Source organism: Pipistrellus hanaki (assembly GCF_964339955.1).
Source record: "Pipistrellus hanaki genome assembly, chromosome: 3".
In the NCBI taxonomy this organism is placed as follows: domain Eukaryota; kingdom Metazoa; phylum Chordata; class Mammalia; order Chiroptera; family Vespertilionidae; genus Pipistrellus; species Pipistrellus hanaki.
The window spans coordinates 170,191,448-170,255,189 of NC_140505.1; the positions used below are offsets into that span (position 1 = coordinate 170,191,448).

Genomic DNA, 63,742 nt, shown 5'->3' on the forward strand with positions numbered 1-63,742 from the left:
GGATCATAATACAGGTGGAACCTTAATGTACAAAATGAGGGTTTTGCAAGTTGGTTTGGGAATGTAGATGGAGGAGACTGGAGGAGGCTGGAAAAACTGTCCAATCCTCCTTCCACAGGAATCCATCCAGGAAGAAATGGCTGCACTCACCAGCGATCACTAGCAGTTGTTCCCTCAGGCTCTCCCAGCCACAACTTCTCCTCTGACTGTTCCAGATATTCCTCAGCCCAGCGGGCAGGAGACACAGACAAAGGGTCTGCAAGGAGCAGAGAGTTGGGGAAATCACACAGGATTCAGTGAAGGGGCTGGGAAAAACAGTACTACCTTGACTAAGCCAAAGCAGACAAAATCCTATTTAATACCTTAGAGACCCCTGGTCAGAAAAAATACTACTAAATTTTCAGTATCCAACCTACTCCCCCAAAGGCCTGGCATGGAAATTTACTGAACCGGGAACAGGAGACCAAATAAAAAGAGTAAGGACCAAAGCCTTTTGCTTAAGGTGTCAGAAACCTCAATAAGAAAAAGCAGGCACTAGGACCTTCACCTTCCTCGAAGGTACTGCTGGGAAGCAGCAAGGATCTAAGGGAGAACAGAAGAGCTCTAGTTCCTTCACCAAATCTCTGGTCTGTTCTCCATCTACAGAGTTCACACCCTCCCAACGAAAGGAGCCTCATATTTCATCTTAATATACCTACCAAGAGAATCTGAGAACCAGAACACTGAGCTAGAATTACAGATCCATGGGTCCACTCTTCCCACTGGATGTCTTTTTGTTTTGTTTCTATTTTTGTTTTTTAGTTGAAATGTAAAATACAAACATGAAAGTTCATAAAGTATACCAAATTTCAGTAGCTGCTTCATTAGTTTCTACTCAAATCACCTCCACCCACATCAAGATATAGAATATTTATAGTCCCCTCATGTCTCCATTCCCTAGGGATACACACTCTTCTGACTTCAGTCACTTCTGATTAATTCTGAGCACTATGTTTTTTTTGTGTGTATTTTTTTCTTTTCTTTTTTTTTTAAATTAAATTATTTCTGTGTACATATCTTACCATTGCCCCCCCACTCCCATACATGCCCTCCCTTCCCAGAGTTTTGTGTCCATTGGTTGTACTTATATGCATGCATACAAGTCCTTCGGTTGATCTCTTATCTCCCCCAGATCTCCCTACCCTTCCCGCTGTAATTTGACAGTCTGCTTGTTGCTTTACTGTCTCTATATCTATCTTTTGGTTCACCAGTTTACAATGTTCTTTATTATCCATAAATGAGTGAGGTCATGTAGTGTTTCTCTTTCATTAACTGGCTTATTTCATTCACTCAGCATTATGTTCTTCAATTCCATCCAGGTTGCTGCAAATGATAAGAATTCCTTCTTTTTTATGGCAGCATAGTATTCCATTGTGTAGATGTACCATAGTTTTTTGATCCAATCATCTGCTGACAGGCACCTAGGCTGCTTCTAAATGCTAGCTATTGTAAATTGAATTCTGAGCACTATGTTTTTAAGTCTAATTCTAGAAAATGTCTTAGCTCTAGTGACAAAGGGCACAGCTGCAACATCTGAATAAACATATCAAGGCAACAGGTCGAATGAGGGTACTGAACTGTTTGTTTCTCAACCTCCAGGACTTTGCCCTTTACTATTCTGGAGCAGGGGGGGGGGGGGGGAAGGCAAAGAAAAATTATTCTAAGAGACCCTAAAGAATATGTAAGCATAGAGAAAGCATGAGCCTGAAGTGTTCATTCCTTTTGTTCTGCATCCACATCTTTACAAACCAGATACTAAGATGGACTTCCTGTATTTGTCTCATTTGAAGAACTGTCATTGCTTTTAATACTGAGGAAATTTATCCCCTCAGTATTAATGTTTAGTAGAACTCTATATTCTGTTCCATTTAACTGAGACTTTACCTGAATAAATTCAATAAAGTAATCTCAACATCTGAGAAAATGTCAAAATCTGGGGATATAAAAGATCAAGACTCTCAGAATATTCCTAATTATAAATAATATGTTACCAATATAATAAAAGATATAGTTGACAATATTTTTTAATAAATCTTTATTGCTCAGATTATTACAATTGTTTCTCCTTCTCCCCCCCACAAGCTCCCTTCCACCAGGTTTCTGTCACACCCTCTGCCCTTACCTCTCTCCCCCTCGTCATTGTTCTCATCCATAGGTTATACGATTTTAATCCAGTCTCTTTCTGCACCCCTACACCCCTTTCCCCCTGATAATTATCAATCCACTCCCTTTCTTTGCCCCTGATTCTATTATATTCACCAGTTTATTTTGGTCTTCAGATTTTTTGTTTTTTTGTTGTTACCAATGCAAAAACTAAACCACATACATGTTATTTTCAAAATTTGAATGTCAAGAGCAAAACTCTGGCTATTAAATAATAACAACAATGCCAATGCAAAACAACAAAATGAGAAATCAGAATTATGGACATATTAATATTTTTAGCTACTAAATGAGTCTCTTTTGTTGCTGGTGTAGATTTACTCAGAGTCCTTGGACTTGCTGCACAAGACTTTGTAGAAGACTGGAAGCTAATAGATGCTAGCTTGAGCAGGAACAAGTTGACAATATTTTTGATCATGGACTCTGACTCTTAATGTCACAGATTCCCAATATTTATATCCATATTTCCCTCATTAGCTCTTACAGGCCACATTTATTTTTCCTTTGCCCCAACTAGAATAGAGACCTACTAGTGAGATGCTTAACACTTAGACTTTATAATACCTCCCAGTTCCTTTGTCCCATTCTGTTGAAGAATAATCAGTTCCTTCTCCTTACTCTCAACCTAGAGTGTTTTACAAAAGCATACTCAGGCCACAAGTGCTCCTTACAGAGAACACCATTTCTGTGAAATGCTCCTCTCAAAGATAAGAAAATACAAACTGAAAAAAATACAAAGCACCTGGACTGTAAAACAGACATAAGTTAAAAGAAAATCCCGAAGGTAAGAAAAGACTTCTTCAAAAATCTATAATTTGTATTTGGCCATATTAGCCAAAAGACTCGGAATTTTCTGGCAACGGGAACTTGCTTGACCTTCACAATATTTTTTGAGAAAATCAGATTCATTTGGATACCTCTGAGAAAGCCTACAGATGGAAAAAGACTGTCCACACACCACGTTAGCTGAAGCTGTCTAAATTCAAAACTCCTTAAGGATGTGGTTCATTCCTAGAACTAAGCAATCATGGATGGAGAATTATTTGGCCCAGAAAATTAGGGTTGGAGGGCATATTCAATCAAGAAATCTGGCAGAGTAAAAATTTAGCTTTATGTGCAATGGAATAATTCTATATCTTGATTGTAGTGGTGGTTACACAAATCTACATACGTCATAAAACTATAAAAACATACACAAATAAGGGCAAGTAAAACTGGTGAAATCTAATTAGCTCTATAGATTATACCAAAAGCAATTTCCTGATTTTAATATTATGCGTAAGTTATACAAAATGTTATCATTGAGAAAAACAGAGTAAAAGATACACAGAACTTTTCTGTACATTTTTTGACAACTTCCAGTAAAACTATAGTTATTTCCAAATAAAACATTAAAACAAAAAAGCTGAAGTTCACTGTTCTTTTTAAACTTAATTTTAGAATTGTAACAATAGAGACTAGAAAATAATAAGGACTTAAAAGAATATATCCTTCTCTCATCTCCATCTACTTATCCATATAGTAACAAGTAATCTATATAATCAATATGATCATATCAGCCACAAATGTTATAATAAAAAAATTAATTACTAGAAAATCTATTTCCTTTAGCTCTTTCTCCCAGATCTCACTTCATTCATTCACTAAATACTGAAGATCCACTACATACAAAGCAATATACTACTGCAATAAGACATTTTTATGAAAACAGACTCCAAATAGCTCAACTTCTCCTTCCAGCTTCCCATGTCTCTGCCTCTATGAAGCAGGCATGGTTACAAAAGAATGTATATAAAAATAAATAAATAAATAAATAAATAAATAAATAAATATAAAAAAATAAATATAAAAAGAGGTCTCCCAAAGAAGATTTAATAGATTTAAGATAAAGTCTAATATGTGTTTATTAAGTTGTTTTCCACTTACAGGCTAAGGAAGATTTCAATGGCTGCAAACAATTCAGGTAATTGTAACAAAAATCTCATCAGTCTCAATGCAATGATTTTTTCTGAATTGTGATAAATGACTGATGCCCACACATTACAACAGAAGTCTCTCTGTAATAAGAGATGGCACATCTAAGGTTTATATGAAACACTGAGTTTCAGTCTGGTGGAGGGTCTCTGTTACAGCTCATATTTGTCAATAATAGTGTAATGGTTCTAAGTATAGAGCCCAAAGTCAAACAGACTTGAGTTCCAAGACTTTGGACAAAGTATTTAACCTTCCCAAGTCTTAGTTTCCTTATCCATAATATAACCTGCCTTGTAAGTGTTACTATAAAATTCAAATGGGTTTAAGAATAGAACAGCCGAAACCAGTTTGGCTCAATGCATAGAGCGTCGGCTTGGGGACTGAAGGGTCCTGATTGATGACTCTCTCTCATCGATGTTTCTAACTCTCTATCTCTCTCCCTTCCTCTCTGAACAAAATCAATAAAATATATTTAAAAAAAAAAAAAAAAGAAAGAATATAACATGTATAGCCAATTGGTGTTGCTCAGTGGTTGAGCATCAACATATGAACCAGGAGATCACGGTTCGATTCCAGTCAGGGCACATGTCTGGGTTGCAGGGTCGATCCCGAGTGGGGGGTATGCTGGAGGCAGCCAATCAATAATTCGCTCTCATCATTGATGTTTCTATGTCTCAAATCCCAACTCCACAACCTATTCACCATGCATCAATCTCAAAGGATACAGTGAGCATGGATGCTCTCAAAGAGGAAAAATTTGGCTGAGACCCTGAAGAGCTGAAGCTGTAGGCCTGGCAGTACTACATAATGGTTAAACCCAAGGGGTCTAGAATCATTCAAACCCAGAGTCAAATCCCAACTCCACCACTCACAAAACTGTGCCACCTTGAGCAAAGTTCTTATCTATAAAATTAGGAATAAAAACAGTAACTATCTCCTGGGCTCTCATGATTAAATAGATAATGCATTGAAAGCACTAAACACAAAGCCTTTAAACATGGTAAATAAACATTAGCTATTATTATTCATTTGTAGTATTATCATTAGGATATGGCCTTTGACCTCCAAGATCTTATATTTCAGGCCCTTGCACTTAGCAATTTCACTCTCCAAGGCTCAATCCTGTTCAAGATGACTTAAGGCCAAAATCCCATAGGGTGTGTTAAATAATTCTCTCTCCCTGAGCCACACTGAAATCCATCCAATCTCTCCACCAAACTAAGTAATAAAGTTTCAGGTAACAAAGTAAACATAATTCATATACTCTCTCTCTCTCTCTCTCTCTCTCTCTCTCTCACACACACACACACACACACACACACACACACACTTCTCTCTTATCCAGTTCAAGTCCAGTCAGTCCTCTTATATGGTATAAGTTTCAGTTCCCTATTATTATCACCTAAGGGAAATCAGGTTCAGTGGCCCATAGAAATGAGTCAAGAGTCCAGAAAAGTCATAAGCAGCTGAATCACTCTATATAAATATACCCTTAGATGAATTAGGGTAACAAATACTGACTGCCCCATGGGAACCATTTTAGGTTTTCCCATGAGGAGCCTCACCTGTAACTTCAGAGATGAATTCTTGGGACCAGTCAGTCTCATTATAATCCTGCGTTACATCCACAGCATCTCCAGCTGCAAGAAACTCCTGGGCCCAGTTCTCAGACAAGGCCAAGTCTGCCACCCCAGGGGCTGAAGAGAAAAAAAGGAGAGAAGAAATAAAAGAAATACATATTATTCTCTCATGCCTAACGAACCCTTAGTGCACATGTAAATACTGTTCCTTTTGTCTCCCTCTGCATCTCAAGTTTGCCAGTCCCAGCAGCATCCAAATATGGAATCCCCTTGGCTCTCTCTGCACAAAAAATGGTGATCTCCCCTCCAACCAGACTCTGGGCCCACCTCTCTGGGGTGCCTGGCGGAAACTTGACTGTTCAATCTCCTGCATCTCTGCCAGGAGGTCATCCATCTTGAAGGTCTGAGGGGCACGGGATATAAGTGGTTCATTCTGGTCCTGGAGGAATTCGGCCACCAACTGTCAGAAGAGAGATGGTGAGATGAACCCAGCAAGAGGCAGGGCCATGGAATGGAGGTTACTAATGCCAAACTGAAGGAGATGAAAACACAGAAACTACAGATGTGGGAATACTCCAAGAATACATTTTTTTTTTTTAAATAAGCAAGAGGGCTAAAGCAAATTTCATTTGGTCAGGAAAGACCAAAGACTGAAATGTGGGTGAGCCAACTTTAAAGTAAAAACACAGTGGGCAAAAGGAAAATGAAACAGAAGAGACTAAGATACTTACCTCATCTTCAGCGGCTACCCCCAAAGGCTTAGAAACCTAGACAGAAGGGAGACAATAAAAGCTCTCTGAGCCTCATTTATTCCTTTATAAAATGGTTGCCTCCATCGATGTAAAGATGTACAGTGCTTAGCATATTGTTTAGTAAATACTCATTAAGTGGTAAATATTCTTTGCAGCACAATGAGCAGTGGTTTTCAACCTTTTCATCTCATGGCACACACAGACTCCTAAAATTCTGCAGCACACCAAAAAATAAATTTTTTGCTGATCTGACAAAAAAAATAGGTATCACTTAGTTTTTTGTTAAATGTATCTTTTTATTGATTTCAGAGAAGAAGGAAGAGGGTGATAGAAAGAGTATCATTGATCGACTGCCTCCTGCATACCCCCCTCTGAGGATCAAGCCCCCAACCCTAGCATGTGCCCTGATTGGAAATCTAACTACAACCTCCTGATTCATAGGCTGAAGCTCCACCTCTGAACCACAACCGGCTGAGCTAGTTCTAATTTTAATTCATTCACAGCGTTTGGCTATTATGTTGGCTCTTGTCATTTTTTTATTTGACAGTCTAAAGAAAAAGAGGTCACTGCCCTTGACTGAATAGTGGGGTATATTGCAATGTTTTAAAAAGTCTGACAGCACACTGAGAAAGAAAGCAAGCAGCTCAGTGTACTTAGGTATCCAGTCTACCCCAAGCTAAGGACTCAAGAACACTCACCGCCTCGGGGGTTCCTGGTGGCCAGGGGCCAGGCCTCAACCCCTCCTGCCGAAGGGCCTTGTCCTGGGTGAAGTGTCCAGCCAGCTTCATGAGCGGGTTGGCACCCCCGCATTCGCTCTCCACCAGCTCCCGCATTGCCATGGTGACCGCCAGCTCTCTGATGGGCAGAGAAGGTTAGGACCTCGGATCCCCCGGAGTCACAACCAAACCAACCACAACTCAGCCAGGATCTGGAGGAGGCAGGCAGACGTCTGTCCCAGGTTAGCCACCGGCCCTTCTTCCACCCTGTGGCTCCTGCTGTCGCCGCACCTCGGGCAGAAGTCCGAGAGGGGACCGCTGCCCTCCTGCCGCCTCCCTCTCCGTCCCCCCCAGTCAAAGGCCACAGCTTTCGGCCTGGGCCTCCCCAGCGGCCTCCACGACTGCAGTCTCCGGCGGCGGGACTGACCGGCAGGCCGCCCTCGGAGGGGCCTGGACCCCAGGAGACTGGGGGAGTGAGGGGGCAAAATTCCGCAACCGGGCTGTAGCGTACCGGGGTATCCGCAAGACAGGGCAGGGCAGAGTGGGACCGCCGCCAGACCACGACGCCAGGCCCACACACGCCCCACGGTCCCCACCAGCATCGAGGAGGGACCATCCCCTCCACCAAGTCACCTGGGCCCCTCCCCCAGCCCCGCCAGGCCAGGCCCACCCCTCCCGCGCTCCGGACCACACCGCCTCCCCGCCCCAGGCGCAGCTCCAGCCCCGTCCCGGGACCCGCGAGGACGCGGCAAGGACGAGGAGAGCTCGGTGGACGTGCCCTCAGGTCCCCCAGGCCCTGCGCTCACCGTCGCGCGCACCGCGCCACCCGACCCGCCGCCGCCGGGGCACCTGGGGCCGGGCCGAGTGGGAGAGGAAAAGGTGGGGCGGGGCTCCGGGGGCGGGGCTCCGGCTGAAAGGGGCAGTGACCGCTGGGCTGCGGGCCGCTGCCTCGCGGAAGTTGTTTAAGGGGCGGGGCTTTAAGGTCGAGAGGGGCGGCACCACGGAAGCCACCGTGCGTCTTAAAGGGGAAGAGCGCCTTAAAGGGGAAGTCTGGAACCGCTTTGGGTGCTCTTATATTAGGATCGCGGACTCCAGGACTTATTGGAAGGGAAGCTCAAAGAAGAACGGAGCCAAGGAGGGGCTTCCTTAGCTTCGGTGGAAGCCGAGGGCGCTGGTGGTCCGAGGCTTAGTTCATTCTGGCTCTTCCCTTCGAGGAGCACCGTATAACGCGGGATTTGCGAGGCTCAAATCCCCAGCCCTCTGGGCCTGTCCCCTTCTAAATCGCCCCTTAGCTGACCGTGTAAGTCTCCATGGAGACAGAAACTGGCCCTCAAGCCCTCTGCCACCTCTGGGTAGTGGGGGAAATAGCACTAGATGATGACAAATTTCGTAGACTAAAATAGGGTCCAACGCATCCTGAGACCTCAAGCTGGTAGCCTACGGGGAAGGTGCCCAGTGAGTCATTCCTCTTCCCTTCTCCCGCCTTCGCCACTGGTCACGGTCACCATGGTGACCTTACTCCCACTGCTCCAAACTAGGAAAGCACAGACAGACAAGATGCAAGAAATGATTTTTTTAATCACGGATTAAGCCTCACATCCCCACCACATGCCACAGCAGTGGCTCTGGTGTCAAACTTCAAGGTCGCTGAGAAACCCTGAAAATCTCACCTGGCTCCAAGACCAAGGGAATCCTGGTGTCATGCAAAAGGGCAGGAAGTGCCCTGGGCTGCTGGTAGATGAGCAGGCATGGGTTAGTGCCAAAAGAACAAAAGTCCGAGGCCAGCCAAGGGTGCAGGAAGGGAGATAGGTAGACAGCAGGTGGCACCCTGGGCCAAGCTGTCCCGCAGATTGCAAAGGTGGAGGCTCCAGGAGACTAGAGAGGCATGGCTGTGTAAGCTTATTTCCGGGAAGTAGAGAAACTTTACATCGCGGAAACAGAATGGCAGGGCAGGCCTGAAGTTTACGCAAAAAAATTCTCCTTTCAGAGGCCCTAACCCCATACCTTTTTCCCCCTGGTGCACAATGAGATTAGTAGAAGGAACGCATTTCTGTTGGTGCAGATAAGCTAACATCATGACATTAATTCCAGACGTGTTACTCGTTTTCAGCCCAGTAGTCATTATATGCTTTCATATCATCTTTACAAACAGTTGTTTGGGACACTGGTGTTGCATTAGCCCCAGTCCAAAGGTTTTTTTGCCCTGTCTTAACATTCCAAAGGTTTGAGGAATAAGTTCATGTGGAATGGCAGCAACAACTCCATTTTATATTATTTTTATTATTTTTTTACATACTTTATATTATTTTTCTACATACCAACGCCTTACTTTAAAAGCTCTCATAGCCAAGATTCTGCCCATTTTGAGGTGTGACCCAAAGACCACCTCTTTGTTGAACTAGTCTCTGTTTTGTATTAACTGTAGTAGTACCAGGTCAACTTTGCCCATCCAAATCCAGGTCACCCACAGAAGTTGGCACCCAATGGCCTGTCAGCTGACATGTTATGTGCTGATTCTAATTTATTTCATAAAAAGTTCTTGTTTAAGCCCCACTCCACCCTTTGAGGAAGTAAATCCCCTTTTAGGTGATGGACCAACGCTTAGAGAAGAAGACCAAGAACAAACGCTAAGTTGCTTGGATTTGAACAGAGGCAGGGCTGATAGCAAAGCCCTCCTCAACCCTGCTCCCCATGACCTCACCTGGCAAGGGGGCCCTCTGTGCTGTAGGTTTTCCTCAAAACAATAAGATGGTTTGTCAACAGTAGGGCCCTGAGGGCCTGGCCAGTGTGACTCAGTGGTTGAGTTTTGACCCAAAAACCAAGAATTCATTCCTGGTCAGGGCACATGACTGGGTTGTGGGCTTGATCCCCAGTAAGGGGCATGGAGGAGGCAGCCTATCAATGTCTCTCTCATTGATGTTTCTATCTATCCCTCTCCCTTCCGCGCTCTCTCTCTCTCTCTCAAAAAAGAAAAAGAAAAGAAAAAAAGAGTAGGGGCTAAGTGAGAGAGCCCCTGGCTCTGGGCTCTGTGAGGGGACTGCTAAACTATCCGAAGACTAGGCAGCATGAGCAAGCCTAAGTCTACCTGCTATCCTGGGGCTTTGACCAGTTGTCATCTGGAAGATGTATTACCCTCTCTTCGCTGCTTCATGCCTTTGGGACTCTGCCCTCCCTGTAGCACCACGGAATGAAGGAAGACTGCTCTTCCTTCAGAGGCCTTCTCAAATGTTGCTTTTGCCCACTAGTGGCCTCTTTCCCCAGAGCCTGCCATGCCGAAGCCCATGGTGAGACCAGAGTATAATCCTAACTGCATGTGTTTGAGGAAAGACCACACCTGATGAGGAGAAAGGAGAGGGCTGCAGACCTGAGGTGAGAACTTGGGAAATCTGGGCAGCTCTTTGAGCCTGGATCTTTGGGGCTGGCATTCCCTTATCCTTGTATATTAGAATCCTCACCTAGGCATCGTGGGATTTCTGTTCCTGTTTTCTCAAAGTCAGCTCCACCACATCCCAGAATCTCCATCACCCTTCCTCCCCCTACCCAATGTTGCTAAATTTAAATCTTCATCTGTCCTTTTCCTGTAGGAGGTGGGTATTTTAAGGGAGCGACAGCGTGGTGGCTCAGAAGTTGCAGTGACACCATTGCTGTGAAAATAATCCTGCTAGCTCCTCCTGTCTGTCTGTCAGATGCCTCCACCCACCTGCCAGGGACTTGCCCAAAGGATGCTGAGTGAGGAGAGGGTTCCCAGGAAGTGGAGTTCAGGAAACAAGGGAAACCATACCCACACTGCACAGAGAAACAGAGTACACACAAACTGATCCTTAGACATCCCTCGGAGACATCCCAGGATCTGAGGGATTCACCAGGCCAACATACAGTCCCGAGGAATCCTGAGGTATAAGTCTAGGGGATCTTTTAGGGGACTCACTTTGGGGAGCAAACATGGATATTACATTTTGAAGGCTATGTGAGGTTTCCCATAGCTCCTAGAAGACCGAGAACAGAAGTGTCATTCTTTCCCTACCCAACAAAGTCCCCAGGGTGGGGGCTAGTGGGTGAGGCAATGGAAGTTTCTGAATTCTTGCTGATGGGTGCATCAGCCTGAAGGTTGCTGGGTGTAATGGAGACCTCTGACGTATGCAGAGCCCTCTTACCAGTGTGTGTGCCTAACACCCAGGAAGTACAAGGGTGAGTTTTCAGGTCTCTGGTCTGGTAACAGAAAGGACACACTCTGTTCTTAAACTCGTGGTTACCATATCTGCCTCTACAGCATGGCTTCTCCCAAGGGCATAGCTCTTCATCTTGCATCTTTTGGGGAGCTAATTAATTTTCATTGCAGAGAGAGGATTTCAGAGGAAAACATCCTTCCAGTGTAGAAGAATGGAGTCAGGCCAAAGGAGATATGTTGGCTACTTCAAATTAAATAGGATTAGTAAGTTGGAAACACTGCCCAAGACCAGGCACCCTGAGGTTTTGCTAGCTTCTACATGGGAGGTTAGGGAGCAGCATTCCAGGAGATCTTGAGCAACAAAATAAAAACCCATTTGGACTTCTGCCTGCTGTCTTTTCTCTGTATGGTCAGAGTTAGTATCTTGCCTCATGCCTGATTCCTTGTGTGCGCTCATGTGTGTGTGTGTGTGTGTGTGTGTGTGTGTGAGAGAGAGAGAGAGAGAGAGAGAGAGAGAGAGAGAGAGAGAGAGAGAGAGAGCGCGCACTCAAGGTCTTCTCCAGGCCCCCAGGCTCTTACATATACCACCACCCCCACCACAACTCACCATGTCTCTACGTGTTCAATTGTCATAGAGGGAGATGGCAATAACCATATCCTGGGATCTGGGGTGTCAGACATGAGGGACAGGAAAGGTTACACTTATAAGACATAATCAGTGATCAGTGGCTCTGATTCTGGAGTCTCCAGGAAACTAATGTAGAATGGTAGGTTTCAGAAGAAACTCCATCCCAGAGGCAGATGATCCAGAAAGGCCAGGAGTCCGGCTGAGATTAGGCAGATGCCAAAAAAGACTCCACGCTGCCATTTGCCATTCTCTGCTGCTGATGTGTGTCCATCAAGGGGTGGACAGTTCCTAGTGAGCTCTCCCTCTCTCCTGCCCACTCCATAGAGGTATGGCTTGAACTGGAGGTGAATAAGGACCCCGTGCCTACGTCTCAGCCACAGTGCATGGGCTCCAAGGGCAAGCACAGAAATAACAGGATGCACTTGGCTTCAGCTCCTCTGCACGAGAAGCCGTGGTCTCTGAGACCAGGGAGGGTGAGGATGAGGAGGGATGGCAAAGGGGCGGAGAATGATGTGAACACACTGAAATTCAGGACAACAAAGTCTCTCTCATGCCTATCTACCTATTGAGCCATCACCTGAGCCTCTGAAGGACTCTGGCTAAACAGGTAGAGCTGCCTCCCACATGGTATTGCCACAGGAACAGAAATGTCAGCTTGGCATACAGGTGGCCCCACCACAGGAGAGGCTGCCACAGGGCAACTGTGTCCTCTATGCACTGACCTCCTAGGCCAGAGGTCACCAGAGCAGCTCTCCTCTCCCCTTCTACCATGAAGTCTCTGTGTGAGAGCCACACACACCATTTATGGAGCCCATACTATGTGCTGGACCCTATATAACTTGCTGAGGATACAACAAATCTGGTGGTGGAAACAGACATATACTGCAGTCTAGTAGGAAGTGCTGTGATGGAGGCATAAACAAAAGGGGCCAGAGCTCAGAAGACTTCCAGGAAGAAGCAACATTGGAACTGGGTCTTCAGTGATAAGTAGAAGATGGCACACAAATAGAATAGATAAGTAGAATCCTATCTAATATAAGAGTAATGTGCAAATTGACTGTCACTCCAACACACAAGATGGCTGCCCCCCATGTGGACACAAAATGGCCACCACAAGATGGCCTGCAGGGGAGGGCAGTTGGGGGAGACCAGGCCTACAGGGAAGGGCAGTTGGTGGCAACCAGGCCTGCAGGGGAGCAGGTAGGCATTGACCAAGCTGGCAGGGGAGTGTTTAGGGGGTGATCAGGCTGGCAGGCAGAAGCAGTTAGGGGCAATCAGGCAGGCAGGCAGGTGACTAGTTGGGAGCCAACAGTCCTGGATTGTGAGAGGGATGTCCAACTGCCCATTTAGGCCCAATCCCTCAAAGGGTCCCAGATTGGAGAGGTGCAGGCTGGGCTGAGGGACACACACACACACACACACACACACACACACACACGTGCACGAATCTTGTGCACTGGGCCTCTAGCAGTTAATAAAACAAACACACAAAGGGGAAAGAACACGCTAGGCAGATGGATCAGTATGTGCATAGACGAAGGCAGGAAAGAGCAGGGTGAATTTGGGAAAGTACTAGCGGTCTATGTGATCAGGTGCACAGGAGAGGTGGCAGAGAGTGGCCAGGGCGGGAGACAAGGTCTGACCCCCATGGGTTAAATGCCACCCACGAGGCATCAGAACTTGACTCTGGCAGTGATGGGAAGAAAGGGAAAGTTCTAAGAGGAGAGTGGCATAGCCATAATTGCACTTTAGAAAGGCCACTCGGACCCAGAGTTAGGCTGGAATACAGGAAGACACCGGAGGCAAGGAGACCAGGCTTACCAGTATATTGACAGGCTTATATTGAAGCAACACAGCAACAGCAGTAGCGGAAAGAGAAAGGAAAAGACATGTTGAGAGATTTAAAGGGGTAAAAATGACAGGTGTCCTCACCATTTGGACATGAGGTGAAGAGAGAGGGAGAAGCTTAGGCTGACACCCAGGTTTCTGGCTTAGGTAACTGGGCGAAAGGCAATGGGGAGAGGTAAGCAACGATAGAGCAGAATTTGGGTTAAGGTTGAGTCTGAGGCACAAGATTCCTGATTAGACAAACCAATAGGTAATTGTAAATAGAGGCCAAGAAAGAGGTCTGGGTGGGAGAAATATATGTGGAAGCATCCACATACAGCTGGTAGTTGGATCCATGGGTAAGGATGAGGCACCCAGCAGAAGACTGGGCACTGGGTGGGGCATGGGATGGGCCAGTGATCTCCACCTCCATCCCACCTGTTAAGAATTCCGGAGAACATTACTGATCCTCAAAACCCCTCATCCCACAGAAAGGAACTAAGACTTGGACCCCTGGTATTTCCTGGGGCAGGGACAGCACAGGAAGGATGCTCCATTACAGGTCCCTCTTCGGAAACATGTCCATCTCATTACTGCTCCTTACCACGTAGGGGACATGTCTCAGAGCCCATCCTCTCTTGCTACAAATGGCAGGGCTGCCTGCCCTTACCTCCTGGACTCCTGGGCTAGGAGCCCATGTGCTCTGGATGGAATGTTCCAAGAGGTGGGGAGGGGCTGACAGTGGTCCCACAATGTCCAGGCATCTGCAGCATCCCCTGAATTATATTTTTCCAGGGAGTTCTGAAGGAAGATGGCATTGGGAGCTATCTGACCTTGCCTTACTTCCTGTGGCCTGGCAACCTGGTGATGGCACTCAAGACAACCAGTCCTGCCCACCTCACCTAAGCCCTGCTCAAACACCCCAACAGGCCCTGAGACCCAGGGGCCCACCCACTACACAGTGCCCACATGGGATCAGACAGGCAGGAGGCAGCTCACGGCGCTTTTTTCTGTTTGTTTTATTTGAAAACCCTCAGGTGTGTCCCCTCCCTCACCACACCCATTCCCCTACCGCCACCCCAGGACATGACAATGCCACACATACACACATACACACACACACAAGGCTGTGAGCTGCACATGGAACACAGGGGCTGTGCTCACGACAACATGAAAAAATATACATTATATATAATACATCGGGCCCCTACTCCCCCCCCCACCCCCACAACCTAGCCATGACGAGTCATGTAGGAAGGGGAAGGAGCTGTAGGACTTCACGCAAGGACAGGCGAGGAGAGAGGACAACAAAGGAAGGAAAGTGGGCGCAGTAAAGAAGCAGGGGTCCCCAGAGTGAAACGGACAGAAGTGGGGGATCATAAGAGAAGCAGGAAGGCCCCATGGCTGGAACTGGGGGGAGGAAGGCTCATGGACAGGAGAGTAGGGAAGTGTGGAGTAGAGGGTTCCTTCAATCCCACTGCTGGCCCTTGCTATCTCCCCCAATACAGAACATGGTTATTGGGGGGAGAGACAGAGACATGGATGATCTAGGGCAGTGTTTCCCAAACTTTTGACATATGTGTACCCCTTCTATAATTTTCGTAATGCTGAGTACCCCTCGTACTCATGAGAATGTAGAATTAGGCGCAGCTAAGCATGGTGCAGTGCATATCCCCACCAAACTCTGGTGCAACGCATACCCCCACCAAACTCTTCCCGTACCCCTGGGGGTACGCGTATCACACTTTGGGAAACACTGATCTAGGGGTAGGCTGCTCTAGGGGGCAGAAAATGCAGCCAGAGTCTTCCACTCAGGGTAGCGGGGGAGCCCAGAGGCATGGGAGCAAGGTGGGCAGCAGGGGAGAGGATGGGGATGATAGACTCCAGTGGGGCCAACTGGAATTTTGATATTAAAGGATGGCTCCAGCTCTCTCCCTTACAAGTCTCTCTTCTCTCAGAATGTCATCCTCTCTTTTCTGAGAGTGTCTCTGTCTCACCAGGCAGAATTCTACCTTTCTCTCTCTGGCTCTCTCTGGCTCTCTCTCTCTCTCTGTTTAGGGAGGGGTGTAGGCCTTAGTAGCGGTGTGGGGGGGTCTCAATGATGCGTCTCTCATCACTGCTGGGCGAGTCAGCTGCCTCTGAGTCACTGCTGTCCTCATCCTCCTGCTGGCCACCGGCAGTCCCCGCCACACAGGCTTGCCGATTCTGGTAGGACTGGGGAAGGCAGGAGTGGAGAAGAGAGGGGCTCAGAGACCTGACACAACCAGAGCCTCTCAGCCTCCCTTAGTCTCCTTCCCCCACCCTCTCCCACCTCCTTCCCCCGTACAAGCCTTTCTCCTTTCTACTCAGAGGCTCTGCCCAGAGCTTTCCTCCCAGCCATTCCTTAGAGGTCTTCGCTGTATATGCTGCAGCTGAATCTCGACCCTTCAGGCCTCCCCACTCCCCAGGGCCACTCACCTCCATGGGGTTCACGATGATGGTGAGAGCAGAGTCATCCCAGAAGAGGTCGGGGTCCTTGGGGTCACTGGAGGCCCCTGGGGGCCCACTGGCCCCCGAGACACGGCGGTGAAGGGAGTGGATTCTCACCAGGCCCAGGATGACCATGAGCACCAGGAAGCCCACACACACCACAATGATGAGAGTCGCTGCGCTGGGGACCACTGTGGGGAGAGCGTGCGGTAAGCAGACCGGGGCCAGGCCCACCGGAGGGGACTCAGCCCAGGGAGCAGGGAGGGGGTATCTCTGAATAAGAGAAGATCCATGATGACTCAGAAGAGGTGACTACCCTGGAGAAGCTAGAAGAAAAACAGAGCTGGAGAGGACCAGAGACCAAGAGAGAGGCTGTCGGCAGATTGGCTGCTGCTAGAGAGAGAGGGAAGGAGGTATGTAAATGAAGGCAGGGCAGGATGGGGAAGGGCTCCCAGCCCAGTGCTGTCAGGAGCAGCCTTGTTGTCAGCGAGGAGAGGGCAAGGTTTGGAACCTGCCCAGGTCATCTTCTCGGGACCACTTGGCCTAGGAATGAGCTGTTCAGTGCCCAATGAGAGGAGAGAGGCAGCTACATGGGCTTAATGGTGTGGGAGGAGAGAATGCCCAAGGCTGGGACAGGTCTAAGGGGCAAGGAGCAGCCCCTTCACTTACCCACCTGGATTGGACTCACTCCTGCTGGGTGCTGCCTCCCTCCTCCTCATGGGCTTAGGGCTCCGGGTCCTCCGATGCCTCTGCTCCTCCCTAACCTCCCTCTGCGGTACACCCCTCCTCACTTTGGCCCTCTCATGCCTCTGGTCCTGCAGCCCCACTTTGAGGCCCAGGCTCAGGGGAGCATGGACCTTGAAGGGCAGTGAGACATTGAAGGGCATGTGGACTCTCACATGGACCCTAGAGCTGATGGCAGAAAAGCAGATGTGCATGCACAGGTACATGCCCAGGAAGAGCGTGCGGGCACACGGCCCGACAAAGGTCGCCATACACTGCACCCAAGCCAGGCCTCTGCTGGCCCACACAGCTGCCTGCACCAGCCACCTGGCGGCCTGCTCACACACCAGGGTCAATGGGATGCGTCTGAGGGTCTCCAGAAAGGCAGCGAAGAGCCACAGGTGCAGCGTCACCCAGCTCCCTGCCAGCTGGGCACACCAGGCAACCCCCTGAAGGAGGATGTAAACAGCACAGACATGGACTGCGAGGGCAACAGAGCGAGCTGCTCTGAGCACAGCCCTGCCCACCCACTGCACACACACAAACAGCCCTCGGAGAAGCAGGAGGAGGCAGAGCTGGAGAGCCCACAGCCCCAGGGATAGCAGTTGGAGGCAGAGACCCCACATGTGCACACCCAGGCCCAGGGCCCTCACAGGCAGCTGGGTCACTACACCCCTCAGGGTGCACATCCTGCCCGCTGTCTTTGCTCCCAGCAGCTCACCTGACCACAGAGGCTCCATGAGGCCCAGACTCTGAGCAGTCCTGTTGCTGAGGAACTATTAAATGCATGGGTTCCCCCCCCCCCCCGCTTTCTCTCTCCCCCCTCACACTCTCTCTCTCTCTCTCTCTCTCTCTCTCTCTCTCTCTCTCTCTCTCTCTCTCTCTCTCACACACACACACACACACACACACACACACACACGTTATGTTCTGGTAACAGATATACCTCCTGGTCCTGAGTTTACCCTCAGCCTGTAAGACTCACATGTCAAGAGACAGAGCAGAGCGCAAAAAAAGCACACAGCACAGAAGCCCCACACACGCTGCTGCAGTCCCCTGCTTGCGGCAGCCAGCACACTCATGCTGCCACCACACACACCGCCACGCACTCCAGGGCCAACCAGGTGTGTGGAGAACGCCCAGCCTGAGCAGGCACACTAGCTTCACACCTCCCTAAGGCCACCCTGATGGGTCCCTGCCAAGTTGGTCCCCGTCCTGACCCATAGCCCACTTGGAGCCACTCTCCAGCTAGAGCTGACTCTGCCTAGCAGAGCAGGCAGCCTCCCTGGGCACTGGCTCCAGGGCAGAGATGAGCCTGGTTGGATCAGCATTTCTCAACATCCTGGGCATGGGGGAAGAAGAAAGAGGGAGACAGAGAAGACCTTTCTGCCCATCTGCAGGAAATAGTCTCTTCCCAAGTTGCTGGAAAATAAATCAATTTCACTAAAAAAGAGATGTTGACAGGAAGCCAGGAAGGCTGGTCAACAACCTTAATTGCTCTAACCTTTAGTTGAGATATTGTTAGCTGAAGCAGAATTTACCTTGTTTGTCCCATGAAAGTTTCTGTTATTTCCTGCCTAATGGCTACATGTAAATTTCTGTTTAGGTTGCCTAAGATGTTTTCCCCAAAGCCTCAATAAAAGGGGATGACAGGGCCAGAGCAGAGAGTAGTTCTCCCACTAGAGTTGGACTACTGCCTGGCCCCCCGTATCGCTAAATTGAATTTCTTCAAGTCTCAAGTCTCTTCATTTGTGTGCAGCCCTTCTCCAGAACCTGAACCCTGAATTGGAACTCTTTCTACGCGGGCCATGAAAGAGATTCCTATACCAAGTCTCCATGCCAATGAGCAAGAAGGAGGGGAGGGGGCACCAGCAGAATGCCCCTGTAGCTAAGCCCAGGCTCTAGAAGGAGTGGAGGCCACAGCAGGTAAACTTGCTCTGGGCACAATGACGACAAGCCAAACCTTCTGGTTTGTGCCTTAATCAAACGCATTTGGTCCATTTGAGACCCCAGCCTGGCAAAGGAAATCACAAGTTGATTGCCAGGACTAAGAAATGATGCGGGAAAGACAAAATGCCAGCACTCTATCGATAGGCCAATGAGCATGGTTCATTAGTTTAAAATGAGCAAAGGAGGCCAGGGAGGTGGAAGGTTAAATGAGCTACAGACAAAAATCAAGAGTTTTAACAATGAAGCAACCTTTCTTGCTGCATTAGATCTGAGCAGTCACTTCTGGCCTTCAATGACCTCCATAAGTGAACCTGAAAGGGTGTTTTAGCAAATGGCCCATGTGAACTCCTGGCTTCAACTGATGGTGAGGACACTGTGGAGAGCCCTGTCCACAGCTCTGCATGCCCCCTCTGTGAAGACCATCAGGAGAAACCTCTTTCTGCCCTTGGTCCCAGGGCTTCTCCTGAAATTCTGCTTGGCTCCTATCCTATGACCTTCATAACTTCTCAGGTTCCTCCTTGCTTTAGCGACAAGGAAGTTCAGAATCAGTATTTGACCCACTCTCGCAACTGCAGTCTCTGAGTATTTTATGAACTGGTTTAATCTTATTCTTCTTTCACCTTTGTCCTTTCTGCCGCACTTCCTAATTCGTTTTCTACCTTGATCCTATTACATTGTAGGTCTTTCTGAAAAGCCTTGTAGGAAACAAAGTAGGGAAATGGCTCCCAAACCTTGCTGCACACTGGAATCACTTAAGAATCTTTGAACCGAAACCAGTTTGGCTCAGTGGATAGAGCGTCAGCCTGCGGACTGCAAGGTCCCAGGTTTGATTCCAGTCAAGAGCACACATACCTTGATTTCGGGCATATCCCCAGAAGGGGGTGTGTAGGAGGCAGCTGATCGATGTTTCTAACTCTCTATCCCTCTCCCTTTCTCTCTGTAAAAAAAATCAATAAAATATATTTTTAAAATTAAAAAAATTTTTTTTTGAAAACCCTGATGCCTGGCTCCCACTGCCGGGCATTCTGATTTAACTGGTCTGGAGTGTAACCTAGGCACCAAATGTTTTTACAGCTCCCCAAGTGATACTGAGAAGCATCACACTTTTGGATAACTAGATAAATACTATCTTCATCATTCTGTCTCACCATTCTCAGACAACCATATTCTCCCTAATCCAAATTGCCCTAAACCACCCACCCACCCCCACTATTCAAATTCTCATCCTCTCTCATAGCCACACAAAATTCCTTCTATCCTTCAAAGTTGAAGTTCAAACTCTATGTGCACCACAAAACATTCCCTGACTGCCCCCCTTCACACGGATCTGTTTTCTGATGCACTTGGGAACTTCAGGGGAATCCACCTCCTGTCTCTTTGGAGGAAACGGTATCTCTCACTGCTTCTGCCTGGCTAGAGGAATTTGACATTGGAAAGCCTTAATTCTATAATACCACTCTTGGGATTGGGTGGGGGAAGAGATGGATTGCCTTGAGGCAGGTTTTATGAAGTGGATCTCCCGGTAAGCTCAGGAGATGTTACGGCCAATGACCCCAGGTGAACTAGGAACTCTGCACAATTCTCAACCCAAAATAAAGGGGAAAGCAAAAGCAGGTTGCGGCTCTCAGGTAGGATCTCAGAGCAAGGTTGGTTGGCCTGCACATCAGCTCAGAACAGTGGATGGGAAGGTGAAATAAGGAGGATACTTACCCCGGAGCACTGCCAGCTGGGGAGGGGGTGGGAGAGGGGAGGAAGGGCTGGTATACTTATAGAGGGACCTCCCCTGGGACCTCATGCCACAGAAAACAAAGACTGAAAAATCTCACCCAGCAACAATGCCAACAAAGATTTAGATTGAGCTTAATCTGTGTAGCAGGACCCAGTATCTAATCCAGACAAGGTGGAGTGGGCCAATTCAGGGGAAAGAACTGGAGAAAGAGCTAGGGAATCATGATAAGAAGAAAGACGTTGGCCCTGAGGGTTTATGGAACACAAACAAGTTTAGTTTGCTCACGTCTCTCTACCAACTAAAGGCCGAGGGAAGCCTGTCCAGCATGGCTCAGTGGTTGAGCACTGACCTGTGAACCAAGAAGTCATGGCTCGATTCCCAGTCAGGGCACATGCCTGGGTTGTGGGCTCCGTCCCCCGTGTGGGACTTGCAGGAAGCAGCCGATCAATGATTCTCTGCCATCATTCATGTTTCTCTCTCTCTCCCTATCCCCTCCTCTCTGAAATCAATAAAAAAATTAAAAAAAAAACACGAGTGAAGCTTCTTGGAACCTCTACAACTTGGTTATGCCTTGTACTCCCTCCTCATCCCTAGTTCCACCTGCTCGGCCACAGTGTCAGAGTAAAACACTTAAAAAGGCTTCTGCAGAAGGAAGAAGGGAGGCAGTACCAGGGATAGCAATACACAAACGATAGTGTAGCAGTGGCCACCGCCCACGGCAAGGAAGCCAGACTGAGTAAGAAGCTCTGGGAAGCCCTAGAAAGTATTGAGGCTGCCGAAACCTGTTTGGCTCAGTGGTAGAGCATTGATCTAAGGACTGAAAGGTCCCAGGTTCGATTCCGGTCAAGGGCATGTACATTGCTTACGGGCACATCCCCGGTAGGAGGTGTGCAAGAGGCAGCTGGTCGATGTTTCTAGCTCTCTATCTCTCTCCCTTCCTCTCTGTAAAAAAATCAATAAAATATATTAAATAAATAAATAAATAAATAAAATGTTCAATCTTTAAAGAAAAAAGAAAGTATTGAGGCTAATAATAGAGAGTGTGAGTGTGTGCGTGTGTGCGTGTGTGTGTGTGTGTGTGTGTGTGTGTGTGTGTGTGTGTGTTTAAGCATCTAATATAAATGGAGAGAGTATGAAGTGCACAGGCTCTGAGATTGCTGCCTGGATTTTAATCGTGGCTCCATCACTTTCTTAGGGTGTGATCTTAGCAAAGTCTTTAACCTCTCAGGGCTTCCTTCCCCTGCCTTTAAAGGGGATAATTCTCGTACCTATTTCATTTGTTGTGTGTAAGGACCAAATCAGTTAATATGTGTAAAAGCCCACAAGCATAGTGCCTGGCACACATGGATGTGGTTGCCGTTCTTATGACTGAATGCATTGAAGGGAGTGCGGTACTTTCAGGGCAGTGTTCACTGACAGAGGACTTCTTCCCACAAAGCATTCTTAGAAACCCTTAAGGAATTGCCTTCAGAGCCTATGATACACCTTTTGACATTTTTTTTCAAAAGTGACAAATCTGTGTCCTTTGAGATTAGGTTTAATGTTTAAAAATGCAAAATGACACCCACGCCAACTCTGACAAAACTGGATGGTGAAGTTGGGTAATACTGAACTGGGCCAAAAGCATGGTGCGTCCAAAAACATAAAATAAGTGCAACCTCCTCAATTGGTTTTGAAAGCAATCAAAAAGGGGATTTAAAGATCATTTTTAGCACTATCAGAGTAATTTTGCAGTTTTTAAAATGTGGGGAAGACTCATTTTATAATATTTGGTATAAATCTCAAGTTGCAAAATAATAGGATCCAAACTTTGTAAAAAGGGGGGGGGGGGGAAATGGGGATAGAAAAAAACTGGCACATAAAAAAAAACATATTAAAATGGTTTCCTCTCTGTGATAGAATCATGGCTGGGTTTTCTTCTTTACACTTGCAGTTTCTGGTTTCTCTGCTATTAAGCAACTCTTACTAGTACATGGGAATTTAGAGATTGTGTCACTGGTGAAGGACCATAGCCAGGGAAGGCGATTGCTTTGAAGGGCGGCACCTCATCTGCATGTTTACCCACGTGCTCATTTTGATTTAGAAACAGTCTTATGACTTTGTCCATAGCACGTGATTACACATGTCATAGTGCCAACTTTCCCCTGGGGGATAGGAACAGTATCCTGTAATTCTTTTAGATTCCTAATGGTACTTTAGGACAGTGTTGGCTTAATAATACTTGATAACTTCACTACCCAGGTTCCCTGGGTCCGGGCCTTACAGATATTGTTGTGGGAGGGCAGCAGGGGCAACAAAGGGTTGGCCTACCCCCCTCACTGACTTCATGATTCCTAGCACGAGTGTCCCTGCAATGACACACAGGATGTTCTTCACAAGGGAAAAGTGATGATCAGGGGAATAAAGAGAATACAGCCTTTAGGTAGAGCCTTTAGGTACCACAAGGGAGCAGAGCCCACTGCTCCACCCTGTCCCCCCCCTCCCCCCCCCCCCCGTCCCTGGGGTGGAGGGGGAGGTGCCTGTGCCCAGCCCCGTCCCCTGCCCCCTGCCCACCCCGCACAGCCTTACGTACTGGAGTTTCGGTGGGAGCTGGCCAAGCTGTGTCCAGCCATCTCAGGAGGAAGCAGGTGGCCACGGTGCAGGAACTGCTGGGAGCTGAGCACGTGGCTCGGGTGGGCAACCCGGTTCATGCTGTGCAGGACGTTGACCTGGGGAGGGAGGGCTTGTTGGGCACACACTCCTCCCCAGGTCCAACTCCATCTCCCGAAAGCCCTCTCTTAATCACTGCCCCATGGCTGCTGCTGCCCCACCCACCACCAGGGCCAGGAGTCCTCCCTGCTGTCATTTCCATTCCCACCGCCTATCGGTTCAGTCCACTCCACCCTGGCTCCTCCACCCTGTGGGAGAAAGGAGACTCTCTAGGTACCTCCACGATGAATTCATTGCTGGAGTAACGACCATTCATTTCTGAGCAGGAAAGCCGGAATTTCCTGGCATAGAGGGCAGCTCCGTGCCGCAGCCTATAATGAGCCTGCCTCAGGATCTCTTCATACACAGTGATGCTCTCCACCCCTGGAGGACGAGCAAGCAGCTCAGTGCGGGAGCCAGAGAAGAGGCCCAGGGCGGACTCTCTCTCTGACTCCCACCAGCCTAGAGTGGGTTTCTCCACCCTTCAACAGGAGTTCTCAGAGGAAGCAATGTCCCCTCTGCCCCCTCCCCAACCTGGCTCTAATGGACTGGAATGGGCTGCATTTCCTGCTCTGGTTTCCTCTCTAATGCTCTGTGGCTTCTGAGTAGGGATGGAGAGAAGGAAACCAGGGCCTTCTGCAGCACATTAAGGAGGTGGCAAGCAGGAGAGAAACAGAGAGAGGAGGAAATACAGAAATGACCAGGGAGGCTCTGGAAGGGACTGGGAATGGGAGGGGACTGGTGATGCCAATCAGCTTCCATCCTCCCTTATGGAGGACCCTTTGGAGAAGAGCAGGCTTCCTTTGGAAGTTTCCAAATCATTCCCACCTGTTAGATGACCTCCTAACAGAAAGCTATGCTGTTTATATAAGATGAGTGAGATGGAAGGGACACAGGATGGCTGATATCAAACAGGTAGAGAATTAGGAAGCTGGTCAAAGAAGGCTTGGCCAAAGGAGAGGTGGAGGTGAGCCAGGCTGTAGAGAGAAGAGGGAGAAAGGACCATTGGAGCCTAACCCTCAGTACATCTCCTCCAGGGTCAATCTAGAAGCCAAACAATCTTCCAGGCTGGGAAGATGTGAAATGTCACTTGGCCACAACCCTGGACCTGGAAGGGGGACCCTCTGGACTTCCCAGTACTTGGTCATGGGGAAGAGAACACACAGAAAAAGAGGAGAGGCTCTGGGGCCCCACTGACCAGCAATGGTGATGTAGGCAGACGTGTTGGTGAGCTCCAGCCCTCGCTGCTGCAAGGATGCCATGTCCAAGAGCAGGCTTTCCCGCTCTGGGTCTAGGTCATCCCCCACCAGAGAAATCTCACAGCCGTCCAGGTTGTGCACAATCTCATCTGACATGCGTGTATCTGTCACTGGATTGGAGAGAGTCAGAGTCTGGGTCAGAGTGAGGCCCACCTCATGGCCACTCTTCCTTCCCTTCCAGGGTCATTCCCTGGATGTCAGCTTCATTTTCAAGGACCCCATTACCCAACAATTTCCATCCACCTGTGAGCCTCCTACTGGCCCTTCTTCCTAATGGTAAGTGGTTCTAGTCAAGCAAATGCAGGATGAAGTTGCTGCTCGCATCCAGTCCCAGATTTTCTCCCTCGCTCTGGTGCCAGACAGGGACCCTCCTCGGGATGATCTCACTCCCTGGGGTCATCCTTACCTGTTCCCTGCCAACTCTCATCTTTTTTGGCCTCCACCTGGTGAGAAACGGAGCAAGTGATTTGAAGATCTGGGAACAGAGCGACCCCCTCGGATCCCTCGAAGTCCACAGCTGGGCGGGCAAAGTGAGCAGTGCCACTCAGCAGGATCTGAGGGGCATCGGGCTGGAGGACAACCACGTAGCCCTCCACTTCGGGGATGGAGACGCAAGACTCTTCACTGAAGCACCTATGTGAGAAATGGGAAGAGGCAGCTATGACCCCGAGACCCACTCCCTTAGAATCTATATTCTGTTTCATCCCTCTGGGCCTCCACCTCTACATAGAGCAGCCCATGTGGTGAGGAGAGGAAAGGGGAATAGTGTCCCTACATCACCACCATTACCCCCTCTAGTAGAGCTGAAGAGAGAGATACTGTCTCTCATGAAGATGCTACTATAAGAAAGATCAAAGGCAAAAAGTCAGGCAACCCTAACCTAAAGGGATGACCACATCACCAAAGTCTTATCCCAAAATTATGGAACATCTGGCAAACTTGTATTTTACAAGCTGAGCTTACAGAAATGTACATAACACACACAGTTCTTTATCCAAGAGGTGTTTTTCTTTTTCTTTTTTAAAAAATATATTTCATTGATTTTTTTTATAGACAGGAAGGGAGAGGGATAGAGAGTTAGAAATATCAATAAGAGGGAAACATCAATCAACTGCCTCCTGCACACACCCCACTGGGTATGTGCCCAGACAAGGTACATACCCTTGACTGGAATTGAACCTGGGACCCTTGAGTCCGCAGGCCAATGATCTAACCCACATGTGTCAAACACAAGGCCCGCAGGCCAAATCCAGCCCGCCAGGCCTTGCAATGTGGCCCGCACCGCGCTGTCATCACTGCACTCCGCTGTCAGTTTATGACATTGTCAGTTTATGACTGTTCAGTAAACCATTCGGCCCGCGATTTAGGCTGGATTTTAGATTTTGGACCCTTCTCTGATTGAGTTCGACACCCCTAATCTAACCAATAAGCCACACTGGCTAGGGCCAAGAGGTGTTTTTTCTTAAAGTGTGTTTAGTATAATATCTGCAGATATGTGCCTCAAAATATTCTCCACAAAAGGAGTTGGGGCCCTATCAAAAGATGTTTGCTGTCTTGATGAGTCTTCTGTTGACTCTCTTTTAATATCAGAGTAGCACACTTTGGTAGGTGAACTAATCTGACTATCACCTTCCCATGACACCTCGCTGATCTTGGTGCCGATACAAACTCTCCTAGAAAACTCAGCCAGGCTGAACCAACCAATGGCACAGCAGCTCAGGAACATGCTCCCAGGAACCCCTCTCACCCAATCCTATATTCATCCTATCTAATAAAAGAGTAATATGCAAATTGACTGTCACTCCAACACACAAGATGGCTACCCCCCTATGGTCAAAGATGGCTGCCCCTATGTGAACACAAGATGGCCGCCACAAGATGGACTGCAGGGAAGGGCAGTTGAGGGATCAGGCCTGAAGGGGAGGGCAATTAGGAGTGACTAGACTGGAAGGGGAGGGCAGTTAGGAGCAATCAGGCTGGCAAGGGAGCAGTTAGGCATCAATACGGCTGGCAGGAGAGTGGTTAGGGGGTGATCAGGCTAGCAGGCAAAAAGTGGTTAGGGGCAATCAGGAAGGCAGGCAGGTGAGCAGTTGGGAGCCAGCAGTCCTGGAATGTGAGAACTGGGCCTAAACAGGCAGTCAGACATCCCTCAAGGGGTCCAAGATTGGAGAGGGTGCAGGCTGGGCTGAGGAACACATACCCCCTGCCCCCGTGCATGAATTTTGTGCATTGGGCCTCTAGTAAATAGTAATTCTCACAGCATTTGCTGGTTTATGAAGCATTTTACCCATATGACTTCATTTATCTTTATTTCAATGCTGGAGGACAGGGATAAGAAAGCAAAGCTTTTAGGTCAATCATCTTGGCCATATAAGAAGCACGTGTCCTAGTCAAGGCTGAAACCGCTCTTCTTCTTCCAAGTCCACGATCTTTCCACTAAACTAAACCACAGCCATCATGTGGGTTCACACCACCCCAATCTATAATAATAAAAGTGTAATATGCTAATTAGCCCAGATGTCCTTCCAGACGAAGCTGGGGCTGCAAGGGAAGCCCGGGTCCTGGGTGGCCTGAAGCCTGGGTCCCAGCTGCCAGAGGGAAGCCAGTGCTAGCAGCCAGGGGAAGAAAGGCCTACTCTTGCATGAATTTTGTGTATCGGGCCTCTAGTTTATTTATAAGGAAATGTCCCCTTGAACAAGTTATCTTCATAAAGAAGTTGCTAATTCCAGGGCAGAGCTTATGGTACACATGCTTACCAAATGCCAACTGAATTGATTTTGCTAAGAAGACCATTATTGGTGTGCCTGAGCATGCCCAGCTTGACGGTGGGAGCCAAAAGAGAGAAGGGTAGCCTCAGCCGACACAATGAGCTCAGAGCCCCTAAAGGGACCAATGCCCACGGCTTACCGAGCTCCAGTGCCATAGGAAGCAGGGCCTACAACAGTTTACAGAGAGGAACGGAGAGGGATAGAGAGCTAGAAACATTGATGAGAGAGAAACATCAATCAGCTGCCTCTTGCACACCCCCTACTAGGGATGTGCCCACAACCAAGGTACATGCCCTTGACCGGATTCGAACCTGAGACCTTTCAGTCTGCAGGCCGATGCTCTATCCATCGAGCCAAACCGGTTTCGGCTAGCTCTCTTTTTTTGAGGTGTTGAAAAACTTCTAGATAGAGATTATAGCAAGCTGGTAGAAATTCAAGAGCTATGGGGAAAAGGACAAATCTAGAGAAAAAGATGGGGTAGCATCTGTTCTGGGGTTAATGCCGCAAGTAGATGGGCTTTCCTAGAAAGAGGTTAAAAAAATAATAATGACTGAATAGTTGTATTAACCTGGCTTTAAGAGGTCCGAGAACTGAACGCTGGAAGTTAGGGAAGCCACCTGAACTAGGGCAAGGATATGCGCCAGAGAAAAGGAAGTGCTGGTAGGTATTTGTCTCTCCCTGTTTTCTCATTCATACATGCACACAAATGCACAGCCTCTATATTTTCTCCCACAACCTCAAGAAAGTATTAGGGCAGCACTAACCAACCATATGGAAGCACTAGAACTGGAGAAATGAGAGTTCATTCTTTCTTAACCTCAGAAAGAAAACAACTGTACTAAAGGATCAATGTCAGTTCCCAGCCCTTGCATAAGCCTCTTCCCTGGGCAAGACAGAAGTTGGAGGATTCAGATAAGCCCATCGACAAAGGGGATGTCAAACTCCTCACCCTGTGGGACTACGCTTGCAGAGCTCCACCCTGAGCTAAGAGACAGCCCTCCCTTCTAACTTGGTCCTTGGCTGACTGAGGAGGATTAAGCCCTTCTTAACTGGGTGACAGCCCTCTAACACCTAGGGTTCTGACTAAAACATGATGGGACACATCCTCAGCTCTGATCTGTGCCCACATGACTTCATTCACCTGTGGCCTTCAACTCCACATCGTGACCACACCACCGACCAGCAGCCAGACTCCCCAAAGCCCCTGCCCCTGCCTTCCACTGCTCTAATTGTGAGGCCTGATCGTTACACCCAGTCACTGCCTAGGGCTCAGACCTCTCACATCTCCAAACCCACTCCCCCCAAGACAGGGACAAGTCAGCGGTGTTAACCTTCATACAGTTTATGGAGAAACTGAAGCAAAGTAAAGAAGAGAATGCTTACACAAGAATCCGGACACCTACATTGTGTGATCCACCCAGTAGATGGCAGTATCTCCTAAAAACTGCCCCATAAACATACTAAGGGGTGAAAATGCCTGTATAATAAGAGCTAAGTAGAGTAGGCATTCTATCAGGCATTTAATCTGGATTATATCATTTAGTTATAACAATTCCATGAGTTACATTCTATTGTTATCCTTGCTTTATCCTTTCGCATTTGTTCAATGTGAAAAAGCTAGTAATAGACTCTGTCTGTAACTATTATCCTTTCACTACCTCTCAATTAATCTGTATTTTTAAACACCAAATACACTTAAACCTTGAAGTAATGTATAATTTTTTAATGATCTCAAAATAATTCACTTAAAATGCAAAGGTCGGCAAGCTTTTTTCTGTGAAGGGCCAGACAGGAAATATTTTCAGCTTTTTGGCCATACAATCTCTGTCCCAACTACTCAGCCTGCCACCACAGTGAAAAAGCAGCCATAAATAATAAGCAGATAGAAGGACATGGCTGTGTTCTAATAAAACTTTATTTACAAAAACAGGCAGCGGGCCAGATTGAGACTTAGATCATCCAATTTGACCTTGCAAGAGCTTGATGAATCAAGGACAAAATAGGTGAAGCAACTAGAGCTATTCGCCTGATACCTTCAAAGCAATGAGTATTGAGTCAGAATTAATATCAGCTCTCCCAGATCCCAATCCAGTTCCTTCCCTGTCCCACTTTACGTATCAGCAGAGCTATGTGACTGACTCCCACCTCCTGCGTTTCAGTGAGAGGCACCGAGAAAGTTTAAATCTCTCAAGTCCTGCAAGTGTGGAAAGAGTAATATACATCAGTTGCTGGGAAATCAGTCTAGTCCAGGCTATGTCTACCAAGCAGGTCAAGTGTCCTCTCCCCATCCATTAAGTGAACTACCCTGACAGCCAAAGGGTTCTGACAGCCTGTGCCTACTCTGTGATTTGCCCACCCCACCCCACACTCACTTGACGGCAGTGGTGAGGCGCAGGGGCCTGACGCCAGGCGTGGCAAAGCGCAGAGTGTTCATGTAAGCCACATGCTGCAGGGCATGGTTGAAGGTCTCCACATCATCCCCCTCCAGGGTGAGCAGGGACTGCGAGGGGTTCACGTGGACCTGGGTCCCAGACACAGACACAGTTGAGAGCAAGGCCCAGGAGGCAAGAGAGGAAGGGAGCCGAGGTAGAAAGGTGGGACAAGGTTGGAGGATTGGGGAGGGAAGGGGGAGGCATGTCTGGAAGGAGTGGGCTGGAGGAAGGGGATATACCTTCATGCCTTTGCCCAGGCTCTCGAAATCCCTATAGTCCAGCCCCTCCCGACATGCATAGAGGCACTCGATGACCTCACGGCTCTCCAGGCGGCCTGAGCGCACGCTGAAACCAGCCAGGTAGCCATGAAAGTAGTGGTGGATCGGCAAGGGGTCTCCTAGGGCAGGAACACAGGGGCAGACGGGAGGTGAGAAGAAAGGAGGAATACAACAAGGAAAGGGACTAAGGGAAAGGGAGAAGAAAGAAAGCGCAGAAAGCTCGGGAAAGAAAATTCGAAGGAGAAAGGTGGAAACTAAAAGATGGAAAGAAGAGAGATGCAAGAGAAATGAGGCTACGTGGGAGACTGGAGAAGGCAGAGAGAGAGAGTTATAATAATAAAAGCGTAATATGTTAATTAGACCGGACATTCTTCCGGACGAAGCCCAGGCTGCAAGGGCTAGGCAAGCCGCTGCAGGTGCGAGGGCCGAGCCCCTTGTACGAATTTCATGCATCGGGCCTTTAGTACAGAATGAAACAAGGGGAGAAAAGGATGAAAAATAGAAGCAACAGAAATGATAAAAGCTTCCAGGACAGGGAAAAAGGGAAGAAGAAAAGCAAGACCCAGGGAGGAAAGAAGAGACACAACGAGGAAAAGGAGGAGACTGGTAGAGAGGGCATCTTTAGAAGCATGCAAGGAGACCAGGGTGAATGTGTGTGAGCTTCACAGATGCCCAGATCCTCCTGTGTGAACGACTCCCACCTCCTGCGTCTCAGCGAGAGAAACCCTTCACTTCATTCTGTAGGCAGGATGGGACACCCAGAGTCCAGCCAAACTCCATCTGGCCTGTCACCAAGGAAACCCTACCTTGCTGTAGTTCTCAGAGGCTCTGCCCCCTGGTGGCATGGGAAGCATAACTAACAAGGCTGAACAGGATTTGGTGTGGGAAAAGGCAGTGCAGAACAGAAAGTTAAGGTGAGAACTCTCTGGTCTCCAGTTCTTACACACAGAGTACCTTGTGTGGCATCCGTACTGTTGTCTCCACCTTTTTCTTTCTCCTTGTTCTTCTCCTCTGGAGGAGGGGAAAAAAGTGGCAGTGAGCTCGAAGTTGTAAGGACAGAATGACAGAGAAGAAGAAGAGGTCTTCCCTGCTCTGACCTGCCCTTGTAGGACTTGCAACCTCTTTATTTACTGATGAGAGAGAGAGAAAGAGAGAGAGAGAGAGAGAGAGAGAGAGAGAGAGAGAGAGAGAGAGAGAGAGAGAGAGAGAACGATTTATTGTTCCACTTATTTATGTATTCACTAGAGGCCCGGTGCATAAAAGTCATGCACTGGGGGGGAAAGGGGTCCCTCAGCCTGGCCTGTGCCCTCTTGCAGTCCAGGAGTCTTCGGGGTGTCTGACTGACGGCTTAGGTCCTCTCTCCATGGAGAGTGGGCCTAAGCCGTCAGTCACACATCTTTAGCGCAGCCGCAGAAGCAGGAGAGGTTCCTGCCACTGCCACTGCACTTGCCAGCCATGAGCCCGGCTTCTGGCTAAGCAGTGCTCCCCCTGTGGGAGCACACTGACCACCAGGGTGCAGCTCCTGCATTGAGCATCTGCCCTCTGGTGGTCAGTGCACATCATACCAACCAGTCAGTCCATTGTTCCACCACTAGATTGATTTGCATGTTAGCTTTTTATTATATAGGATTGGTTGTTTCTTGGATATGCTACCGGGGATCAAACCTGCAACCTTGGTGTATTGGGACAACCAACTGAGCTACCCAGCCAGGGCCCCAACCCTTTTTTTGTCATATCTTAATCCCTCCAGCCTCTAGTATAGACAAACCCCCAAATATGTTGCTGAGGAAACACAAGGGTTCTGGTAAGACAGACCGACACACACACTCTCCCAGAAGGAAAAAAAAAATAAGTGAAAGAAAAACTTCAAGTTGGAAGATTGATGACTCTCTGAAGGGTTACTGCCCTCCAACAGGGTAAAGGGCTGTGGAAATCATATTCACTGTGATGGGACAGAGTGAAAAGTGGCCGAAGTGACAGAAAGATTCCCAGGATGCCTGAGAAGGAAAATTTTCCAACTCAGAGGTGATGACCAGTGAGATAGGTAGGGGACATAGGGGGCTGTGGTGTCCACTGGAGATCTTTTTGAGTCACCCTGCCCAACTGCATGAAGTCAGGCTGTCCTTGCTCCTTCACTAATCCTAAGCCACTAGGCTCCAACCTTCAGTGTCTTCACGGAGCAACTCAGGGACTTACCAGTCCAGCAGGCCCCGATCATGAGAGCAGGCTCCTTTCGGGGTGGGTGGATGAGACCATTGTCATGGATTAGAGCAGGGTCAAAGGAGATGCCATCAGCATAGAGTGTGACTGTGGGGAACTCAAGGTTCAAAGCATAGTGGTGCCACTCGTCATCGCAGACCTGGGGGAACAGGATAGGGGTATGTTCCCTCAGTGACTTCATCTTCAGGGAACTAACACGAGGCACTGCCCCTTCTCCTGAGACTCAAGGGACAATCCCTACCCTGTTTCCCCGAAAATAAGACAGTATCTTATATTAATTTTTTCTCCTAAAGTTGTGCTAGGTCTTATTTTCAGGGGATGTCTTATCTTTCCATGCGCTAGGTCTTATTTTCGGAAGATGTCTTATTTTCGGGGAAACACAGTAGTATTCCCAGTTCTATCATCAGGACTTACTAGGGAATTATTGGCTACCCAGTTCAAGGAATAGCATCCTTGTGCAAAATCTATCAGGCAGCCAACCTAATACCTAAAATTCCACTCTTCAGGTAAATCGTTAAAACTATAAACATTTCTAAGAGGAGTAACATGCTATTTTATGAATTAATTTTCCCAAAATAATTTATGCTTAGAACATAACAAATTCTTTCCTATTTCAGGGCTTTTACATCTGTTTCTTCTCTACCAGTCCCATCCTACAGGACTGAGCTTACATCTCTCCTCAATCACCTTCCCCGGACATCCAATGTAAGGTAAGTTCCCCCATCTTTGCCTTCCCCTTTTTCCTACTTCAGTACCTTACTCTTTCAGAGCATTTATCACAATTTATCATTTTTATATGTCTGCTTACTTTCTAAAAATATCTCTCCAACTAAAATGTAACCTTAATAAAGGCAAAGACTTTGTTCCATCTCAAATTCTGTTGTATCCCCAGAATCTAGCAGATTAACAAGGACTTAATTGATATTTAATACGTATTTGTTGAATAAATAAAAGTAAAAGAAAAATAAGGAGTAATGTTACCAATATTAGCAACATGGCAGAAGATCAAGAAGTAGCAAATGGCAGACTTTCTCTTTTTTTAATAGTACCACAAAAGGCAGAAGCTTTTGTAAATAGCCCTCAACTATCCAATTTGTGGGTTTTCTAGGCCCTTCATTTCCCATTCTCTCTCCTCCACTTCCTGCCTTTTTTCAGCCATTTGCTTAACCAGCCACTCCACCAGAGGTTTAATGGGTTTCCATGGGGAGATGGAAACCCATTAGTCCCCACTAGTCCTTGTGGTTAGCTTGAAGAATGCAACTGTTGGCTCAAGAGAGAAATTTACTGTTTTGTTTTGGGGGATTTGGGTCCATTTTTATTTATCCTTCATAATCACAGATAGTAACAATAAGAAATAACATGCATAGAGTCCTTTCCAGTCTATGGTCATGTGTGGAATAATGACATTTTGGTCAACAATCTATCATATATACAATGGTGGTCCTATAAGATTATAATGGAGCTAAAAAATTCCTGTCACCTAGTGACATCATAGCTGTCATAACATCACAGTGCAGCACATTACTCACTTGTTTGTGGTGACGCTGGTGTAAACAAGCCTACTGTGCTGCCAGTTATATCAATATATAGAATATTCTATCTAATAAGAGAGTAATATGCAAATTGACTGTCCTCCAACACACAAGATGGCTGCCCCCATGTGGACATAAGATGGCTGCCACAAGATAGCCAGCAGGGGAGGGCAGTTTGGAAGGACCAGGCCTGCAAGGGAGGGCAGTTGGGGGTGATCAAGCCTGCAGAGAAGGACAGTTGTGGGGGAGGGGGACCCAGGTCTCAGGGGAGGGTAGTTAGGGGGGACCAGGCCTGCAGGAGAGGACAGTTTGGGGGGACCCAGGACTGCAGGAGAGGGCAGTTGGGAGGGGGGAGGGGACCAGAGCAGTAGGGAAGAACAATTAGGGGTGATGAGGCTAGCAGGGGAGGGCAGTTAGGGGTGACAAGGTTGGCAGGGGAGGGCAGTTGGGGGGGAACAGGCCTTCAGAGGTGGGCAGTTAGGGGCAATTGGGCTGGCAGGGGAGCAATTAGGCATCAATCAGGCTGGCATGGGAGTGGTTAGGAGGTTATCAGGCTGGCAGGCAGAAGCAGTTAGAGGCAATCAGGAAGGCAGGCAGGTGAGCAGTTGGGAGCCAGCAGTCCTGGATTGTGAGAGGGATGTCCGACTGCCCGTTTAAACTTACATAGTACTTCATAATGATAATAAATAATTATGTTACTGGTTTATGTACTTACTATACTATACTTTTTATCATTATTTCAGAGTGTAGTCTTTCTACTCATAAAAATTTTTTTTTGTAAAACAGTATTAACTGTTACGCCAGCAGCAGCCTCAGATTTCTCGTGTTTATCATGGGCCTGGATTGCATCATTTTCTCTTGTGCTTGACTTAACCTAGTGTGGTTTTACACAGTAACATGCTGTATAGGCCTGTAGCCTAGGAGCAATAGGCTAGCCTATATGTGTAATCGGTTTCTGTAAGTGTACTCTATGATGTTCACACAACAACGAAATTGCCTAACAATGCATTTCTTAGAACATATTCTGTCATTAAGCAGGGATAGCAGTATAATAAAGGTCTAGCGTGTCATTTAATCCTATAACAACCCTGAATATAGAATTCTTATTATCCCCATTTAATAGGTAAACAAACTGAAGTTTAGATATATTAACCAAGTTTCCAGAGCTAGTAAGTTCCCCTGGCAGAACTCAAACCCAATCTGTGTACCTCAGAATTACTTATTTTTTCAATTACAACATGCTGACTGCTTGAGAGTCAGAGACATGTACTGTTAAGGTTATAGATCTGAAAGAGCTTAAATAAAACAAGAGGGGGGGGGAGGAAATGGTTGGTTGGGTTTGATGTTAGTAGTTTTTTGTTTCCTATTTCCTTTTAATCCAGGAGTGCTTTCTGCAGAAGACAAGCCTTGGAAATAGGAAACAAGAGAACCTAAGGGTATAAGGGTGAGGAACAGAAAGTGGAACATGAAAGAGAGGGCATGGGGCAACCAAAAAAAAAAAAAAAAAAAAACTCAAATCCCTGCTCTATGCTTCTTCTCCCCTGAAAGCAAGTTACCCATCTTTCTGGCACTGGCTCACCTGCTCCAGCTTCCAGAGGAACTTGACTGGGCGAGCACTCTCCAGCAGAGGCCAGTAGAGGAAGGAAATCCTGCAGCCATGCACCGTCAGGGAGTAGTGAGAGAAGCCATCCTCTGAGGGCAGAGGATAGGGATGGGAGTCAAACACAGGGTCTGGGGCAAGAACAGGTTCAAAGCACCAAAGGGAGAGGACACTGGGTTCTCTTTGCCCTCTCATGCACTCTCTCATTCCTGCATTCACTAGTCTTCTCCCCCCAACACACACACACACACACACACACACACACACACACACACACACCTACGTCCAGTTCAGGTGATAACAAGAGCTTCTTGGGCACTCTGATTGACTGAGGGGGGACACCAGCCAGCCTGCTCCCACCCATAGTGAAAGGGTTTCAATGGGAGCAGATTCAGGGGGCAGTTTATAGTGGGATGCAGAAAGACTGGGCACCCGCAAGTGAGATGGCAGAGAGCAGTCCCACTGCACTCTGAGAGCAGTAGGATCTCAACTTCTCATCTTGAGAGCCAATCAAAGAATTTCAGGAAGTATCAAACCTAGCACTGCCATTTTACAGGTGCAGCAAGAGGAAGTGGCCCATTCACAGTCACGGACTAGACAGTTCTAAAGGCCAGACAAGAAGCCAGTATCCCCACTCTCCGACCAGTGCCCTGAGCAAGGCTCACCATTCTGGACAGTGTTACACACGATCGTTTCCTCTTCCTTCTTGCCCTTATTGGGAGTTACACCGTGCTTCATCCAGAAGGACAGGGTAAAGTGGTCACTGAGGTTGTCCTGGGGCCCCGAGCCCAGCCCCGACGTGCCACCCAGGGGCACCTGCACAGCTTGGGTGCCGTTGAACCAGTAGATAAGACTGCTGTCCTGGCTGTAGTGCACCGAGAGTCCTGCCGTCCAGTTGGCATTGGGGCCAGGCATGGGCAACAGGTCCACCTCCCCGGTGGCAGCACCTGCAGGAGCCCCAGAAGGCACACATGTCAGAGCTGAGCAGCAGCAGATTGGGAACTGGGGAGTAGGCAGGGGAAGAGTGACTAATGAGAAAAAAATCTCCCACAGTTCATCTCACCACCTCTTCCGGCCTTCCAAAGACAAGAGAGGAATGGACCTCTCTTTTATTTTTTTATTTTTAAAAATATATATATTTTATTGATGTTTTACAGAGAGAAAGGGAGAAAGATAGAAAGTTAGAAACATCGATGAGAGAGAAACATTGACCAGCTGCGTCCTGCACACCCCCTAATGGGGATGTGCCCACAACCTAAGATACATGCCCTTGACCGGAATCAAACCTGGGACCCTTCAGTCCGCAGGCCGACGCTCTATTCACTGAGCCAAACCAGTCTCAGCATGGACCTCTCTTTCTCATTCTCCAACTTTTCCTCTCTCCCTATCATTTTCCCACAATGTATTATCTGGTGATCATTTTGTGCTACAATTATGCATCTTTGCCAACAACATATTTATTTGATCTTTGGATCACAAAAGCTAACTACATGCCACAACCCCTGTGAATATATACACCTGGATGGACAAAAGGAGATACAGTGCAGATTCTTAAAACAGAGGTAGAGGAGGGTCATGTAAAGGCTGGGTGGGGAGGGGCAGGACTAGGGGTTGGGGCTGCACACCCACCACAGAGTTTCCGCAACGCCCGCTCAGAGTAGTTGTCTCGGTCACAGCCTTTGGCCACGTGGCTGGTCTGCAGCTCTATGGTGGCCTGGATATTCCAGAGAGGTTCGTCGCAGGTCTCCAGGCGGATACCAGGGAACAAAGCCAAGCTCCCGGCGCCTGGTGCATATTCAATCCTTTTGTTCCAGCCTGCATGGGGGAGAGGGAGAGAGCAGTGGAGAGACAGAAGAAGAAGGCAGCCCCTCCTATCTACCCATTCTGCTCTTGCTATTCCACTGACTCATCCTACAAAAATGGCTGCCCAGGGTAGACAGTTACAAGCCTGAACCTAAATACCCCTCCCCGGACTCCTAGCCTAGCTCCCAGGACTGTCAGAAGCAACGAAAAGTGAGATGAAGGTGAAAAATGACTCGCACGATGATGAGTCACAGAGCAGGGCTCCTCACCTTGCCAGCTGGGTTTGCAGGTGGGCTTCACCTGGATCTCCACCTGGGCGTCGTCTGCCGCCCGCTTCTTCCCACAGTCGTAAGCTGTCACCGTAAACTTGTAGAGCTTCTCACCGCTGTACTGCAGCTTCTCTGTGTTCTCAATGTTCCCTGGGGTTGGGGATGGGGGAGGATTGAGATGGTCAGAAGCACTAAAGAAAACCTAGGGAGACAAAGGGGGCAGGGGCCTCAGGAGCTAACTAAGCAGCAGGGAGCGGAAGAGAAGGTATGGGGGGGAAGAGGGGGGAGGGCTCCACATCTGGAAAGGAGGGTGTGCAGGGCAGAGAAGTGAATAGCTCAACCCTGGGGTGTCCTGAGGGATATGGGTGCACAAGATGGACAGGGGCTGGACTCACCATCGTTGTCAATGAGGAAAGGGGTGTTGGGTGTGAGGATCTCGTAGTAGCAGATCTGGCTGTACTGGGGGGAGCAGTCACCATCAATGGCTTCCACCCGCAGGATGCGGTCATACAGCTTCCCCTCAGTCACTGCAGCTCGGTACAGCCGCTCCACAAACACGGGGGCAAACTCGTTCACATCATTGACACGCACGTGAACAGTCGCCCTGCAGGTGCCAGAGCAGGAGAGGAGGGGAGAGAACGAGTCAGCCATCCTCATGCTGGAGACTCCAAAGAGGCACAAGCAGAAATCCAGACAGGGAATCAGAGCAGGAGGGAGGCAGTCTGTCCCTTAGCTTGGGACAGTCAGGCACCTCGAGGGAGAGGGCCCTCACGGGAACTGTGCCAAGGAAAGGATGTCTGTGGGGAGGGATAAGAACCACCCCGCGGTGACACCAACACTGATCTTGATGGCTTCTGTACAAAAAAGGTTGGGGCTGCCCAGATGAGGGGTGACAGGATTTGGGGCCCAGCAGGTCATTCCTTCACAGCAATCGGATCCAATGAGATAATCAATGAAGACGCAGGGTAAAGGCCAAGTTAAAAACCAACCATGGGAAAGGAAGTGGCATTTGCACAAAAGCCATGTCATCTGACATGAGCGGTACACAGGAGACAACTATTGCCTTCTGTGAACAAGTGTACAATATGCATGTCAGCTGCGGGCCCCTGCCCCCCTCCGCACCCCACAGGGCAAGTGAAGCTCAGGCTAACCCTTTGTGCTGAGGCCTGCCCCTCGCCAAGATCCAGGCACCCAGGACCCAAGAGGCAAAGCTCCTGCCTCCAAATAGGAAACTGAGTCACAAAGAGCCGTTTATCTCCAGGGCCTCTTAGCAACCCAGGAATCCTGATGGCCAATTTTCACCCAGTCTCACATGAGAAGTTAGCTTGGCGCAAAGGAGTCCCGGGTCCCAGCCTCTCTCGTGCTGTAGCCAGCCCCTGCCCACCCTCACGCAGAGCGCTGTGTGTGTTAGGATGGTGTGAGTGTGGTCACACTGCAGATAGACAGGTGGGACGGTAGTAAGGAATCTACAGTGCTCCTTCCTTTCCTCCTTGCTCTCTTGGTCATCGTGACGCCCGTGTATTGAGCCCATTACCGTCTGTCAGGCACCGTGGTGCATGCTTTTTATACACACCTTCTCCTTTCATCTTCACAGCAACCTAAAGACGTAGGTGGCATCATTATTTCTATTTTACAGATAAGAAAAGCAGATCCAGAAAGGCTAAGTTGCCCAAGGCCATAAGAGGCAGAGACAGGATTAGATCCCACTAAGTTCTACTATATAACTCTATCTCCTGTCCCTAAACCCTATAAACAGAGAGGGAACAGACAGATAACATTCAATGACAGCACAGAGGGAGGATGGTGAGGGGCTTGGAAGGAGGGAGGAGACCCTGCAGCAGGGGGCACAGGACAAGGGCTTCCTCACTTGTGGGACTTCTTGGTGTTGGCTCCATCAGGGCCCTCGCCACAGTCATAGGCCTGGATGGTGAAAGTGTGCTCCTTCTGGGCCTCGCAGTCCACTGGCTCCTTGGCCCGAATCAGCCCTTCTCCTGTTGCCTTGTCCAGGATCACAGCCTCAAAAGGCACCCCAGACCCATGGATCCGGAAGCCACAAATCTCACCTGGCCAAGGGGGCAGGGAAAGATGAGGCTCTTGCACTACCTCCAGCATTTCCTTCCAGCCTCAGTCTCCCTGCCTCAGATTCCTCTCCTCCCAAACCCAGTCCTTTTTGTGCACCTGAAGACAATAATTACCAGGTATACAGCTCCATACCAGCTTTCCTGATCAACAACCTCTCAGAGGTACCAGGTCTGAGATCTGGCAAAATCTTGATGCATTTAACCCCTGCCCTGCCCATGTTCTCTCTGGTTGCCTTTACTCATCAACCACCAGCTTCGATGTAGCCCTTTCTACTCCTTGAGCCAACTTCGTCTTCCACTTTCCAAGGCCTCTTTCCCACTTCCTTATTGCTCTCCCACCCAGGACCTCTCCTCTCCTCCCCTGCCCTATACCCTCCCAACCACTTTTCTCTGTCCTACCCACCTTGCAATCCACCAATCCCAATTACCTGCATAGCGCAGGGGGGCGTCCTTGTCCAGGGCGAAGAGTGGTGGGTTCAGCAGGACCGTGTTGTCATTCTCCATGACGATGCCCTGGTATTCCGCCTCAATCCATGGCTTGTGCTTGTTGGCTGAGTCCCGACCAAGGGAGAGGAGAGGAAGAACCTGTGAGCTCGCCTGCCACTCCCACAAAACCCTCATTGACTCAGACAAACTCACACTCCAATATCACTACCCTTTCCACACCCTGCAGAAGCACCTGCAGGTGGAAAAAAAAAAAAAATGAGGACAAGAAATCAGCTATTAAAGGAGTCAGAAGGTCTGAGGGAGGTCACAGCCTTCTCCTATGGCAAGACAGAAAGTTTCCATGGCAACAGTCTGCCCTGAAGAGAGGGATGGGTCTTCTAACTTCTCCAGGAAACATGGTCTGAGGGTGGAGAATATTCTTTAGGGATTTCAAGTGCTGGAGAATGGAGACTGGGGAATTCAGGAAACAGTGGTGGGCCATCAGAAGGCCCTGGGGAAGGGAAGGCATAGATTAAGGGCAGAGTTGATATTAGAAAAAAGTAGATTTAGAAGTTTCCTGAGATCCTGATGGTTTATCTTCTCCATCACCACTATCACTACCCCATTCAATCCTGATCCCTTCACTCTGCACTTCTCCCAGCCAAGCCCCAACCTAAGGCCATTCTCCCAGAGTGGAGGGAAGAGGGGGAAAGAGAGAAGAGAAAATATATAGGACAGAGGGAGGGGGACAGAGAAGGGCAGAGATAGAGCGGAGGAATCAATGCCAAATAACTGGACCCAACAGAGCCAACATCCTAAGGGATTATCGAGCTGGCCTAGAAACAGGACAAATCTCCTCCCTGCTTCTCACCCCCACAGCCATGAGAACACAATCGTAACCAACACATTTCTATGTTCCCCCCACCAAGGTGACCAAACCCCACACTCCCTGAACCCCACTTTTTATATAGTCTCATGACGTAGTCCAAACTCTTGCCTACTCCATCCTCCTTCCCTCCAACCACCAGCCAATTCTGGATGGATGTGGGACTCACTCAGCCTCCAAATCCCCCCTATCTCTCCTTCCAGACTTAGCTCCACTGTGTTTCCTGCCAGGTCCAATTTCCCACTAGCCTGGTAAGAGGCTACGGGGAAAGCACGGCATGTTCCCTTCCCTTCCTCCATCACCTCCCAACCCCAGCCCCCACTGCCTGCTCTATCTAATCCTGTCATGCCAACCCTCAGGCTCCCAAGCTCATTTATGATGGCCGTCAGCAGGCCATGGGCAGAGAAGGACATCATCCAAAAGGATGTCACCAAAGGAAACTCGTCCCCAGAATGTCATGGTGAGCAAGAAATCCTGATATCCATTTTTCCCTTCAACCCTATCCCAAAAAAGCCTTCTTGTATCTGAAAGTCTGCCCCTTTCCTCCTCATGACTACCACCTCCCCCTTCTCTAGTGGCAGAGGAGAAAGCCACAAGACGGTGCTCAGGAGGCAGCACAGGAAATGGCAGGAGGCTAGAAAACCAGACGGAGGTCAGAGATTGAGGGGAGGCACACAGCAAGGTCAGCACTGGCACCCTCTTCACAGCTCACCCCTGACCCTGCTCCTCTCCTCTTGGCCACCAGCTCTCTCCTTGTATCCATCTCCTTTCGCTCACACCTAGGCTCCCTGTCTTTTCCTTCCTTGACTTTCCTCCTCCCACTCCTCTCACCCGTTCTTCTTGATTTCCCTTTCATTTCTCTCTCTCTCTTTTTTAGTCTCCACTCTTACCCTTCCCAAACCCTTCTTATCCCCCTCCCATGCCTCATCTCCCTTCTCCTTCTCAGCTTTCCCCCTCCGCACTCATTTAGCTCCCCCACACACCCACTTTCGCCCTTTCCTGCCTTTCTCCACCTACCTGAGGCCTCTTCCTCCGTCCCCTCCATTTTTCCCTCCCTCTTGGTCCCTCTGTGGGCCTCACCCAGCTGAATGTATCTGCTGTCTGCCAGAGAGGGCAGCTCTGGCAACCCACAACCCAGCTGCATGCAGGCATAAGGGTATAGATGCAGAGGAACACGCCAAAACATACGTGCTCCGAATTGCTGAGCTGCAATGAACAGTTTCTTCCTAGGATGGGATGGAGATGAACCCAATGGATCTGCCACACACCCTTAATGCACGTACACCCCACTGGAAATGGAGAACCACCCAGAGATGTACAACGACCCTCAGGGCAAGTCCTTCTGAGACCTGACATATCTCCAACAGGGAGAAATTGGGAGGGAGGGAGGCAGAAACCCCAGGATGGGAATAGGGACCAAAGAAACCTATGGGTAAAGACAGACAAGGCAGGAGGATGTGATGGAGGGAGTGGGGGGTGAGGGGGGTAGTTCAAAGGAAAGAAGGGGTAAGTCTGAGAAAATGGATGGGAAGGGGAATGGTGGGAAGAAATGACACCTGTCATGTGCCAGAGAGCCTCATGGCTCCTGCTCACCTCTACCCCACAGTGTTCTCTTTTAGTGCCCCCCCCACCCCACCCTACCTCACTCACCTTTGTTACAGGAGCTGGAGGGAAGAAGGGAGGCCAGCAAGAGGGGCAGCAGCAGGAGGGTCATGGTGAGGTGTGGTAAAGAGCAGGGCAGGGCCAGGCGATGGCTCTCTCCTGGGAGCCACAAGCCCACTTACTGCTCCTTGGGGGAGGGATGCAGGGGACCTCCAAGGAGGGGAGGGAAGACAGAGGGCAGGAGGGCAGAGGCAGAAGGAGCCTGCCGCCCACACTAGTCCATGGAGCCCACCTGGGCAGACCCCAACCTGGGTGGCTGAGGTGGGGGGGCTTGCAGTGGTTCGTCGTTTGCTCTTGGGCCCGGCTTCCTCGCTCTTGCGCGCTCTCTCTCATTCCCATCCCCTCTACTGCAGGATGACGTAAGCACGGCCAGACGAAGATTGATGAGGCCGCGGGCCAATCAGTTGGCTGGGAGGGCCAGGTGCTGCAGCGGGGGAGGGAACCAATGGGACCGGGGAGTTGGGGCGGGAGAATGCTTTCGGGCTTTTTCCCCCCCGAGGATTGCAATTTGCGGGAGCCAGGGAACTGCGGGGGCTGGAGAGGAAGCTGGGAAGCCGTAGAGAGGGGGTGGGAAATAAGACGGACCTTGGGAGGATCTAGAAGCTAAAACCTCGGGGGGTGGGGAACGAAGACGTCAACGGAGACCTGAGGGAGGCGAGGAGGAGCAGCACCGCGTCACCCCCTCCCTGCCCCCTCCCCCCCAACTCTGCATTAACCTCTTTACACAGCCCATTCCATCAGCAAGTCCCTGCTGCGTGCCTCCTGGGGACCGTGAGGTGAAACCCATAGCCTGAACCGGAGAGATCCTAGCATTTCAGTCCCCAGCCCCAGGTCCCTCAGGAAAACACTGGTGGTCAGCAGGGGGTGGAAAGGGCTTTGGAACTGAAGGAAAAGTGAAATATCTGTGCGTGCACACACACACACACACACACACACACACACACCCCTACCTGTGGAGGCAGTTCACCACCAAGTGTAATTTCCCCCACTGCCTACCCTCCCTGCCTTCTTCTCGCCGAATTCCCCACCTCAAACCATCATAAATCAGCCCATTGATTCTGAAGCCAGAGAAATTGGTAGGTAGGTTGTGGGGAGGGAGGGGGGCACAAAATAATCTAGGCACGCCTCCACTATTGGAATACTGGTAAGCTTGGGCTGTCTGAGGGCTGAGGACTGGGGGTGAGGGGTGGGGAGTGGGGAGTGGGGGTTAGTATGTATCATCAATGACTTCACAGGGAGAAGGAAAGCCCTGGACCCCAAGCCAAAGAGTGTAAAATTCTCCGGAGAAGCCAACCAAACTCCTTCCTCACCTTCCGCTCTGGGCTCTGAGCTCCACACCTCCTCAGGCTGCCAACGGCCCCCTCTGTGCTCAGGAAGAGCAGTTTCTCCACTCCTCCCTGGTGGTCTTGCAGGACAGAGTCTGGAAGGCAGCTCAGCGGAGCTGTCTAGAGGAGTTGTGGGGGCCAGCGCTATAGGATTGTCTTCCACTTTGGCTCTTGGTCAGCTGGCTGTCCTCCTTCTTTCCCCGCCTTCTCCCCTCCTACTTTTCAGGATCCCCCAACTCAAACCCAGGATCTCAGAATATTGTTGGAACTCATCCCTGGGTGAGCCTGGAAGAGCCCACACACCACACAGCAAGACCAGCTCCCTCCCAGGGGGACACCACCTCCCTGGAGCTCTGGAATGGTTCCCAAGCCTCCCACAAATGGGCTGGGAGCCAAACGGACCTCTGGGAAGGCTCAAGTCTTGGATGACTGACAGTCTCGGATCCTGCTCCAGGTTCCTTCCTCAGGAAAAGCCGAGGTCCGGCACAACCTTGCCAAGTCCCTGCCCCTCCTTCACGCGGCAAACGCCACCCCAAACTCATCATGAGGGGAGGGAGGAGGTCTGGTAGAGCTCTTATTGCAACAGAGCCCCGGCTCTATAAAAGCCCTGGTGAGCATAGACCTTTACACAAGCCTGTCTCTGGGTGCGGAGGCCTGGCTGGAGTCTCTCCCGCCAGACAACACTCCTCCCTCCTCACCCTGTCTCCTAGAGTCAGGTCCTAAGATCTTGATCTCCATCTTGGCCAGCCCGGACAATGCCCCCCAACCTCACCGGCTACTACTGCTTTGTCTCCCAGAAGAACATGGAGGACTACCTGCAAGCCCTAAGTAATGGCCTCACCCCTCCCAGACCCCTCTCGCTCCCCTTTTCCCTCTGTCTTCCTGCCTCTCCATCCCGTTGAGAAGAGGGAAGGCTGGGGTTAGACCCTGTGGAAAGGCTCAGGAGCTGGCACCTTCTCTTGGGATCCCTCTCTAGCCAGGAGTATTTCTAGGAGGGTGTGAATCAATATAGTCCAGACCCAGCTGAGAGAAAGCTCGTGGCCCGCAACGGGCTGCTGCAGGTGGGGGAACCCTGGCTGGCTGGCTGGCTGGCTAAGAGGACACCGGCTAAGAGATAATCCCCACAGACATCAACGTGGCTCTGCGGAAGATAGCGCTGCTGCTCAAGCCCGACAAGGAGATTGACCACCAGGGCAGCCACATGACCGTGAAGACCCTCAGCACCTTTCGCAACTATGTCCTAGAATTCGAGGTGGGAGTTGAGTTTGAGGAGGACCTGAGGATGGTGGATGGACGAAAATGCCAGGTACCTTTTCTCAGGTTTGGGGGGGGGGGGCGGCGGTGTGGATGAGCAAGTAGGTGCTTCTTAACAATTTGGGGCAGAGCAAAATGACCTCACCCAACCAGAGCCAGGGGGAATGACCACCACGGCATGCTGTGGAGTTCCCCGGAAACCGGCTCCTGGTGCTCCCCACTCCCACTCTCTCCCTGCCGGGATCTAATCACCAGTCAACAGGACCAAATATTTGCTTGCCCTCTAGCCTTTGACCCTATTCATCACCACAGTCTCTTTTCCCTTAGCTTCCAGAGCTTCACTCCCCTGCATTTCTTTCTGCTTCTTCTTTTTTTTTTTTTTTTTTTAATATATTTTATTGATTTTTTACAGAGAGGAATCTAGAGGGATAGAGAGTTAGAAACATCGATGAGAGAGAAACATCGATCAGCTGCCCCCTGCACACCCCCTACTGGGGATGTGCCCACAACCAAGATACTTGCCCTTGACCGGAATCGAGCCTGGGACCCTTGAGTCCTCAGGCCTAGGCTCTATTCACTGAGCCAAACTGGTTAGGGCTTCTTTCTGCTTCTTACATATTCTTTTTTTTTTATCTCCTTTACAGATCCTAGTTCCCTGTTGCTTTTTATTTTTCTAATATAGCTACTAGAACTCTTTCAATTATATATGTGGCTTACATTCCCATTATATTTCTACTGAACATTGCTGTTTCACATAGCTCTCATCTGTTCCTCCCTAGCCTTTCTCACTATGTTTCTCACCTGGTACCTGAAATTAGCCCTCAATCTTAACCCTTCTTTAAACCACTCTGTGTACTGTAGTCACAAGGATCTAACTTGTAAAAGAGACTATGTCACTCCCTTACTTAAACCCTTTCCATGGCAATCTACTACACTCTAGATAAGGTTGTATGCTTCACGCAACACACTAGCGTCCCTCCCACATACACACTAGGTTACAGCCCCTCGGAACTGTTTGCCCTCTTTCTTACTTCTATGCTGTTACTTTCCTTGCTAGAAATTTTCCATTAGCTCCAATCTAATTAACTCCTCAATTCTTTGAAGATTCAGCTCCTCAACAGTCTTGCCTCGTATCACAGATATCTATTTATGGCTCTATCTGATCAAGATTCTGAGCTCCCTGCTGAGCAGGGTCTATCTTATAAGTATTGATTGGAATGCCCAGGCCCACTCATCCCTGAGTGTGGGAGCTTAATCCTTCATTCCCAGGGACACTTCAGCTGTCCTCAAAACTGAGAAAGAGGAGGAAAGAGATTCCTTGCTGGGACTCCCAACCTATTTCTTCTTTCCTAAAGGCCCCTCCAGCTTGACCAGAAGTATCCAGAGGACAAAGTCTCCGTTCTTCATCACCCACTCCCCAATTTCACCCTTGTTATCCTGCTCTGCCCTACAGTAGACAAACTGTGGGCCCCCCTCAGAGGCCTTTGGGAGTGGGGGGCAGGGATCCTAAATTGGAGCAGCCTTCTCACTCAAAATGAAGGGGCTGGAGCAAGACAGTGTCTGCTGTGGTGTGGAAGGGGACAGCCCAGCCAGAGTGAGTGGAACTGCCCCTCAGTCTTCTTTCACTCCTGCCTTGCCTGTAGACCATAGTAACCTGGGAGGAGGAGCAGCTGGTCTGTGTGCAGAAAGGGGAGGTGCCTAACCGAGGCTGGAGGCACTGGCTGGAAGGAGAGACGTTGTACCTGGTAAGCTGGGTGAGGTCTGGGGAAAGGAACCCAAATGGGCATGTCTGGAGAGGGGCCTCCAGCTAGGATTCATGTCTTTGCCCAAATCAAATAACTCTACTACTCTACCTCCTGCCCCCTCTCCAAAGAAAGCAACCAAGAAAGGGGAACAAAAGCACTGGGGAACAAAAGCACATAAAATAAAAAAAATAAAATAAAATAAAAAAGCACCGGGGAAAGTCGAGGGAGGAAAAAATAGAGTGGGGTTCTGGCTACAAGTCAAATGAATGTCCATAAATCAAAATGGAGACTTCACCATTTCTCATTCCCTGACCCAGCTACCTTCCTTCCTCTGGGGTGAAAAGTTGAAGGTCTGAACAATGATACAATTCCTCATGCATCAAATGCTCTAGTTGATGTATCCTGAGGATTAAATGGAGGTCAAGGACCTTGAGAAAGGACTCCAGCTGGCAAGAACTTTCTTTCTCCTCAACCTTCCTTCTTTACCCCCAGGAACTGACTGCAAGGGACACGGTATGCGAGCAGGTCTTCAGGAAAGTCAAGTAGCCAGAGAGGAGCCGAAGGCCACTCCAGACAGCGCCGGTCCCCAGACTCCTCTTGTTTGTGCACCTTCAAGCCCAGATTGTCCCAGGTCATCAGGCCCTTTCTCAGGCCCTTACCCTCCCTCTGAGTCTCTCCTCAGCCCTCCCCATGTTAATCTGTAACTTGCAGCCCCCAAGGCCAAAGTCCTTTCTTTTTCACACTCCACTGCCCAATAGTGACCTTATATCCAGTTCATGGTCTGGCCTCCGGGATGAAAGAAACAGGCAAAGGGGCAAGGACGCTAGAGAATAACCAATCTCAGCTCTCTTTATTTTCCATCTAAGAAAGAACTTAGCGTTAAGCATTTGAGGGTTAGTGAAAAGTCTATCCTGGAGGACCTTTTGGAACACTGTGACTGGGGTTTAAGACTTTAAGAGTCTTTTTGTCTATGTCCTTGTCCTTATTTTGGAGAAAGCCTCATATGCTCAACAGAACCAGGCCCAAGGCACTGAACAGAGTTTGTTTTTCCAACATCTGAATGCATCCTGGCTATCGTATATTTTCATCCTACATGTTGGGGAAGAAGGAGGTGACTGGGTAAGACTCTTTGTGCAGTACTGGGAGGAGGTAGAGAAGCTTCTAAATAATGGCCTGGCCTCCATGTCTACTTTGAGAAGGATAGGCAGCAAAAAGGCCTGAAAAGGGAAACAGATGGAAGATACAAGGCCAAGGGCTAGAAAGGTGAGGATCATGAAGGTGTGGAGGCAACAGTAAAAGAAAGACCAATAGGCCTGGCTATAGAGACCCTCTGCTTAGAGGCCAATAAAAATGGGGACAGAGGATAAAGGGGAGAACTGAGAACACCAAGGCCCCTCTCTTAGGGTTCTAGAATCACTGCCCTGAAAAAAAGTCCCAGAGAATAGGGCCTATTCAGGTTCATGGCCAGCTCTAACCTCTAGCACCTCCCTACCTCCAGTGGCCTTGGCTCTTTCAGAATAAAAGTATTGTAGGACAAGAGTCAGAAAGAAGAGGACTCAGTGTGAGGTGGGGACAGAGTCTGGCCGGGGTGGAGAGGGGAAATTGTTGGAAAGTCCCTGGCTTTTGCTCATTAGATAAACATTTCTGCCCCCTGCAATGGCTATGCCCCACACACATTCAGGTCAGTCACTGAGGCTCCAGCCAAGAAGAACTAGGCTTGCATATGCATAGCTCTTGGCCGGAGCCTCAGTAACTGTCCTACCACACACTCTGGAATGCATCTGGAAAAGAGCAAGAAAAGAACTCAGAGGAGAACTGGAAAGCTTATTCCTTACCCAGTCTCTCTGCAGATAACCCCAGCCAAGTGGGGAGGAGAGAGAGCCTTCACTCAGACAAACTGCCCAAAAGAAGCTTCAAGGGCTGCTGGGCCCTACCTTTTCCCTTTCCAAGGTAGAGAGAAGCTGAAGGACGATGCTCCGTGTGTATTCTCCCATTACCTAAGTCACCAGGTCAATGCCGTGTCCCAGCCACTCTGAGTTCACAGTGCATATCCAAGCCTCTCCCCACAGGGCTGTTCTCTGTGCTCTTTATGTCGGGTCAGTGCCCCTCACAGACGTCTTGACAGAGGGCCTGGCCCAGAAGCTTGGAGGCCTCCATGGTGACTGGCAGGCCCAAATAAAAGCAGCCTCAATCCCACAAAACTCCTGTGACATGAGTATCCTCATCCTCCACTTGATCCCGCCCCTCCAGGAGCCAGAGGCCTGAAGTCCCACAAAGGAACACAAGCAACCAGAGGAGGACTGAGCAGCTTCAGAGCCCTTTACAAGGGGGTGGGAGCCTGGACCTACTGAGACTAAGAGCTCTGCTGCTGCTTCCCCCTATGGGCAGCAGGGGGCGCTTCTCACCCCTGCGGGAGCCAGAGACCCACCAAGTTGTCCTCCCTTCTCTGCCATCTTCTTAGATATACCATTCCCCACTGGACATACACATACACAGGACTTCCCAATCCGCATACTCGCTCTGACAAGACCCTCCTTTAAATCAAGGGGCTCCATTCATTCTGATAGAAAAGATGGTCACCAGGGGCAGCAACATGTGAGTAAGAAAAGGACAAGGGGATGAGGCAACTGCCATAGATGGATGATGGATACCAAGGTGAGTCTCACCCCAGCCCTTCCAGAGGAACACAGGGTGGGTCCTGAGACAGACTTTGATGATTTTTTTTTTTTTTTTTTTTTTTACCAGAGTCTTTGGTCCAAGGGAAATGATCAGGAATCCAAGTTGTTTATTTCCATCTGAGATAAGGGCTGGCACCCATCTAAGCCAGCCCTATACCAGGCCCCTATCGCACTTCCACTCCACACAGGTGAGATAGCACCATATGGCTACCAACAACTTTCTTGCCCGAATGCCAAATGATCTTTTAGGTCAACCCAGACACTTCTGCTCAGAAGTAACTGGCCAACAGTGGGCAGGAGGACAGGAGCAGGTGTGTGTCCTCTGAAGCAGAGCACCACGTGCTGCCCAAGGACTCAGGCTCCAGGTTCTGGGAGGAGGCAGGAGGAGCAAAGTCTAGCCGTATACCCCTCCCTAGCTGACCCCCTCTTCCCTCCAACCCACATGCCCAGGGAGCTCAGGCAGAAGCAGGAAGTCCCTCAACCCTAAATCACAAAGGCCATCCCAGCCAGGAGGCTGAACCTGGAGACCCTTTGAGATCACTGCAAATCTTAGGATCCCAACAAAGAGCACAGGCCTGTCCACATGGACCCCTTTTGCCAACCCAAATGCTATCCCCTAAGAGGCAAGAACCCTATCTGGTTTAGGCTTAAATAACCAAAGGTCAGAAAGAGGCCAGCAGTCCCTGATGTGGCTGAGGATAAAGATGAGGGTGGGGGCTGCCCCTACTTATGGCCTGGTCCTCCCCTCCCCTCCTTTCTGACCTTCCACAGGCTGCTCTTCCCTCTGGAGTTCACTGCTCCTGCCCAGCCTAGGGACTACCTCCAATACCGAAACCCTGCACTCTAGGACATCTCTCCCAACTTCCCTCTCTCAATCAAGATAACACCCATGCCATCAGGGTCCCTGAGCACTGACCTGGAGCCACCCCAAGGCTGTGTCATGTTATTAACAGTTGAGGATGGGGGAGACCTTGCTGGTACAACAGGAGGGGAAAGGATGAGGAGGCCAAATGGGCAAATTAATGGGCTCTATGCAGGACTCTGATGTAGCCAACCTGAGTTTTTGTGGAGTGAAGAAAGAAACAAACAAAGATGAAAGCCAAGGCCTCTGAGGCCAGAGGTGCACCACCAGAACCAGCACCTGAACCAGCACCCACCAGATTCTCCTCCTTTCTTAAATCTCAGTCCACAGAATGTCTCTGGTCTGACTCTGTGGGTCCCTGTGCTCTACACTGAATATTGACCTTCACAAAAGGCCAGTCAGACCTCAGGGCATGAGATGGAGCTGACCTTCCACACTCACTCTTCCAGCAAGAACAATGGGGCCTCTGTCCTCTCAAGGACTTCCTGGCCCATCATCTACCTGGGATTGAGCCTCCTGCCTCCCTCAACCATCCAGTCCCAATTCTTACTTCTCCCTACTCCCACTTTTGTTCTGGCCATTAGGAAGAGGGGAAGCCCTAGGACCCTCCATTCTGTTCCCAATGGGTAGTGCCCAAGTTGAAGGTTACCAGCATAGCCAGATCATTGGGTTCATTGGTAAACCACTTGCTTCAGAGGCTCTAGATCAATGGTTCTCAACCTTTCTAATGCCGTGACACTTTAATACAGTTCCTTATGTTGTGGTGACCCCCAACCATAAAACTATTTTTATTGCTACTTCATAACTATAATTTTGCTACTATTAATGAATCATAATGTAAATATCTGTGTTTTCTGGTGGTCTTAGGCAACCCTACTAGCTGTTCTCAAGCTGCGGGTTGCGACCCACAGGTTGAGAACCACTGCTGTAGATATTCATACCAAAGTATAATTGACTGATATCAAAGATTGAGAGACAGTATAGCCCTCACCTTGACTGAAGGTGATAGGGATGGAAGGGAGTCTCCCCCTAAAGCTTCAGGACCAGAATCTCTCACTTTGTCCCATAGTCCCTTCAACCCCAGGAAGACAAGTGTGCCGTCCCAGACTGCACCACCCTACAGAGCCCTATGGAGTCAGCTGTGCAAAGCCATTAGACTCCACCCCTACCTGAGTTCCTCTTGGACTCCTCCCCCACAGTACACACTGAAGCTATACCATTCAAGGGGCTGGACCCTCTATGGCAGGGGCTGTGTCCAGGCCCCAGACTTCTCTAGTTACCAGCTGCAGGTGCAGCCACTTTCCCTCAACCTGTTCTGGCTCCTTACCCTTCTTCTCCACGGATGCCAGCACCCTTGGCCCTGACCTGGGTTTTTGTTTTTTTTTCCCCTCATGCTTTCCTCTTGCCCGAGAGTCCTCCAGCCTCCTACCCCTGATCCCCTGCAGCATAACTCCTGACATCTTTCTACCCTAACGAGGCCCCAGTGATCCTTCCAATCATACCACAGTTTGGACCTCACCAGCCCTCGCTCCCTACCCTGGACATGACCCAGGACAAAGAGGATTGACTTGAGTATCAACTGCACAGTTTTCCTTTTATACCAGTGTGTGTGACCACCATGCGTCTGTCTTGCACACGTCTCTTCTACGAACGGTATATGGGGAGATGTGTGTGTATTGTCAGTGTGGCTTTCCATCCATTGTTCTAGAAGGCTGCTGAGAGCCAGCACCTTCTTCTCTCTTTGCTTCATGCATGTGACAACAGCTGAGGGTATTCGTTGACTTAGGCAGGGGGAGAGGGCACAGCTAAAAGCACTGCTTGAGGAGTCACCATGATCTTGGGCTAATTCTTTCATTCTGTGTGACTTTGTTTCCTCACAGGACTGGTCTCTTCTGCTTTGATGCCTGTGAATGATCTACTCTCTTGTCTTTCACTCCCACCCCCTTTCCTCCCCAGCTATTTTCAGAAAATCCTGGCTGCCTGTCCTTGACCCAGCTGTAAGGAAACTATTGTCTTGCTTAATAAAGCTTCCAGCTCCCTGATGGAGATACAGTCTCAACACAGAAAAGGGCAGCTGGATTGCAAAGCACTCCTCCTCCTCCAGGTGGCTCCCTTCACCAACGCTACCACTCACTTCTCCCTTCTCTTTCCCACTACTTCTTTTCTGAGTAGCACAGATGGAACAAGGGGAACCATTTGAATAAGGATTTATTAAAGTCTTAGCAGAAACAAAGGGAACTAGAACAGAGAATAATATACCAAGTTGATTATCTAAAACTAGAGGTCTGGTGCACAAATTTGTGTCCTGGCCCCAGACTTCTCTAGTTACCAGCTTTACGAATTTGTACACCAGTGGAGTCCCTCACGAAACCAGCTCTCTGACATCTCCTGAGGGGTCTGGGATTATGAGATGGCCCAGGCCAGGCTGAGGGACCCCAAGGGTGGGGAGAGACATGGGAGGTTGGCCAGCTAAGGAGGGACAGCAGGAGGGCTCCAGGGCTTTTCATCCTATCTCGCTCAGGCCAAATTGGCCGGACCCCAGCAGCAAGCTAACCTATCGGTCGGTGTATCTGCCCCCTTGATGGTCAGTGCACGTCATAGAAACTCTTCAACCAGTTGGCTGTCTTCCCCCTGGTGATCAGCGCACATTATAGCGAGTGGTTGAGCAGCCTTGGCATATCATTAGCATATTACACTTTGATTAATTGAATGAACGACCGGACACTTAGCATATTAGGCTTTTATTATATAGGATACAAATGCAGCCTCACCTATAAAGTCCTCATGTGAAAAGAAGGGATGGTGCAGGATACGGCGGAACAGCCTTGCTATTAGCAAGCAAGGCACATACACAGTATGGTTAAGGAATCCTTTATTGAAGAACTTGACTTCAGGCTTCAAAGTCCACCCAAAGCCCCAGGGGTGGGAGATTTGAAATTGGAATCTCCAGCCTCTGAACTTGCCCCTTGAACAATTTGTGGTGTGAGACCACATTCCTAGATTCTCTGGACTCACTAAGGTCACCCTCCCCTAGGTTCAGAGGGCTTCTCCTTCCTGCCCATCCCCTCTCCTTTTCCACAGCTTCTTGGGAGCTTGATATCCTTTGCTATTTCCCTCCAAAGCCCCACCTCCTCTTGTGTTTTATCTGCTGTAAATAATTGTTTTATCTGTGCAATCCTATTCCTTGGTGGTGATGGGTGAAGGGGCCTTTCAGATCTTAGGGTGGAAGAGGAGAGAGAGGGCCAGTGTCCCCAAGGGCACTGTGGCTTCAGGTTGATCCATCTGAACTACAATCCTACCTGGCAAAAATAATATCCTGCCCACTGACCTTCTGCATTTATTGTACTAAAATAACATATCTACTGTGATAGCCAGCCTCTGAGATGGCCCCAGTGGTCCCTGCTCCCTGACATTCTCATCCATGTGTCGTCCCCTCCCATACTGTATCAGGGTTGGTATGTGTGACCAATTGAATAGGATATTATACTATGAAGTGATACTATGTCACATCCAAGGCCAGGTTATAAAAGACATTTCAGATTTTCTGTTCAATATTGTGTCTATAGCTTAAAATTTGTTAAGAAGATAGATCTCGACCTATCCAGTTTGGCTCAATGGATAGAGTCGGCCTGCAGACTGAATGGTCCCAGGTTCGATTCCAGTCAAGGGCACATGCCAGGATTGCAGGCTTGATCCCCAGTAAAGGGTGTGCAAAAGGCAGCCAATCAATGATTCTCTCTCATCTTTGATGTTTCAATCTCTCTTTTCCTCTTCCTTCTTTTCTCTGAAGTCAATAAAAATATATTTTTTAAAAAGATAGATCTCATGTTAAGCATTCTTTTATATATATATATATATATATATATATATATATATATATATATATATATGTTGTTTTGGTTTTCTTAATAGAGAGGAAGGGAGAGGGATAGAGAGCTAGAAACATTGATGAGAGAGAACATCTATCAGCTGCCTCCTGAACACCCCCTACTGGGGATGTGCCCACAACCAAGGTGCATGCCCTTGACCGGAATCAAACCTGGGACCTTTCAGTCTGCAGGCCAACGCTCTATCCACTGAGCCAAACAGGTTGAGGCATGTTAAGCATTCTTACCAGAATTAAATAAAAATATTTTTAAAAAGACATTTTAGCCTCAGCCTTGTTCTTTCTTAGAGTACTCTGGGGACAGCCAGCTGTCATGTCATCAGGACACTCAAGTGTCCGATGAAGAGGGCTCTGTGTGCAGGAACTGAGGCCCCTGCCCACAGCCATGTGAGCCAGCCATCTTGGAAGCAGCCCCTCCAGCCCCAGTCAAACTGAAACCGGACAACCAACGGGTCAGGGTTGTCTGTCACTTTTTGAGCCAATTAAGCAGAGATAGGGTTGAATCATATATGAGTATTTATTCCAATAATGCCAGCAATATGGGAGAGCAGCAGATCATCCACAAAAATCTGTTCTCCTCTTCCCCATAAACCAGCTGCTTATTGTGGGTAAAAGGACAAAGATTACATGGGAAAGTAAGAATTACAGGCATTGGAAAGTAGGCAAGGTATCGTGGTTACAGGTTGCAGACAACGTGGGCTGGGGGTAGAGAGGGGCAGTGGAGGAGGTCATGGAGAGCAGGTGCCTCCAGGTGCCTCTGGGACCAGATTACAAGCAATAGGGGCTGGGGGTCGAAAAGTGTGGGCAATGGCTTGGCGCCTCCGGGACTAGATTGTTTTAGCAACAAGGTTGTTAATCTTTTCATAATGATAGGCAGTCCTCAGAAAAGGAGGTTGGACTGCATTCCGATGTTGGCTTCCCTGTCCTGGGGCGTACAACTCTCAACTAGGTTTTCTCTAATCACACTAGAACAATCACATGAGCATGACTAATATTTCTTATAATTATAGCATCCCACTATTCCATTTCTGCCCCTAACATTCCTCACTGCTATTTCTATCATCTCATATCTACAAGATCAGTTTTAAGAGAAAAGTCTCATCCTGCTGGACCGCATTTGCTTCTGCCTTGAAAGCAGTTGGCAGGGATGGAATACAGGGAATGCAGGATCTAAAATGAGGAAGGCATTGGATACAGCAGCAAGCAATCAGGCTACAGAAATAAACAGGAGATGCCGAAACTGGTTTGGCTCAGTGGATAGAGCGTCCACCTGTGGACTGAAAGGTCCCAGGTTCAATTCCCGTCAAGGGCATGTACCTTGGTTGCAAGCACATCCCTAGTAGGGGGTGTGCAAGAGGCAGCTGATCAATGATTCTCTCTCATTGATGTTTCTAACTCTCTATCCCTCTCTCTTCCTCTCTTCAAAAAAAAAAATCAATAAAATATATATTTTTAAACTAAATTAAATTAAAATAAAATAAAATAAACAGGAGAAAAATGAAGCCTGGTTCTCTAGACTTGCCTCCCTGACCTGGCTCAGCTCTCGATTTATCCCAGGTATTGTAGTTATTAGAAGTACCATTCAGGGCTTTTACTTTGCTACATGTCAGCAGGGCCACTTCTATAATACCTTAAGGGAGCCTACCATTACCAGCATGACAACAATGGTGAAAGCAATACATTCAGCCGGATTCCCGGTAGAAGATCACTGTTGCGGTCCAGCTCCATGGCCGGCTGTGAGACGGTCCCTTTTGGTTCAGACCCTGTGATGTTTCTGAGGCATAAAGACAGTTAGTTGTCATAAAATAACAAGGCCTCCCAGTCCTGCTGGCAGGGATATATGAATAAACAGTGACCCCACATATCAAAAACTAACCAGCGGTCAGCTTAGTATGTCCATTACCCTAAGGAAGGGTGAAATCATCACAACAGAACATATTGTAGTTATTAGATATTAAAAGACCATCTAGAGCAGCCGGCAAAAGTCGGACATTTGCCACAGGAAATCCTTCCCTATGCAGGACAGCAGGTGGCAGCACCAACAGGAATTTCAAAAATAACCATCCAAATTCCGAAAACATGTTTATGCACTTCTGACACTCACACCCATGGATTTCTTCGGCTTTCTCTCATCCTCCCCAACCCTCACATCACAACTTTGAAGACTGTCCCTTCTCCCTGTTTCTGCCCTTTGCCCCTTCACAGGCAATGAGAAACAAATTTCAATGGAGGGGAAGAGTTGAGATAGTAGGACATGAGGTGTCTTTCAGGCATGAGCTCCCCAAGGTTGAAAGGATCATGCTTGGCCTAAGCTTATATCCAAGAATAAAACGTTCTTCATTGATCACACGGGCTAAAGTTCCGCTGAACTTAGCATCATCTTCAGGATCCAGGATCTCATCCTTTTAATCTTGTCTGTCTTAGAAGGGGCCATCTGGTCACAATTATCATTTTAAATACAGTTATTTTATAATTATTAAAGTGATTTAATAGCATCACATAAATTTCACTAAAACATTTTTTAAGTCATCCACAGCCTTATACTCTAACTAGAGGCCCAGCACATTCGGGCACAGGTATGGTCCCTAGGCCTGGCCTGCATCAGGGCCATCTTCCCCAGCTGCCTGCAGCCAGCCCTATCCCCTGATGTTATCCATCCCTGGTTCCCCATTCACCATCAGGTGATTGGTGCCTGACAGCCAGGGGAAAGGACTGAGAGGTTGGCTGTTCCTGCCTGCTGGCCAGTCCCACCCCCACCACGGGTGGCCATCAGGCAGAGTCTCCCGAAAAAGGGACCAAGAGGTGGTCGTGACCTCATAGTGACTGGTCTCGTGGTCATTCTGGTCGTTCTGCCATTAGGGTCAATTTGCATATTACCCTTTTATTGTATAGGATATGGTCACAGTTGTTTTATTTATTTACTTTTTAAAATATATTTTTATTTATTTCAGAGAAGAAGTGAGAGGGAGATATAGAAACATCAATGATGAGAATGAATCATTGATCTGCTGCTTCCTGCACACCCCACACTGGGGATTGAGTTTGCCACCTGGGCATCTGTCCTAATCAGAATTGAACCATGATTTCCTGGTTCATCGGTTGATGCTCAACTGCTGATCCATGCTGGCTGGGCTGGTCACAGTTGTTTTAGATTGTTCTCGTGCTTCTATTTTTGTGAACATTGTGTACTTTCAATTTTGTAGATTGTTCCCTTTATTTCTTTTTAAATATATTTTATTGATTTTGTACAGAGAGGAAGGGAGAGAGATAGAGTTAGAAACATCGATGAGAGAGAGTCATCGATCAGCTGCCTCTTGCACACCCCCTACTGGGGATATGCCCGAAACCAAGGTACATGCCCTTGACCGGAATCGAATCTGGAACCTTTCATTCCCCAAGCCGACGCTCTATCCATTGAGCCAAACCGATTTCGGCCCTTTATTTCTTTTATTCAATCCTCTTAACTTATGTTTGGGGACCTATGCATAGAGCAGATGTAGCCTTAGCTCATTGTGGGCTCATATTAGCTAAGGGAAAGGGGAACAAAATAGATGATTGAAGGACTGGAAATAACCAACTGTCTGGGTTTGCCTGGAACTGAACCAGTTTTCGGTTTGAAAGCCCCGTGTCCCAAGGAAACCCATCTGATAAACCAGGACAACTTCTAATAGGTCACCCTTTTAGAAACAAGTCCCCAAATTAATCCCATTTAGGGTTTAGGATTCCATTTTAATTTATCTATTGGCCTTTAGCTATACCTTTTTCCCTTTCTTTTTTATTTTATTTTCTTTTTTAGTGATCACTCTAGGGCAGCTGAACTCAAGCTTTATACCCTTAAAAATTATTGAGAACCCCAAAGAGCTCTTGTCTACGTGGGTTGTATCTATTCGTATTAACTGCATAAAAAATAAAACAGAAAATTTTAAAACATAAGGGTAAATAAGCATGTTTCATTAGTTGTGAAGGGACTATGCTGATACACCTTACGTAATCTCTGATCACTCCCTGATACATTCACGAGAGAAAAAAGCAAATAACATCTTAGTATTGTTGCTGAAACTGGTTTGGCTCAGTGGATAGAGTGTCAGCCTGCGGACTGAAAGGTCCCAGGTTCGATTCTGGTCAAGGGCAAGTACATTGGTTGCGGGCACATCCCTGGTATGGGGTGTGCAGGAGGCAGCTGATAGATGTTTCTCTCTCATGATGTTTCTAGTTTTCTATCCCTCTCCCTTCCTCTCTTTGGAAAATCAATTATATATATATAAAATCTTAGTATTGTTATGAAAATAATTTTGACCCCATAATCCCCTTCAAAGGAACTCAGGGATCCCCAGCATTCCCCAGAGCACAGATAGAAAACCACTGCTCTAAAAAGAACTGCATCCTCCACTTTTTTAGTCTTTTCAGACTTACTATTTGAATATAAAATATATATATATTTCTTAGTATCTGTAAAATACATATGCCTGTTTAAAGCAAAAATTATAACATTGCATTGTGAACTTTATAACATGTGCAGACTTAATATACATGGAAACCATAGCATAAAGGATGACTATATAAGGGAAACTTATATAGTAACCAAGTTTCCATGTATATTAAGTCTGCACATGTTATAAAGTTCACAATGCAATGTTATAATTTTTGCTTTAAACAGGCATATGTATTTTACAGATACTAAGAAATATATATATATTTTATATTTACTGACAAATTTACCATTTCTCTTTATCCATCTAGAGACTCTGTTCCTCCATCCGGATTTCTTTCCCTTCAGCCTGAAGAACTTAGCATCTCTCTTAAAGCAGTTCTGCTGATAACAAATTTTCTAAGTTTTCTTTTTATCTGAAGATGCTTTTATTTCATCTTCATTCTTGAAGAACATTTTTGCTGGAAAAGCAACCCTGACGATTTTTTCCTCTAGTGTTTTGAAGAAGTTGTTCCACTGCTTTCTGCTCTGTGCTGGTTTTGATGAGAAAGCAGTGACATTGAAAATGTGGTTCTGTGATTCCAATGTGTTCTTTTTCTCTGGATGCCTTCAAAATTTTCTTTTTATCTTGGTTTCCAGCAATGTGACTTTGATGGGCCTATGTATGCTCTTTTGTTTATTTTTAGTTCTGCTTTGAATTTATTGAACTTCTTAAACCTGAAGATAAATGCCTTTTTCAAAAGCTGTGAAATTTTCAGCCATTATTTCTTTGAATATTTTTTCTGCCTCATTCTCTTTTCTCCTTCTAAGACTCCAAGAACACACAAATTAGAGGGTTTTTGTTTTTTGTTTTTTAAATATATTGTTCCACAATTCCTGAGTTTCTACTCATTTAAAAAAAAATGCCTTCCTCTGTTCTTCAGATTGAATAATTTCTATTTACCTTCAAGGTCACTGACTCTTCTGCCATCTCCATTCTTCTATTGAGCCCTTACAGGAATTTTTTAAATTTCATATATTGCATCTTTTAGTTCTAGACTTTACATTTGGTTCTTTCTTAAAGTTTCTATTGCTTGCCTGGCTGGTATGGTTCAGTGGTTGAGCACCAACCTATGAACCATGAGGTTGTGGTTCGGGGCACATGCCTGATTTGCAGGCTCAATCCCCAGTGGGTGGTATGCAGGAGGCAGCCAATCAATACCCTCATGGTGTGGTACTAATGATCTTGCTAGGCCTATCAGAGTCAACAACAATAAAGTGAATCAGTGATGAGTGATTCAAATAAAGTGAATCAGGGTGGGTGGCAATAAGCACAGAAGTCACCAGTATTGTTAGGGCTACTACTACCCTGATTCCCCGAAAACAAGACACTGTCTTATATTAATTTTTGCTCCCAAAGATGCGCTAGATCTTATTTTGAGGATGTGTTATTTTTCCATGCGCTAGGTCTTATTTTTGGAGGATGTCTTATTTTTGGGGAAACACGGTAGGTGTTTAGATGGCTAGATGATGAAGGAGTAGCTATAGTGAAACATGATCAGAGAAACAAAGAACATACTATGGATCCCTACCCCTTATGATCTACTGATTGGTTCAGCACTCCTCCTCCAATGGCCCCTCTAGGTCATAGGCTGGCTGTTCCAGCAGGTCCTGGCTTTTTTTTTTTTTTTTTTTTTAATATATTTTTTACAGAGAGGAAGGGAGAGAGATAGAGTTAGAAACATCGATGAGAGAGAGACATCGATCAGCTGCCTCTTGCACGCCCCCTACAGGGGATGTGGCCGCAACCAAGGTACATGCCCTTGACCGGAATGGAACCTGGGACCCTTCAGTCCACAGGCTGACGCTCTATCCACTGAGCCAAACTGGTTTCGGCAGGTCCTGGCTTTTTATTTGCATGTGTCAATAGAAAGCTTCCTCTTCTGGGATTTCATTTGCTTCCTCCCTAAATTGTGTCCCAACCTGGACTTCTAAGCATCATGGGCCAAGCAATCCACAGCCAGCCACCTTACCTGCTCTGACACCCAATGAGAAGGCAGGACCTCAAACACTGGCTGAACCTCCAGGTTTCCAACTCAGGGCAAGGAGGAACAGTGCAGACCAGAACCTGAGGAGGAGTCCACGGAGGTGAGTTCTCCTGCCTTCACCAAAGGCTTCCCTTCTCCCCCACCTCATATTAATGAGGTCAGGTCCTGGTGCTGCCACATGGCCTTCGCTCTACTCCCCCAAGCAGCTGGCCTGGAAAAGAAAGGCAGGGGTAGAAAACTGGGAGCATAAAGAAATGGAAGTAGAGGCTTTGAGAAAGAGAATTTAAAAACAACAACTAGGCAGATGGCATGATCCCCAGAGAACTTTCTTTAGCTTTTCCTTCAGTTAAGTCTGATTGTGGGTGGTTAAGAGGTTTTCCTGGTCTCAGCAATATTAAGCCTCAAGTGGGGTAAAAATCAGCTCCAATATTTCGGTCATCTCTAAGCCAGACCACAGTGGAGCCTGCTCTAGAGATTTAAAGTCGTGCTGATAAGTACTGTGTATTTCCAGTAACTTTCTGCTCCTCCTGCTCCCCAGAGCCTTCCTCAACTACAGCCCCATCGCCTCGTCGGGGCCAAGCCCTCTCCCTTAGCCTGGACTGAGGGGACCTGACTCACAATTGTAAATGAAAGACCTAATGTATCCAATATTTACACTTGACTTTTTCTTTTCTTTTGTGCATTTTAAGCTCCTCAGACCTGCCCTTTGTTCCCTCTAAATCATCTGAAATGAAATTCTGGTGCTTGGTTTTAAACAGCAAGCCTCACAAATGCTAACAAAATAAATCTGAGCAAGATGAGGACAGAATGCACAGACATGATTCTGTTCATACAATTGATTCTGATAAAGTGGAGAACCAAAAACATCTAATCTCACTGGTGTGAAAATATATAATCCTGTTCCATGTTACATTTATGTCATCTTTGGCGTATAATTTACACAAAGGAATCTTGAAAGGCATTCAGACTTCAAAGATGATTGCTTTATGACCTTGTAGTCTATAAATGTTAAAAGTCTGCAATTCTGATTGATCATTGATAACTTATTACTCATAATATATTAATTAACCTTTTGCTTTCCAGAAAGCATAAATATTTGTGGATTTATTGTTTATCTGTTAGACCAGAAGAATATCTTTGGGATTCTCTTTTCCTCCTTTCAAGCATAAAGATAAAATCCCATTACTCTGTTTGATTTCTTATCAGAGAGTTTAAGATTCTGCAATTATTTAAATTAATTGGAGGAATCCAGGCTCAGTGATCTACCAGGGAAGAAAGGAACCAGCCGATGGGAAGAGCTGGAAAAGGAAAGAGAGGAGCAAAGAACAAACTGATGGTTGCCAGATGGGAGAGGGGGTGGAGGGGATGGACAAAAAAAAGGCGAAAGGGATTAAGAAATATAAATTGACAATTACAAAAATGGTCAAAGGGATGTAAAATGTAGCATATGGAATCCTATATAATAAAACCCTAATATGCAAATTGACCAAATGGCAGAACAACCAGTCGCTATGATGTGCACTGACCACCAGGAGGCAGATGCTCAATGCAGGAGCTCCCCCCCAGCACACAGGCCCTAATGCAGCAGCAAGGGGAGAGGCTGGCAAGTAGGTGGGGCCAGGTCAGCCAAGCCAGGTGCCAGAGGGGCCTCCCCTCTACACACTCAATTGCCCCACTGGCCTCCCAGCCAGGCATAGGGACCCTACCCTTGCATGAATTTCATGCACCGGGCCTCTAGTATAGTCAATAATGTTGTAATCACTATGGTGTCAGATGGGTACTAAACTTATGGGGGATCATTCTATAAGGTATACAAATATCTAAATGTCTAATCACTATGTTGTACACCTGAAACTAATATAATATTGTGTGTCAACTGTAATTGAAAATAAATTTAAAAGGAAAAGAAGAGAGAAGCAGTAAAACCTGAGTTCAGTTACCCCAGGGTTTGGAATTTATTGATGGCCTGCAGCACCCCTTCCCTAGGGTAATCATAAGAAAGATAGAGGCTCTGATCATGGGGTTCTCATCTCTACTGGGCTTGGAAAACAATACAAATTCTTTTAAAATACATTTTTAAATTTATTTCAGAGAGAAAGGGAGAGGGAGAGAGAGATAGAAAGATCAATGATGAGAGAAAATCATAGATCAGTCACCTCCTGCACACAAGCCCATAACCCAGGCATATGGACCAACCGGGAATTGAACCATGACCTCCTGGCCCACGGGTCGACACTCAACCACTGATCCACACCGGCTGGCCAAGCAGACAATAAAAATCCTTAAGCCCAATAAGAAACTTCCTTCTGGAGTCAGAGGCTCCCCAGGAAGATGGGGCAATAAGACGCTCAGAGGAGAGGACACTGTCAGAGCTGAAGTTAGATCAAGGAGGAGGATGAAAGTGAAAGCACAAAGGCCTGGAGAAAGGGAGGAAAGGGAGATGAGGGACAAATAAAAGCAGAGCAACGAGAAGGAAGAGAACATACACACCCAGGACCTGAGCAGCATGCATGCACCGGAGTAGAGATTACTTCATGGAATGGAGGTGACAGGGATTGCCCCCCCCCAAGCTGTCCCTTGGGCTCTAGGAAGGAGGGGACCCCAGAGGAATGGTGCTTGGGAAGGAGCCCGGTCATTTGGAATGACCCAGAGAGAGCCCGGAAGAAGCTCCTTATTACCGTTACAGGATCAAAAACATACAGAAATGTACCGTTTTTCAGTATATCTGTATCTTTAAATTTTTTTTCACTGTTATTAGACAGTTGAGTTACAACCATATGTGTTTGTTGGAGGCAAGCAGGAGTATTCTGTGTGTGTGGAGAAAGAAGGAAAAGTCAGGTCTAAAGAGTGGTAGCAGGAAAAAATTGTAAAGCAACAGTGGGGCTGAATAAAGGAGGATTTGAGGGTTAGTGTA

The 63,742-nt window shown here is 48.0% G+C and overlaps 3 protein-coding genes across 17 annotated transcripts in view; 1 reads left to right on the forward strand and 2 right to left on the reverse strand.

Moving 5' to 3' along the window:
* The window catches only part of PEX5 (peroxisomal biogenesis factor 5), a 17,172-nt gene extending 8,997 nt beyond the window's left edge, over window positions 1-8,175 (reverse strand). For 8 of the 15 annotated variants that reach the window (XM_084877984.1, XM_084877982.1, XM_084877980.1 and 5 more), the window contains exons 1-6: window positions 8,031-8,129; window positions 7,207-7,363; window positions 6,488-6,523; window positions 6,084-6,216; window positions 5,742-5,873; window positions 151-256 (exon numbers count right to left, since the gene is read on the reverse strand). In XM_084877984.1, coding sequence (XP_084734110.1) covers window positions 151-256; window positions 5,742-5,873; window positions 6,084-6,216; window positions 6,488-6,523; window positions 7,207-7,347 — 548 coding nt within the window. In that variant the 5' untranslated portion in view covers window positions 7,348-7,363; window positions 8,031-8,129. Of the gene's footprint in view, window positions 1-150; window positions 257-5,741; window positions 5,874-6,083; window positions 6,217-6,487; window positions 6,524-7,206; window positions 7,437-8,030 lie in introns of all 15 variants that reach the window. The other 7 variants (XM_084877983.1, XM_084877981.1, XM_084877992.1 and 4 more) reach the window with 3 other exon arrangements.
* A 7,708-nt stretch (window positions 8,176-15,883) lies between these two features.
* On the reverse strand, window positions 15,884-42,978 carry CLSTN3 (calsyntenin 3). The gene is made up of 18 exons (XM_084877968.1): window positions 42,611-42,978; window positions 40,077-40,199; window positions 39,435-39,630; window positions 37,963-38,171; window positions 37,568-37,717; window positions 37,125-37,310; window positions 36,161-36,442; window positions 35,475-35,587; window positions 32,340-32,502; window positions 31,098-31,154; window positions 30,105-30,262; window positions 29,806-29,954; window positions 25,072-25,298; window positions 24,605-24,775; window positions 23,645-23,790; window positions 23,291-23,426; window positions 16,305-16,507; window positions 15,884-16,061 (listed from the first exon to the last, which is right to left on the reverse strand). The coding sequence occupies exons 1-18, from the start codon at window positions 42,672-42,674 to the stop codon at window positions 15,921-15,923; spliced, it is 2,874 nt and encodes a 957-aa protein (XP_084734094.1). The 5' UTR covers window positions 42,675-42,978; the 3' UTR covers window positions 15,884-15,920.
* A 1,587-nt stretch (window positions 42,979-44,565) lies between these two features.
* Window positions 44,566-48,001, forward strand: RBP5 (retinol binding protein 5). The gene is made up of 4 exons (XM_084878102.1): window positions 44,566-44,775; window positions 45,075-45,253; window positions 46,845-46,946; window positions 47,439-48,001. Exons 1-4 carry the CDS (start codon window positions 44,703-44,705, stop codon window positions 47,490-47,492), a joined length of 408 nt encoding a protein of 135 aa, XP_084734228.1. The 5' UTR covers window positions 44,566-44,702; the 3' UTR covers window positions 47,493-48,001.
* The last annotated feature ends 15,741 nt before the right edge of the window (window positions 48,002-63,742 follow it).

Coding starts and splice junctions, on each gene's coding strand:
- CLSTN3 (XM_084877968.1), bottom strand. CDS start 42,674: ATGACCCTCCTGCTGCTGCCCCTCTTGCTGGCCTCCCTTCTTCCCTCC. Junction 37,718..37,962: donor TTTCCTCATTGACAACGATG/GTGAGTCCAGCC, acceptor CCCCAACCCCAG/GGAACATTGAGAACACAGAG. Junction 25,299..29,805: donor CGCCTCACCACTGCCGTCAA/GTGAGTGTGGGG, acceptor TTTCTCACATAG/GTGCTTCAGTGAAGAGTCTT.
- RBP5 (XM_084878102.1), top strand. CDS start 44,703: ATGCCCCCCAACCTCACCGGCTACTACTGCTTTGTCTCCCAGAAGAAC. Junction 44,776..45,074: donor GGACTACCTGCAAGCCCTAA/GTAATGGCCTCA, acceptor TAATCCCCACAG/ACATCAACGTGGCTCTGCGG. Junction 46,947..47,438: donor AAGGAGAGACGTTGTACCTG/GTAAGCTGGGTG, acceptor CTTTACCCCCAG/GAACTGACTGCAAGGGACAC.